Genomic DNA, 60,948 nt, shown 5'->3' on the forward strand with positions numbered 1-60,948 from the left:
CCGATATCACTACGCCGCCGACTCACGTCATTTTCGCCAGCGTGTCCGGAGGGAAAGGAGTCCCCGGCACGAGCTCCGCTGTTTTGTTAAATGCACACTTTTTAAACCTGCCTGAAGAAGGTCTAGTTGAGACCGAAACGTTGCGGTGTTGTTTTGTGCTTGTTCCCATGTTCCTGCTGGAGAAAATAAACGGTAAAGAAAACCTTTTCGCCGATTTTTTTCTAAGCTAAGTGCTGTTGTGGCTAAGTTAGCCCAAAGCTAATGAGGCTAATCGAGCCCAACATGCGGTGAAATGCTAACAAAGATGGCGGAGCAACGAGTGAGCAGATTGTGGACGTGAGCGAGCCGGGTGCCATGGGTGACTGCGAGGCTGCTGATGCTGAGGTGAGGAGCGCAGTTCTTCCGGTCCACATCACGGAGGGAGAAGGCACCTGCACCAGCACCACGGCTAAGGCGAGCAGAGGTACCCGGACCCGGACGGAGGTGATGACGCGACATCAAAGTGATGGAGAAAGCGGAGGCGCCATGTTTGTGGGTAACTGGGACTAAGGGAAACTTGATTCTGTGTTTACTTTTGGGTCCTCGGAGCCGGGCCTGACGATGGACCGTGCACTGACAGTGGTCTTAGGACCGCTGTCCCAACCCTTTAACCCCTAACCAGCCTGTGCCTCTTGGGTCTAGCCCCGGGGGTTCCCCCAATTGTTTATGCAGTCTCTCCATCACCTAGCCCTAAACACAACCACACAGTTTTCTATTGTGGGAGCGAGGCTGTGACCTAGTCAGGTCCCCTTCTCCTAAACACAACCACACAGTTTTCTATTGTTGGAGGGAGGCTGTGACCTAACCTGGTCCCCTTTTCCTAAACACAACATTAGTAAATGTATTATTTGCAAGCCTAATCTGGCCCTTTAATGCATGGATATAATAAAACAACACATTTTACAGCGGATTTATGACATCTCACTCCTTCACAAACCTTTATAGTTAAGTTATAATTTACTGACATGCATAGAATGCCTACCTGGTGTCATGCTATTATAATTCCATCACTTGTGTGTACAGGATTACAATCTGTTAAACAATGCTGACTCTTAGAAATGTATGCACTATTCTTTAAGGACGACGCTCTATTGAAGCACAATTACGGATCCACAGAAAGAAGCACGATTGAGAGTACGGCCAATATATTGTTTTATGATGTTTTGCACTGTGAACACAATAAGATGATGTGATATTTCAGTTTAATATTACTGACAGGCATTGAATACTAACTTTGTGTCATGCTTTGAAGGATTCCACCACTCATGTGTACAGGATTGTGATCGTTTTTATTTAAACAATGCTTATTCTTGACAATGTATACATAATTATAAATCCACGGGGATATGGACGGTCGAGAATAGGGCGAATATATTGTTTTAATGATGCAATACCTGCTAACGCTAAATATCACGATGTGGTGTGTTGAATGTGAGGTAAAATAGATCCAGCTGTGCCGGTCCGCACCTCCGATATCACTACGCCGCCGACTCACGTCATTTTCGCCAGCGTGTCCGGAGGGAAAGGAGTCCCCGGCACGAGCTCCGCTGTTTTGTTAAATGCACACTTTTTAAACCTGCCTGAAGAAGGTCTAGTTGAGACCGAAACGTTGCGGTGTTGTTTTGTGCTTGTTCCCATGTTCCTGCTGGAGAAAATAAACGGTAAAGAAAACCTTTTCGCCGATTTTTTTCTAAGCTAAGTGCTGTTGTGGCTAAGTTAGCCCAAAGCTAATGAGGCTAATCGAGCCCAACATGCGGTGAAATGCTAACAAAGATGGCGGAGCAACGAGTGAGCAGATTGTGGACGTGAGCGAGCCGGGTGCCATGGGTGACTGCGAGGCTGCTGATGCTGAGGTGAGGAGCGCAGTTCTTCCGGTCCACATCACGGAGGGAGAAGGCACCTGCACCAGCACCACGGCTAAGGCGAGCAGAGGTACCCGGACCCGGACGGAGGTGATGACGCGACATCAAAGTGATGGAGAAAGCGGAGGCGCCATGTTTGTGGGTAACTGGGACTAAGGGAAACTTGATTCTGTGTTTACTTTTGGGTCCTCGGAGCCGGGCCTGACGATGGACCGTGCACTGACAGTGGTCTTAGGACCGCTGTCCCAACCCTTTAACCCCTAACCAGCCTGTGCCTCTTGGGTCTAGCCCCGGGGGTTCCCCCAATTGTTTATGCAGTCTCTCCATCACCTAGCCCTAAACACAACCACACAGTTTTCTATTGTGGGAGCGAGGCTGTGACCTAGTCAGGTCCCCTTCTCCTAAACACAACCACACAGTTTTCTATTGTTGGAGGGAGGCTGTGACCTAACCTGGTCCCCTTTTCCTAAACACAACATTAGTAAATGTATTATTTGCAAGCCTAATCTGGCCCTTTAATGCATGGATATAATAAAACAACACATTTTACAGCGGATTTATGACATCTCACTCCTTCACAAACCTTTATAGTTAAGTTATAATTTACTGACATGCATAGAATGCCTACCTGGTGTCATGCTATTATAATTCCATCACTTGTGTGTACAGGATTACAATCTGTTAAACAATGCTGACTCTTAGAAATGTATGCACTATTCTTTAAGGACGACGCTCTATTGAAGCACAATTACGGATCCACAGAAAGAAGCACGATTGAGAGTACGGCCAATATATTGTTTTATGATGTTTTGCACTGTGAACACAATAAGATGATGTGATATTTCAGTTTAATATTACTGACAGGCATTGAATACTAACTTTGTGTCATGCTTTGAAGGATTCCACCACTCATGTGTACAGGATTGTGATCGTTTTTATTTAAACAATGCTTATTCTTGACAATGTATACATAATTATAAATCCACGGGGATATGGACGGTCGAGAATAGGGCGAATATATTGTTTTAATGATGCAATACCTGCTAACGCTAAATATCACGATGTGGTGTGTTGAATGTGAGGTAAAATAGATCCAGCTGTGCCGGTCCGCACCTCCGATATCACTACGCCGCCGACTCACGTCATTTTCGCCAGCGTGTCCGGAGGGAAAGGAGTCCCCGGCACGAGCTCCGCTGTTTTGTTAAATGCACACTTTTTAAACCTGCCTGAAGAAGGTCTAGTTGAGACCGAAACGTTGCGGTGTTGTTTTGTGCTTGTTCCCATGTTCCTGCTGGAGAAAATAAACGGTAAAGAAAACCTTTTCGCCGATTTTTTTCTAAGCTAAGTGCTGTTGTGGCTAAGTTAGCCCAAAGCTAATGAGGCTAATCGAGCCCAACATGCGGTGAAATGCTAACAAAGATGGCGGAGCAACGAGTGAGCAGATTGTGGACGTGAGCGAGCCGGGTGCCATGGGTGACTGCGAGGCTGCTGATGCTGAGGTGAGGAGCGCAGTTCTTCCGGTCCACATCACGGAGGGAGAAGGCACCTGCACCAGCACCACGGCTAAGGCGAGCAGAGGTACCCGGACCCGGACGGAGGTGATGACGCGACATCAAAGTGATGGAGAAAGCGGAGGCGCCATGTTTGTGGGTAACTGGGACTAAGGGAAACTTGATTCTGTGTTTACTTTTGGGTCCTCGGAGCCGGGCCTGACGATGGACCGTGCACTGACAGTGGTCTTAGGACCGCTGTCCCAACCCTTTAACCCCTAACCAGCCTGTGCCTCTTGGGTCTAGCCCCGGGGGTTCCCCCAATTGTTTATGCAGTCTCTCCATCACCTAGCCCTAAACACAACCACACAGTTTTCTATTGTGGGAGCGAGGCTGTGACCTAGTCAGGTCCCCTTCTCCTAAACACAACCACACAGTTTTCTATTGTTGGAGGGAGGCTGTGACCTAACCTGGTCCCCTTTTCCTAAACACAACATTAGTAAATGTATTATTTGCAAGCCTAATCTGGCCCTTTAATGCATGGATATAATAAAACAACACATTTTACAGCGGATTTATGACATCTCACTCCTTCACAAACCTTTATAGTTAAGTTATAATTTACTGACATGCATAGAATGCCTACCTGGTGTCATGCTATTATAATTCCATCACTTGTGTGTACAGGATTACAATCTGTTAAACAATGCTGACTCTTAGAAATGTATGCACTATTCTTTAAGGACGACGCTCTATTGAAGCACAATTACGGATCCACAGAAAGAAGCACGATTGAGAGTACGGCCAATATATTGTTTTATGATGTTTTGCACTGTGAACACAATAAGATGATGTGATATTTCAGTTTAATATTACTGACAGGCATTGAATACTAACTTTGTGTCATGCTTTGAAGGATTCCACCACTCATGTGTACAGGATTGTGATCGTTTTTATTTAAACAATGCTTATTCTTGACAATGTATACATAATTATAAATCCACGGGGATATGGACGGTCGAGAATAGGGCGAATATATTGTTTTAATGATGCAATACCTGCTAACGCTAAATATCACGATGTGGTGTGTTGAATGTGAGGTAAAATAGATCCAGCTGTGCCGGTCCGCACCTCCGATATCACTACGCCGCCGACTCACGTCATTTTCGCCAGCGTGTCCGGAGGGAAAGGAGTCCCCGGCACGAGCTCCGCTGTTTTGTTAAATGCACACTTTTTAAACCTGCCTGAAGAAGGTCTAGTTGAGACCGAAACGTTGCGGTGTTGTTTTGTGCTTGTTCCCATGTTCCTGCTGGAGAAAATAAACGGTAAAGAAAACCTTTTCGCCGATTTTTTTCTAAGCTAAGTGCTGTTGTGGCTAAGTTAGCCCAAAGCTAATGAGGCTAATCGAGCCCAACATGCGGTGAAATGCTAACAAAGATGGCGGAGCAACGAGTGAGCAGATTGTGGACGTGAGCGAGCCGGGTGCCATGGGTGACTGCGAGGCTGCTGATGCTGAGGTGAGGAGCGCAGTTCTTCCGGTCCACATCACGGAGGGAGAAGGCACCTGCACCAGCACCACGGCTAAGGCGAGCAGAGGTACCCGGACCCGGACGGAGGTGATGACGCGACATCAAAGTGATGGAGAAAGCGGAGGCGCCATGTTTGTGGGTAACTGGGACTAAGGGAAACTTGATTCTGTGTTTACTTTTGGGTCCTCGGAGCCGGGCCTGACGATGGACCGTGCACTGACAGTGGTCTTAGGACCGCTGTCCCAACCCTTTAACCCCTAACCAGCCTGTGCCTCTTGGGTCTAGCCCCGGGGGTTCCCCCAATTGTTTATGCAGTCTCTCCATCACCTAGCCCTAAACACAACCACACAGTTTTCTATTGTGGGAGCGAGGCTGTGACCTAGTCAGGTCCCCTTCTCCTAAACACAACCACACAGTTTTCTATTGTTGGAGGGAGGCTGTGACCTAACCTGGTCCCCTTTTCCTAAACACAACATTAGTAAATGTATTATTTGCAAGCCTAATCTGGCCCTTTAATGCATGGATATAATAAAACAACACATTTTACAGCGGATTTATGACATCTCACTCCTTCACAAACCTTTATAGTTAAGTTATAATTTACTGACATGCATAGAATGCCTACCTGGTGTCATGCTATTATAATTCCATCACTTGTGTGTACAGGATTACAATCTGTTAAACAATGCTGACTCTTAGAAATGTATGCACTATTCTTTAAGGACGACGCTCTATTGAAGCACAATTACGGATCCACAGAAAGAAGCACGATTGAGAGTACGGCCAATATATTGTTTTATGATGTTTTGCACTGTGAACACAATAAGATGATGTGATATTTCAGTTTAATATTACTGACAGGCATTGAATACTAACTTTGTGTCATGCTTTGAAGGATTCCACCACTCATGTGTACAGGATTGTGATCGTTTTTATTTAAACAATGCTTATTCTTGACAATGTATACATAATTATAAATCCACGGGGATATGGACGGTCGAGAATAGGGCGAATATATTGTTTTAATGATGCAATACCTGCTAACGCTAAATATCACGATGTGGTGTGTTGAATGTGAGGTAAAATAGATCCAGCTGTGCCGGTCCGCACCTCCGATATCACTACGCCGCCGACTCACGTCATTTTCGCCAGCGTGTCCGGAGGGAAAGGAGTCCCCGGCACGAGCTCCGCTGTTTTGTTAAATGCACACTTTTTAAACCTGCCTGAAGAAGGTCTAGTTGAGACCGAAACGTTGCGGTGTTGTTTTGTGCTTGTTCCCATGTTCCTGCTGGAGAAAATAAACGGTAAAGAAAACCTTTTCGCCGATTTTTTTCTAAGCTAAGTGCTGTTGTGGCTAAGTTAGCCCAAAGCTAATGAGGCTAATCGAGCCCAACATGCGGTGAAATGCTAACAAAGATGGCGGAGCAACGAGTGAGCAGATTGTGGACGTGAGCGAGCCGGGTGCCATGGGTGACTGCGAGGCTGCTGATGCTGAGGTGAGGAGCGCAGTTCTTCCGGTCCACATCACGGAGGGAGAAGGCACCTGCACCAGCACCACGGCTAAGGCGAGCAGAGGTACCCGGACCCGGACGGAGGTGATGACGCGACATCAAAGTGATGGAGAAAGCGGAGGCGCCATGTTTGTGGGTAACTGGGACTAAGGGAAACTTGATTCTGTGTTTACTTTTGGGTCCTCGGAGCCGGGCCTGACGATGGACCGTGCACTGACAGTGGTCTTAGGACCGCTGTCCCAACCCTTTAACCCCTAACCAGCCTGTGCCTCTTGGGTCTAGCCCCGGGGGTTCCCCCAATTGTTTATGCAGTCTCTCCATCACCTAGCCCTAAACACAACCACACAGTTTTCTATTGTGGGAGCGAGGCTGTGACCTAGTCAGGTCCCCTTCTCCTAAACACAACCACACAGTTTTCTATTGTTGGAGGGAGGCTGTGACCTAACCTGGTCCCCTTTTCCTAAACACAACATTAGTAAATGTATTATTTGCAAGCCTAATCTGGCCCTTTAATGCATGGATATAATAAAACAACACATTTTACAGCGGATTTATGACATCTCACTCCTTCACAAACCTTTATAGTTAAGTTATAATTTACTGACATGCATAGAATGCCTACCTGGTGTCATGCTATTATAATTCCATCACTTGTGTGTACAGGATTACAATCTGTTAAACAATGCTGACTCTTAGAAATGTATGCACTATTCTTTAAGGACGACGCTCTATTGAAGCACAATTACGGATCCACAGAAAGAAGCACGATTGAGAGTACGGCCAATATATTGTTTTATGATGTTTTGCACTGTGAACACAATAAGATGATGTGATATTTCAGTTTAATATTACTGACAGGCATTGAATACTAACTTTGTGTCATGCTTTGAAGGATTCCACCACTCATGTGTACAGGATTGTGATCGTTTTTATTTAAACAATGCTTATTCTTGACAATGTATACATAATTATAAATCCACGGGGATATGGACGGTCGAGAATAGGGCGAATATATTGTTTTAATGATGCAATACCTGCTAACGCTAAATATCACGATGTGGTGTGTTGAATGTGAGGTAAAATAGATCCAGCTGTGCCGGTCCGCACCTCCGATATCACTACGCCGCCGACTCACGTCATTTTCGCCAGCGTGTCCGGAGGGAAAGGAGTCCCCGGCACGAGCTCCGCTGTTTTGTTAAATGCACACTTTTTAAACCTGCCTGAAGAAGGTCTAGTTGAGACCGAAACGTTGCGGTGTTGTTTTGTGCTTGTTCCCATGTTCCTGCTGGAGAAAATAAACGGTAAAGAAAACCTTTTCGCCGATTTTTTTCTAAGCTAAGTGCTGTTGTGGCTAAGTTAGCCCAAAGCTAATGAGGCTAATCGAGCCCAACATGCGGTGAAATGCTAACAAAGATGGCGGAGCAACGAGTGAGCAGATTGTGGACGTGAGCGAGCCGGGTGCCATGGGTGACTGCGAGGCTGCTGATGCTGAGGTGAGGAGCGCAGTTCTTCCGGTCCACATCACGGAGGGAGAAGGCACCTGCACCAGCACCACGGCTAAGGCGAGCAGAGGTACCCGGACCCGGACGGAGGTGATGACGCGACATCAAAGTGATGGAGAAAGCGGAGGCGCCATGTTTGTGGGTAACTGGGACTAAGGGAAACTTGATTCTGTGTTTACTTTTGGGTCCTCGGAGCCGGGCCTGACGATGGACCGTGCACTGACAGTGGTCTTAGGACCGCTGTCCCAACCCTTTAACCCCTAACCAGCCTGTGCCTCTTGGGTCTAGCCCCGGGGGTTCCCCCAATTGTTTATGCAGTCTCTCCATCACCTAGCCCTAAACACAACCACACAGTTTTCTATTGTGGGAGCGAGGCTGTGACCTAGTCAGGTCCCCTTCTCCTAAACACAACCACACAGTTTTCTATTGTTGGAGGGAGGCTGTGACCTAACCTGGTCCCCTTTTCCTAAACACAACATTAGTAAATGTATTATTTGCAAGCCTAATCTGGCCCTTTAATGCATGGATATAATAAAACAACACATTTTACAGCGGATTTATGACATCTCACTCCTTCACAAACCTTTATAGTTAAGTTATAATTTACTGACATGCATAGAATGCCTACCTGGTGTCATGCTATTATAATTCCATCACTTGTGTGTACAGGATTACAATCTGTTAAACAATGCTGACTCTTAGAAATGTATGCACTATTCTTTAAGGACGACGCTCTATTGAAGCACAATTACGGATCCACAGAAAGAAGCACGATTGAGAGTACGGCCAATATATTGTTTTATGATGTTTTGCACTGTGAACACAATAAGATGATGTGATATTTCAGTTTAATATTACTGACAGGCATTGAATACTAACTTTGTGTCATGCTTTGAAGGATTCCACCACTCATGTGTACAGGATTGTGATCGTTTTTATTTAAACAATGCTTATTCTTGACAATGTATACATAATTATAAATCCACGGGGATATGGACGGTCGAGAATAGGGCGAATATATTGTTTTAATGATGCAATACCTGCTAACGCTAAATATCACGATGTGGTGTGTTGAATGTGAGGTAAAATAGATCCAGCTGTGCCGGTCCGCACCTCCGATATCACTACGCCGCCGACTCACGTCATTTTCGCCAGCGTGTCCGGAGGGAAAGGAGTCCCCGGCACGAGCTCCGCTGTTTTGTTAAATGCACACTTTTTAAACCTGCCTGAAGAAGGTCTAGTTGAGACCGAAACGTTGCGGTGTTGTTTTGTGCTTGTTCCCATGTTCCTGCTGGAGAAAATAAACGGTAAAGAAAACCTTTTCGCCGATTTTTTTCTAAGCTAAGTGCTGTTGTGGCTAAGTTAGCCCAAAGCTAATGAGGCTAATCGAGCCCAACATGCGGTGAAATGCTAACAAAGATGGCGGAGCAACGAGTGAGCAGATTGTGGACGTGAGCGAGCCGGGTGCCATGGGTGACTGCGAGGCTGCTGATGCTGAGGTGAGGAGCGCAGTTCTTCCGGTCCACATCACGGAGGGAGAAGGCACCTGCACCAGCACCACGGCTAAGGCGAGCAGAGGTACCCGGACCCGGACGGAGGTGATGACGCGACATCAAAGTGATGGAGAAAGCGGAGGCGCCATGTTTGTGGGTAACTGGGACTAAGGGAAACTTGATTCTGTGTTTACTTTTGGGTCCTCGGAGCCGGGCCTGACGATGGACCGTGCACTGACAGTGGTCTTAGGACCGCTGTCCCAACCCTTTAACCCCTAACCAGCCTGTGCCTCTTGGGTCTAGCCCCGGGGGTTCCCCCAATTGTTTATGCAGTCTCTCCATCACCTAGCCCTAAACACAACCACACAGTTTTCTATTGTGGGAGCGAGGCTGTGACCTAGTCAGGTCCCCTTCTCCTAAACACAACCACACAGTTTTCTATTGTTGGAGGGAGGCTGTGACCTAACCTGGTCCCCTTTTCCTAAACACAACATTAGTAAATGTATTATTTGCAAGCCTAATCTGGCCCTTTAATGCATGGATATAATAAAACAACACATTTTACAGCGGATTTATGACATCTCACTCCTTCACAAACCTTTATAGTTAAGTTATAATTTACTGACATGCATAGAATGCCTACCTGGTGTCATGCTATTATAATTCCATCACTTGTGTGTACAGGATTACAATCTGTTAAACAATGCTGACTCTTAGAAATGTATGCACTATTCTTTAAGGACGACGCTCTATTGAAGCACAATTACGGATCCACAGAAAGAAGCACGATTGAGAGTACGGCCAATATATTGTTTTATGATGTTTTGCACTGTGAACACAATAAGATGATGTGATATTTCAGTTTAATATTACTGACAGGCATTGAATACTAACTTTGTGTCATGCTTTGAAGGATTCCACCACTCATGTGTACAGGATTGTGATCGTTTTTATTTAAACAATGCTTATTCTTGACAATGTATACATAATTATAAATCCACGGGGATATGGACGGTCGAGAATAGGGCGAATATATTGTTTTAATGATGCAATACCTGCTAACGCTAAATATCACGATGTGGTGTGTTGAATGTGAGGTAAAATAGATCCAGCTGTGCCGGTCCGCACCTCCGATATCACTACGCCGCCGACTCACGTCATTTTCGCCAGCGTGTCCGGAGGGAAAGGAGTCCCCGGCACGAGCTCCGCTGTTTTGTTAAATGCACACTTTTTAAACCTGCCTGAAGAAGGTCTAGTTGAGACCGAAACGTTGCGGTGTTGTTTTGTGCTTGTTCCCATGTTCCTGCTGGAGAAAATAAACGGTAAAGAAAACCTTTTCGCCGATTTTTTTCTAAGCTAAGTGCTGTTGTGGCTAAGTTAGCCCAAAGCTAATGAGGCTAATCGAGCCCAACATGCGGTGAAATGCTAACAAAGATGGCGGAGCAACGAGTGAGCAGATTGTGGACGTGAGCGAGCCGGGTGCCATGGGTGACTGCGAGGCTGCTGATGCTGAGGTGAGGAGCGCAGTTCTTCCGGTCCACATCACGGAGGGAGAAGGCACCTGCACCAGCACCACGGCTAAGGCGAGCAGAGGTACCCGGACCCGGACGGAGGTGATGACGCGACATCAAAGTGATGGAGAAAGCGGAGGCGCCATGTTTGTGGGTAACTGGGACTAAGGGAAACTTGATTCTGTGTTTACTTTTGGGTCCTCGGAGCCGGGCCTGACGATGGACCGTGCACTGACAGTGGTCTTAGGACCGCTGTCCCAACCCTTTAACCCCTAACCAGCCTGTGCCTCTTGGGTCTAGCCCCGGGGGTTCCCCCAATTGTTTATGCAGTCTCTCCATCACCTAGCCCTAAACACAACCACACAGTTTTCTATTGTGGGAGCGAGGCTGTGACCTAGTCAGGTCCCCTTCTCCTAAACACAACCACACAGTTTTCTATTGTTGGAGGGAGGCTGTGACCTAACCTGGTCCCCTTTTCCTAAACACAACATTAGTAAATGTATTATTTGCAAGCCTAATCTGGCCCTTTAATGCATGGATATAATAAAACAACACATTTTACAGCGGATTTATGACATCTCACTCCTTCACAAACCTTTATAGTTAAGTTATAATTTACTGACATGCATAGAATGCCTACCTGGTGTCATGCTATTATAATTCCATCACTTGTGTGTACAGGATTACAATCTGTTAAACAATGCTGACTCTTAGAAATGTATGCACTATTCTTTAAGGACGACGCTCTATTGAAGCACAATTACGGATCCACAGAAAGAAGCACGATTGAGAGTACGGCCAATATATTGTTTTATGATGTTTTGCACTGTGAACACAATAAGATGATGTGATATTTCAGTTTAATATTACTGACAGGCATTGAATACTAACTTTGTGTCATGCTTTGAAGGATTCCACCACTCATGTGTACAGGATTGTGATCGTTTTTATTTAAACAATGCTTATTCTTGACAATGTATACATAATTATAAATCCACGGGGATATGGACGGTCGAGAATAGGGCGAATATATTGTTTTAATGATGCAATACCTGCTAACGCTAAATATCACGATGTGGTGTGTTGAATGTGAGGTAAAATAGATCCAGCTGTGCCGGTCCGCACCTCCGATATCACTACGCCGCCGACTCACGTCATTTTCGCCAGCGTGTCCGGAGGGAAAGGAGTCCCCGGCACGAGCTCCGCTGTTTTGTTAAATGCACACTTTTTAAACCTGCCTGAAGAAGGTCTAGTTGAGACCGAAACGTTGCGGTGTTGTTTTGTGCTTGTTCCCATGTTCCTGCTGGAGAAAATAAACGGTAAAGAAAACCTTTTCGCCGATTTTTTTCTAAGCTAAGTGCTGTTGTGGCTAAGTTAGCCCAAAGCTAATGAGGCTAATCGAGCCCAACATGCGGTGAAATGCTAACAAAGATGGCGGAGCAACGAGTGAGCAGATTGTGGACGTGAGCGAGCCGGGTGCCATGGGTGACTGCGAGGCTGCTGATGCTGAGGTGAGGAGCGCAGTTCTTCCGGTCCACATCACGGAGGGAGAAGGCACCTGCACCAGCACCACGGCTAAGGCGAGCAGAGGTACCCGGACCCGGACGGAGGTGATGACGCGACATCAAAGTGATGGAGAAAGCGGAGGCGCCATGTTTGTGGGTAACTGGGACTAAGGGAAACTTGATTCTGTGTTTACTTTTGGGTCCTCGGAGCCGGGCCTGACGATGGACCGTGCACTGACAGTGGTCTTAGGACCGCTGTCCCAACCCTTTAACCCCTAACCAGCCTGTGCCTCTTGGGTCTAGCCCCGGGGGTTCCCCCAATTGTTTATGCAGTCTCTCCATCACCTAGCCCTAAACACAACCACACAGTTTTCTATTGTGGGAGCGAGGCTGTGACCTAGTCAGGTCCCCTTCTCCTAAACACAACCACACAGTTTTCTATTGTTGGAGGGAGGCTGTGACCTAACCTGGTCCCCTTTTCCTAAACACAACATTAGTAAATGTATTATTTGCAAGCCTAATCTGGCCCTTTAATGCATGGATATAATAAAACAACACATTTTACAGCGGATTTATGACATCTCACTCCTTCACAAACCTTTATAGTTAAGTTATAATTTACTGACATGCATAGAATGCCTACCTGGTGTCATGCTATTATAATTCCATCACTTGTGTGTACAGGATTACAATCTGTTAAACAATGCTGACTCTTAGAAATGTATGCACTATTCTTTAAGGACGACGCTCTATTGAAGCACAATTACGGATCCACAGAAAGAAGCACGATTGAGAGTACGGCCAATATATTGTTTTATGATGTTTTGCACTGTGAACACAATAAGATGATGTGATATTTCAGTTTAATATTACTGACAGGCATTGAATACTAACTTTGTGTCATGCTTTGAAGGATTCCACCACTCATGTGTACAGGATTGTGATCGTTTTTATTTAAACAATGCTTATTCTTGACAATGTATACATAATTATAAATCCACGGGGATATGGACGGTCGAGAATAGGGCGAATATATTGTTTTAATGATGCAATACCTGCTAACGCTAAATATCACGATGTGGTGTGTTGAATGTGAGGTAAAATAGATCCAGCTGTGCCGGTCCGCACCTCCGATATCACTACGCCGCCGACTCACGTCATTTTCGCCAGCGTGTCCGGAGGGAAAGGAGTCCCCGGCACGAGCTCCGCTGTTTTGTTAAATGCACACTTTTTAAACCTGCCTGAAGAAGGTCTAGTTGAGACCGAAACGTTGCGGTGTTGTTTTGTGCTTGTTCCCATGTTCCTGCTGGAGAAAATAAACGGTAAAGAAAACCTTTTCGCCGATTTTTTTCTAAGCTAAGTGCTGTTGTGGCTAAGTTAGCCCAAAGCTAATGAGGCTAATCGAGCCCAACATGCGGTGAAATGCTAACAAAGATGGCGGAGCAACGAGTGAGCAGATTGTGGACGTGAGCGAGCCGGGTGCCATGGGTGACTGCGAGGCTGCTGATGCTGAGGTGAGGAGCGCAGTTCTTCCGGTCCACATCACGGAGGGAGAAGGCACCTGCACCAGCACCACGGCTAAGGCGAGCAGAGGTACCCGGACCCGGACGGAGGTGATGACGCGACATCAAAGTGATGGAGAAAGCGGAGGCGCCATGTTTGTGGGTAACTGGGACTAAGGGAAACTTGATTCTGTGTTTACTTTTGGGTCCTCGGAGCCGGGCCTGACGATGGACCGTGCACTGACAGTGGTCTTAGGACCGCTGTCCCAACCCTTTAACCCCTAACCAGCCTGTGCCTCTTGGGTCTAGCCCCGGGGGTTCCCCCAATTGTTTATGCAGTCTCTCCATCACCTAGCCCTAAACACAACCACACAGTTTTCTATTGTGGGAGCGAGGCTGTGACCTAGTCAGGTCCCCTTCTCCTAAACACAACCACACAGTTTTCTATTGTTGGAGGGAGGCTGTGACCTAACCTGGTCCCCTTTTCCTAAACACAACATTAGTAAATGTATTATTTGCAAGCCTAATCTGGCCCTTTAATGCATGGATATAATAAAACAACACATTTTACAGCGGATTTATGACATCTCACTCCTTCACAAACCTTTATAGTTAAGTTATAATTTACTGACATGCATAGAATGCCTACCTGGTGTCATGCTATTATAATTCCATCACTTGTGTGTACAGGATTACAATCTGTTAAACAATGCTGACTCTTAGAAATGTATGCACTATTCTTTAAGGACGACGCTCTATTGAAGCACAATTACGGATCCACAGAAAGAAGCACGATTGAGAGTACGGCCAATATATTGTTTTATGATGTTTTGCACTGTGAACACAATAAGATGATGTGATATTTCAGTTTAATATTACTGACAGGCATGGAATACTAACTTTGTGTCATGCTTTGAAGGATTCCACCACTCATGTGTACAGGATTGTGATCGTTTTTATTTAAACAATGCTTATTCTTGACAATGTATACATAATTATAAATCCACGGGGATATGGACGGTCGAGAATAGGGCGAATATATTGTTTTAATGATGCAATACCTGCTAACGCTAAATATCACGATGTGGTGTGTTGAATGTGAGGTAAAATAGATCCAGCTGTGCCGGTCCGCACCTCCGATATCACTACGCCGCCGACTCACGTCATTTTCGCCAGCGTGTCCGGAGGGAAAGGAGTCCCCGGCACGAGCTCCGCTGTTTTGTTAAATGCACACTTTTTAAACCTGCCTGAAGAAGGTCTAGTTGAGACCGAAACGTTGCGGTGTTGTTTTGTGCTTGTTCCCATGTTCCTGCTGGAGAAAATAAACGGTAAAGAAAACCTTTTCGCCGATTTTTTTCTAAGCTAAGTGCTGTTGTGGCTAAGTTAGCCCAAAGCTAATGAGGCTAATCGAGCCCAACATGCGGTGAAATGCTAACAAAGATGGCGGAGCAACGAGTGAGCAGATTATGGACGTGAGCGAGCCGGGTGCCATGGGTGACTGCGAGGCTGCTGATGCTGAGGTGAGGAGCGCAGTTCTTCCGGTCCACATCACGGAGGGAGAAGGCACCTGCACCAGCACCACGGCTAAGGCGAGCAGAGGTACCCGGACCCGGACGGAGGTGATGACGCGACATCAAAGTGATGGAGAAAGCGGAGGCGCCATGTTTGTGGGTAACTGGGACTAAGGGAAACTTGATTCTGTGTTTACTTTTGGGTCCTCGGAGCCGGGCCTGACGATGGACCGTGCACTGACAGTGGTCTTAGGACCGCTGTCCCAACCCTTTAACCCCTAACCAGCCTGTGCCTCTTGGGTCTAGCCCCGGGGGTTCCCCCAATTGTTTATGCAGTCTCTCCATCACCTAGCCCTAAACACAACCACACAGTTTTCTATTGTGGGAGCGAGGCTGTGACCTAGTCAGGTCCCCTTCTCCTAAACACAACCACACAGTTTTCTATTGTTGGAGGGAGGCTGTGACCTAACCTGGTCCCCTTTTCCTAAACACAACATTAGTAAATGTATTATTTGCAAGCCTAATCTGGCCCTTTAATGCATGGATATAATAAAACAACACATTTTACAGCGGATTTATGACATCTCACTCCTTCACAAACCTTTATAGTTAAGTTATAATTTACTGACATGCATAGAATGCCTACCTGGTGTCATGCTATTATAATTCCATCACTTGTGTGTACAGGATTACAATCTGTTAAACAATGCTGACTCTTAGAAATGTATGCACTATTCTTTAAGGACGACGCTCTATTGAAGCACAATTACGGATCCACAGAAAGAAGCACGATTGAGAGTACGGCCAATATATTGTTTTATGATGTTTTGCACTGTGAACACAATAAGATGATGTGATATTTCAGTTTAATATTACTGACAGGCATTGAATACTAACTTTGTGTCATGCTTTGAAGGATTCCACCACTCATGTGTACAGGATTGTGATCGTTTTTATTTAAACAATGCTTATTCTTGACAATGTATACATAATTATAAATCCACGGGGATATGGACGGTCGAGAATAGGGCGAATATATTGTTTTAATGATGCAATACCTGCTAACGCTAAATATCACGATGTGGTGTGTTGAATGTGAGGTAAAATAGATCCAGCTGTGCCGGTCCGCACCTCCGATATCACTACGCCGCCGACTCACGTCATTTTCGCCAGCGTGTCCGGAGGGAAAGGAGTCCCCGGCACGAGCTCCGCTGTTTTGTTAAATGCACACTTTTTAAACCTGCCTGAAGAAGGTCTAGTTGAGACCGAAACGTTGCGGTGTTGTTTTGTGCTTGTTCCCATGTTCCTGCTGGAGAAAATAAACGGTAAAGAAAACCTTTTCGCCGATTTTTTTCTAAGCTAAGTGCTGTTGTGGCTAAGTTAGCCCAAAGCTAATGAGGCTAATCGAGCCCAACATGCGGTGAAATGCTAACAAAGATGGCGGAGCAACGAGTGAGCAGATTGTGGACGTGAGCGAGCCGGGTGCCATGGGTGACTGCGAGGCTGCTGATGCTGAGGTGAGGAGCGCAGTTCTTCCGGTCCACATCACGGAGGGAGAAGGCACCTGCACCAGCACCACGGCTAAGGCGAGCAGAGGTACCCGGACCCGGACGGAGGTGATGACGCGACATCAAAGTGATGGAGAAAGCGGAGGCGCCATGTTTGTGGGTAACTGGGACTAAGGGAAACTTGATTCTGTGTTTACTTTTGGGTCCTCGGAGCCGGGCCTGACGATGGACCGTGCACTGACAGTGGTCTTAGGACCGCTGTCCCAACCCTTTAACCCCTAACCAGCCTGTGCCTCTTGGGTCTAGCCCCGGGGGTTCCCCCAATTGTTTATGCAGTCTCTCCATCACCTAGCCCTAAACACAACCACACAGTTTTCTATTGTGGGAGCGAGGCTGTGACCTAGTCAGGTCCCCTTCTCCTAAACACAACCACACAGTTTTCTATTGTTGGAGGGAGGCTGTGACCTAACCTGGTCCCCTTTTCCTAAACACAACATTAGTAAATGTATTATTTGCAAGCCTAATCTGGCCCTTTAATGCATGGATATAATAAAACAACACATTTTACAGCGGATTTATGACATCTCACTCCTTCACAAACCTTTATAGTTAAGTTATAATTTACTGACATGCATAGAATGCCTACCTGGTGTCATGCTATTATAATTCCATCACTTGTGTGTACAGGATTACAATCTGTTAAACAATGCTGACTCTTAGAAATGTATGCACTATTCTTTAAGGACGACGCTCTATTGAAGCACAATTACGGATCCACAGAAAGAAGCACGATTGAGAGTACGGCCAATATATTGTTTTATGATGTTTTGCACTGTGAACACAATAAGATGATGTGATATTTCAGTTTAATATTACTGACAGGCATTGAATACTAACTTTGTGTCATGCTTTGAAGGATTCCACCACTCATGTGTACAGGATTGTGATCGTTTTTATTTAAACAATGCTTATTCTTGACAATGTATACATAATTATAAATCCACGGGGATATGGACGGTCGAGAATAGGGCGAATATATTGTTTTAATGATGCAATACCTGCTAACGCTAAATATCACGATGTGGTGTGTTGAATGTGAGGTAAAATAGATCCAGCTGTGCCGGTCCGCACCTCCGATATCACTACGCCGCCGACTCACGTCATTTTCGCCAGCGTGTCCGGAGGGAAAGGAGTCCCCGGCACGAGCTCCGCTGTTTTGTTAAATGCACACTTTTTAAACCTGCCTGAAGAAGGTCTAGTTGAGACCGAAACGTTGCGGTGTTGTTTTGTGCTTGTTCCCATGTTCCTGCTGGAGAAAATAAACGGTAAAGAAAACCTTTTCGCCGATTTTTTTCTAAGCTAAGTGCTGTTGTGGCTAAGTTAGCCCAAAGCTAATGAGGCTAATCGAGCCCAACATGCGGTGAAATGCTAACAAAGATGGCGGAGCAACGAGTGAGCAGATTGTGGACGTGAGCGAGCCGGGTGCCATGGGTGACTGCGAGGCTGCTGATGCTGAGGTGAGGAGCGCAGTTCTTCCGGTCCACATCACGGAGGGAGAAGGCACCTGCACCAGCACCACGGCTAAGGCGAGCAGAGGTACCCGGACCCGGACGGAGGTGATGACGCGACATCAAAGTGATGGAGAAAGCGGAGGCGCCATGTTTGTGGGTAACTGGGACTAAGGGAAACTTGATTCTGTGTTTACTTTTGGGTCCTCGGAGCCGGGCCTGACGATGGACCGTGCACTGACAGTGGTCTTAGGACCGCTGTCCCAACCCTTTAACCCCTAACCAGCCTGTGCCTCTTGGGTCTAGCCCCGGGGGTTCCCCCAATTGTTTATGCAGTCTCTCCATCACCTAGCCCTAAACACAACCACACAGTTTTCTATTGTGGGAGCGAGGCTGTGACCTAGTCAGGTCCCCTTCTCCTAAACACAACCACACAGTTTTCTATTGTTGGAGGGAGGCTGTGACCTAACCTGGTCCCCTTTTCCTAAACACAACATTAGTAAATGTATTATTTGCAAGCCTAATCTGGCCCTTTAATGCATGGATATAATAAAACAACACATTTTACAGCGGATTTATGACATCTCACTCCTTCACAAACCTTTATAGTTAAGTTATAATTTACTGACATGCATAGAATGCCTACCTGGTGTCATGCTATTATAATTCCATCACTTGTGTGTACAGGATTACAATCTGTTAAACAATGCTGACTCTTAGAAATGTATGCACTATTCTTTAAGGACGACGCTCTATTGAAGCACAATTACGGATCCACAGAAAGAAGCACGATTGAGAGTACGGCCAATATATTGTTTTATGATGTTTTGCACTGTGAACACAATAAGATGATGTGATATTTCAGTTTAATATTACTGACAGGCATTGAATACTAACTTTGTGTCATGCTTTGAAGGATTCCACCACTCATGTGTACAGGATTGTGATCGTTTTTATTTAAACAATGCTTATTCTTGACAATGTATACATAATTATAAATCCACGGGGATATGGACGGTCGAGAATAGGGCGAATATATTGTTTTAATGATGCAATACCTGCTAACGCTAAATATCACGATGTGGTGTGTTGAATGTGAGGTAAAATAGATCCAGCTGTGCCGGTCCGCACCTCCGATATCACTACGCCGCCGACTCACGTCATTTTCGCCAGCGTGTCCGGAGGGAAAGGAGTCCCCGGCACGAGCTCCGCTGTTTTGTTAAATGCACACTTTTTAAACCTGCCTGAAGAAGGTCTAGTTGAGACCGAAACGTTGCGGTGTTGTTTTGTGCTTGTTCCCATGTTCCTGCTGGAGAAAATAAACGGTAAAGAAAACCTTTTCGCCGATTTTTTTCTAAGCTAAGTGCTGTTGTGGCTAAGTTAGCCCAAAGCTAATGAGGCTAATCGAGCCCAACATGCGGTGAAATGCTAACAAAGATGGCGGAGCAACGAGTGAGCAGATTGTGGACGTGAGCGAGCCGGGTGCCATGGGTGACTGCGAGGCTGCTGATGCTGAGGTGAGGAGCGCAGTTCTTCCGGTCCACATCACGGAGGGAGAAGGCACCTGCACCAGCACCACGGCTAAGGCGAGCAGAGGTACCCGGACCCGGACGGAGGTGATGACGCGACATCAAAGTGATGGAGAAAGCGGAGGCGCCATGTTTGTGGGTAACTGGGACTAAGGGAAACTTGATTCTGTGTTTACTTTTGGGTCCTCGGAGCCGGGCCTGACGATGGACCGTGCACTGACAGTGGTCTTAGGACCGCTGTCCCAACCCTTTAACCCCTAACCAGCCTGTGCCTCTTGGGTCTAGCCCCGGGGGTTCCCCCAATTGTTTATGCAGTCTCTCCATCACCTAGCCCTAAACACAACCACACAGTTTTCTATTGTGGGAGCGAGGCTGTGACCTAGTCAGGTCCCCTTCTCCTAAACACAACCACACAGTTTTCTATTGTTGGAGGGAGGCTGTGACCTAACCTGGTCCCCTTTTCCTAAACACAACATTAGTAAATGTATTATTTGCAAGCCTAATCTGGCCCTTTAATGCATGGATATAATAAAACAACACATTTTACAGCGGATTTATGACATCTCACTCCTTCACAAACCTTTATAGTTAAGTTATAATTTACTGACATGCATAGAATGCCTACCTGGTGTCATGCTATTATAATTCCATCACTTGTGTGTACAGGATTACAATCTGTTAAACAATGCTGACTCTTAGAAATGTATGCACTATTCTTTAAGGACGACGCTCTATTGAAGCACAATTACGGATCCACAGAAAGAAGCACGATTGAGAGTACGGCCAATATATTGTTTTATGATGTTTTGCACTGTGAACACAATAAGATGATGTGATATTTCAGTTTAATATTACTGACAGGCATTGAATACTAACTTTGTGTCATGCTTTGAAGGATTCCACCACTCATGTGTACAGGATTGTGATCGTTTTTATTTAAACAATGCTTATTCTTGACAATGTATACATAATTATAAATCCACGGGGATATGGACGGTCGAGAATAGGGCGAATATATTGTTTTAATGATGCAATACCTGCTAACGCTAAATATCACGATGTGGTGTGTTGAATGTGAGGTAAAATAGATCCAGCTGTGCCGGTCCGCACCTCCGATATCACTACGCCGCCGACTCACGTCATTTTCGCCAGCGTGTCCGGAGGGAAAGGAGTCCCCGGCACGAGCTCCGCTGTTTTGTTAAATGCACACTTTTTAAACCTGCCTGAAGAAGGTCTAGTTGAGACCGAAACGTTGCGGTGTTGTTTTGTGCTTGTTCCCATGTTCCTGCTGGAGAAAATAAACGGTAAAGAAAACCTTTTCGCCGATTTTTTTCTAAGCTAAGTGCTGTTGTGGCTAAGTTAGCCCAAAGCTAATGAGGCTAATCGAGCCCAACATGCGGTGAAATGCTAACAAAGATGGCGGAGCAACGAGTGAGCAGATTGTGGACGTGAGCGAGCCGGGTGCCATGGGTGACTGCGAGGCTGCTGATGCTGAGGTGAGGAGCGCAGTTCTTCCGGTCCACATCACGGAGGGAGAAGGCACCTGCACCAGCACCACGGCTAAGGCGAGCAGAGGTACCCGGACCCGGACGGAGGTGATGACGCGACATCAAAGTGATGGAGAAAGCGGAGGCGCCATGTTTGTGGGTAACTGGGACTAAGGGAAACTTGATTCTGTGTTTACTTTTGGGTCCTCGGAGCCGGGCCTGACGATGGACCGTGCACTGACAGTGGTCTTAGGACCGCTGTCCCAACCCTTTAACCCCTAACCAGCCTGTGCCTCTTGGGTCTAGCCCCGGGGGTTCCCCCAATTGTTTATGCAGTCTCTCCATCACCTAGCCCTAAACACAACCACACAGTTTTCTATTGTGGGAGCGAGGCTGTGACCTAGTCAGGTCCCCTTCTCCTAAACACAACCACACAGTTTTCTATTGTTGGAGGGAGGCTGTGACCTAACCTGGTCCCCTTTTCCTAAACACAACATTAGTAAATGTATTATTTGCAAGCCTAATCTGGCCCTTTAATGCATGGATATAATAAAACAACACATTTTACAGCGGATTTATGACATCTCACTCCTTCACAAACCTTTATAGTTAAGTTATAATTTACTGACATGCATAGAATGCCTACCTGGTGTCATGCTATTATAATTCCATCACTTGTGTGTACAGGATTACAATCTGTTAAACAATGCTGACTCTTAGAAATGTATGCACTATTCTTTAAGGACGACGCTCTATTGAAGCACAATTACGGATCCACAGAAAGAAGCACGATTGAGAGTACGGCCAATATATTGTTTTATGATGTTTTGCACTGTGAACACAATAAGATGATGTGATATTTCAGTTTAATATTACTGACAGGCATTGAATACTAACTTTGTGTCATGCTTTGAAGGATTCCACCACTCATGTGTACAGGATTGTGATCGTTTTTATTTAAACAATGCTTATTCTTGACAATGTATACATAATTATAAATCCACGGGGATATGGACGGTCGAGAATAGGGCGAATATATTGTTTTAATGATGCAATACCTGCTAACGCTAAATATCACGATGTGGTGTGTTGAATGTGAGGTAAAATAGATCCAGCTGTGCCGGTCCGCACCTCCGATATCACTACGCCGCCGACTCACGTCATTTTCGCCAGCGTGTCCGGAGGGAAAGGAGTCCCCGGCACGAGCTCCGCTGTTTTGTTAAATGCACACTTTTTAAACCTGCCTGAAGAAGGTCTAGTTGAGACCGAAACGTTGCGGTGTTGTTTTGTGCTTGTTCCCATGTTCCTGCTGGAGAAAATAAACGGTAAAGAAAACCTTTTCGCCGATTTTTTTCTAAGCTAAGTGCTGTTGTGGCTAAGTTAGCCCAAAGCTAATGAGGCTAATCGAGCCCAACATGCGGTGAAATGCTAACAAAGATGGCGGAGCAACGAGTGAGCAGATTGTGGACGTGAGCGAGCCGGGTGCCATGGGTGACTGCGAGGCTGCTGATGCTGAGGTGAGGAGCGCAGTTCTTCCGGTCCACATCACGGAGGGAGAAGGCACCTGCACCAGCACCACGGCTAAGGCGAGCAGAGGTACCCGGACCCGGACGGAGGTGATGACGCGACATCAAAGTGATGGAGAAAGCGGAGGCGCCATGTTTGTGGGTAACTGGGACTAAGGGAAACTTGATTCTGTGTTTACTTTTGGGTCCTCGGAGCCGGGCCTGACGATGGACCGTGCACTGACAGTGGTCTTAGGACCGCTGTCCCAACCCTTTAACCCCTAACCAGCCTGTGCCTCTTGGGTCTAGCCCCGGGGGTTCCCCCAATTGTTTATGCAGTCTCTCCATCACCTAGCCCTAAACACAACCACACAGTTTTCTATTGTGGGAGCGAGGCTGTGACCTAGTCAGGTCCCCTTCTCCTAAACACAACCACACAGTTTTCTATTGTTGGAGGGAGGCTGTGACCTAACCTGGTCCCCTTTTCCTAAACACAACATTAGTAAATGTATTATTTGCAAGCCTAATCTGGCCCTTTAATGCATGGATATAATAAAACAACACATTTTACAGCGGATTTATGACATCTCACTCCTTCACAAACCTTTATAGTTAAGTTATAATTTACTGACATGCATAGAATGCCTACCTGGTGTCATGCTATTATAATTCCATCACTTGTGTGTACAGGATTACAATCTGTTAAACAATGCTGACTCTTAGAAATGTATGCACTATTCTTTAAGGACGACGCTCTATTGAAGCACAATTACGGATCCACAGAAAGAAGCACGATTGAGAGTACGGCCAATATATTGTTTTATGATGTTTTGCACTGTGAACACAATAAGATGATGTGATATTTCAGTTTAATATTACTGACAGGCATTGAATACTAACTTTGTGTCATGCTTTGAAGGATTCCACCACTCATGTGTACAGGATTGTGATCGTTTTTATTTAAACAATGCTTATTCTTGACAATGTATACATAATTATAAATCCACGGGGATATGGACGGTCGAGAATAGGGCGAATATATTGTTTTAATGATGCAATACCTGCTAACGCTAAATATCACGATGTGGTGTGTTGAATGTGAGGTAAAATAGATCCAGCTGTGCCGGTCCGCACCTCCGATATCACTACGCCGCCGACTCACGTCATTTTCGCCAGCGTGTCCGGAGGGAAAGGAGTCCCCGGCACGAGCTCCGCTGTTTTGTTAAATGCACACTTTTTAAACCTGCCTGAAGAAGGTCTAGTTGAGACCGAAACGTTGCGGTGTTGTTTTGTGCTTGTTCCCATGTTCCTGCTGGAGAAAATAAACGGTAAAGAAAACCTTTTCGCCGATTTTTTTCTAAGCTAAGTGCTGTTGTGGCTAAGTTAGCCCAAAGCTAATGAGGCTAATCGAGCCCAACATGCGGTGAAATGCTAACAAAGATGGCGGAGCAACGAGTGAGCAGATTGTGGACGTGAGCGAGCCGGGTGCCATGGGTGACTGCGAGGCTGCTGATGCTGAGGTGAGGAGCGCAGTTCTTCCGGTCCACATCACGGAGGGAGAAGGCACCTGCACCAGCACCACGGCTAAGGCGAGCAGAGGTACCCGGACCCGGACGGAGGTGATGACGCGACATCAAAGTGATGGAGAAAGCGGAGGCGCCATGTTTGTGGGTAACTGGGACTAAGGGAAACTTGATTCTGTGTTTACTTTTGGGTCCTCGGAGCCGGGCCTGACGATGGACCGTGCACTGACAGTGGTCTTAGGACCGCTGTCCCAACCCTTTAACCCCTAACCAGCCTGTGCCTCTTGGGTCTAGCCCCGGGGGTTCCCCCAATTGTTTATGCAGTCTCTCCATCACCTAGCCCTAAACACAACCACACAGTTTTCTATTGTGGGAGCGAGGCTGTGACCTAGTCAGGTCCCCTTCTCCTAAACACAACCACACAGTTTTCTATTGTTGGAGGGAGGCTGTGACCTAACCTGGTCCCCTTTTCCTAAACACAACATTAGTAAATGTATTATTTGCAAGCCTAATCTGGCCCTTTAATGCATGGATATAATAAAACAACACATTTTACAGCGGATTTATGACATCTCACTCCTTCACAAACCTTTATAGTTAAGTTATAATTTACTGACATGCATAGAATGCCTACCTGGTGTCATGCTATTATAATTCCATCACTTGTGTGTACAGGATTACAATCTGTTAAACAATGCTGACTCTTAGAAATGTATGCACTATTCTTTAAGGACGACGCTCTATTGAAGCACAATTACGGATCCACAGAAAGAAGCACGATTGAGAGTACGGCCAATATATTGTTTTATGATGTTTTGCACTGTGAACACAATAAGATGATGTGATATTTCAGTTTAATATTACTGACAGGCATTGAATACTAACTTTGTGTCATGCTTTGAAGGATTCCACCACTCATGTGTACAGGATTGTGATCGTTTTTATTTAAACAATGCTTATTCTTGACAATGTATACATAATTATAAATCCACGGGGATATGGACGGTCGAGAATAGGGCGAATATATTGTTTTAATGATGCAATACCTGCTAACGCTAAATATCACGATGTGGTGTGTTGAATGTGAGGTAAAATAGATCCAGCTGTGCCGGTCCGCACCTCCGATATCACTACGCCGCCGACTCACGTCATTTTCGCCAGCGTGTCCGGAGGGAAAGGAGTCCCCGGCACGAGCTCCGCTGTTTTGTTAAATGCACACTTTTTAAACCTGCCTGAAGAAGGTCTAGTTGAGACCGAAACGTTGCGGTGTTGTTTTGTGCTTGTTCCCATGTTCCTGCTGGAGAAAATAAACGGTAAAGAAAACCTTTTCGCCGATTTTTTTCTAAGCTAAGTGCTGTTGTGGCTAAGTTAGCCCAAAGCTAATGAGGCTAATCGAGCCCAACATGCGGTGAAATGCTAACAAAGATGGCGGAGCAACGAGTGAGCAGATTGTGGACGTGAGCGAGCCGGGTGCCATGGGTGACTGCGAGGCTGCTGATGCTGAGGTGAGGAGCGCAGTTCTTCCGGTCCACATCACGGAGGGAGAAGGCACCTGCACCAGCACCACGGCTAAGGCGAGCAGAGGTACCCGGACCCGGACGGAGGTGATGACGCGACATCAAAGTGATGGAGAAAGCGGAGGCGCCATGTTTGTGGGTAACTGGGACTAAGGGAAACTTGATTCTGTGTTTACTTTTGGGTCCTCGGAGCCGGGCCTGACGATGGACCGTGCACTGACAGTGGTCTTAGGACCGCTGTCCCAACCCTTTAACCCCTAACCCTAACCCTGACCCTAACCCTAACCCAACCCTAACCCTAACCCTAACCCTAACCCTAACCCCCTAACCCTAACCCTAACCCTAACCCTAACCCATCAACAACCGTGTCCAAAAAACGCAGGAGACGGCCATCAAACAGCTGCAGAGGGCCCTCCGAAGCGTTAGACTGACTTTTCCATCTGCTGACGTTTTTGTGCCACAGGTCAACTTCTCCGGAGATCTTCCCCCGAAGGAGAAACTGCGCCTCACACATCTGAACACTGCTATTGCGAGAATGTGTGAGTACATCCCAGCGCTGCCAGCAGGTCTCTTTCACACAGGTCCGGATCACATCCACTGGACCCGAGCCACAGCTGCCCGCATATTTGACAATTGGGTTCACTACTTAAACTAATTGTCCCCATAAACCTGCCTACTCAGGAGGGGGATAAGTTAGTCATCAACCTCACTAAGAACTTTAAACTCACTGAAGCACAGCGCACTCTCCTTGGCAGGGGGTTAAATTTCATTCCCACAAAGGGAACTAATAAACAGATTGTAGAGCAGAGCCGCTTTGATCTACAGCAGTATCACAGGAGGTTAAAGCTGGCGGCTTATTTTGAAAACTCGAGAGAGTGTGAACGACTCCCGTTCATTTATAAATCGTCCTGGGCTCCTGTACAGGCACAAATACCACACACCATAACTGCTCTAATACAATCAGACATTCGGTATTTTAACACACGCTTCAAAATTCATCACGTGCCGCCTAACCTCAGTAGGGAGGAAGTGCGGGCACTTGATGAACTAGTTAATAACAAACACATAGTTATTAAACCAGCAGATAAGGGCAGCTCTATAGTGATCTTGGACAGGGAGCAATATTTATGGGAAGGCTACAGACAGCTTAATGATCCCAAATACTACACCAAATTGACCCACCCCATTTATCCAAACACTGTCCCGATTGTAAATAAAATCATCCTAACTCTACATGAGAAGAAGTTTATTAATCTGAAACAAAAGCATTATTTAATGGGTGACGCTGTACCTAGAGCCAGATTATTCTATATGCTGCCCAAAATACACAAGGACCCTGCCAAGTGGAGTAAACCACATGAAATCCCTCCCGGCAGGCCCATCGTGTCTGACTGCAGCAGTGAGACTTATCACACTGCAGAGTACCTCGACCACTTTTTGAATCCTCTGTCGACCACACACCCGAGTTACATAAAGGACACGTACCACTTTGTAGAGATAATTAAAAGACTCCGCATTCCGGACAACTCAATTTTATTCACCATAGATATTGATAGTCTCTATACAAACATTGACATAAAAGAAGGCATGCAGGCCGTTAAGAATTCATTTCGGAAACACCCCGACAAAAAGCGACCAGAAAAAGAATTATTACAGTTACTGGAGATCAATCTGACCCAAAATGATTTTGAATTTAATGGGGAATTTTTCCTTCAAATCAAGGGTACAGCGATGGGGAAGAAGTTTGCTCCTGCATACGCTAACATTTTTATGGCTGAGTGGGAGGAATCAGTCCTGAAAATATGTCCTAAAAAGCCACTGCATTATTATAGATATTTGGACGACATCTGGGGTGTGTGGCCCCACTCGAGGGAGGATTTTGAAGTGTTTCTGTGCACCCTCAACAATCACAATCAGTCTATTAAAATTAAATCCACCGACAATTTGACTTCTGTTGACTTTCTGGACACCACAACGTTTAAAAGTAACACATTTAAGGAAACCCACACATTGGACATTAAGGTATTTTTTAAGGAGACAGACACACATGCTCTGCTCTTCAAGACCAGCTTCCACCCAAAGCACACATATGCTGGCTTAATCAAATCCCAACTGTTGAGGTTTCACAGAATATGCAGCAGAGAGGAGGATTTCCGTGTTGCAGTCGGGGTGCTCTTTCACGCTTTGTCCACCAGGGGGTACTCTAGGACCTTTCTTAGAAAATGCCAGAGGTCATTTCTAGAGAAGAAGCCTATTACTGTGGGCTCCAGTCTCCCCTTTGTCACCACATATTCACCTTCTACTATGGCATTGGTCAGAGGATGCAGAAGGAGATTCCTCTCCCACACCACAGGGTCTTCTGTCCTGCAGGACCACAGGATCATCCCGGCCTACAGGAGAAACAAGAATCTACTGGATTATCTGGTAAAGGCCAAATTAAAACCTCTGCACAGCACTAAGGGGAGAGGTCAGAGTGATGTCTTTTTTAAACACAGAAAATGGCTGCAAAGCCACAGCACGGGAGATGTTTTTCTGAACTCAGCCAGGGGAAACACCAAGTCTAAGAACTGTGTTTACCTCATCACGTGTGTACAATGTGGATTACAATATGTGGGGGAGACGGGGAACACCATCGCGACCCGCTTCACACAACACAAACACAACATCATTAAAAAGAAAAAAACACTGACGCCACTTGTGGCACATTTTATTTCGCACGGTTGGAAATCTGTGTCTGTGTGTGTGATCCAGATGAACCCCGGATGGAGCGCTCCCCAGAGGAGGAGAGCGGAGAGGGGCTGGATCAATAAATTAAACACCAGGTATCCTAAGGGCTTAAATGAGGACTAAGAGCTGCGGGCTGTGAGGCAGTGCTGGACAGTGCACAGATGGTCCTGCTTGCAGGTCCATCAAAAACTATTTATTCCCTAACCCCTAACCCTAACCCTAACCCTAACCCTAACCCTAACCCTAACCCAAGACCCGCACAGCCCCGGTCCTTTGACTCCCGCTTTCAACGCGCCCCCTATAACAATAATAGCAATAACAATAGCAACGTAAATAGCAATAACACACGGTACCAGCGAAACCAGAACCAGAACAATGAGGGCGCTCAGAATAGGCCCAGATCTGACGACCCACTTTTCACTGTTAAATGCCGGATCCTCCATAAGATCATTAAAGCGGCACATCACTTTTCTAACATTGTTATAACACACCCACCGGTCACGATCTCTAGAATGACCCAGCAGTTAGCCGCATTCATTAAGCCGGCTATTCCCAACACGGCCACGCAGATGCTGATTGACGGCAACGCTAAGAACTGGGAGCACACTGCGTTGGTCATTTTACAGGACCACTATGAGTCTGTGATAAAGGAGGAGATCCGGAACCTTCACAGACTCAATAGTCCAGAGTGGAGTGACCCGTTCGAGGTGGCGGCAGCCTGGGCCAAAAGGCAGTTTGGCCGCAGACTCGGCCCGGACACATTAAAAGAGGCCAGAGAGACAATTGTGGACTGGATGGCCGGTCTGGCGGTAGATGAGCCAATACAGGCCCCTGCAGCGGCGGCGCCGGCGACAACAGCAGCACCAGCGGCCCAGACCGACCCGGCGAATCATCCCCTGAGGCGAGTGAGACCTGTGGCCAGAGCGGAACCGGTAAACGCACCGCCCACACACACTATCGAGGCCCAGAGACGCCCAGACTCACCTCAGCCCGCCGCAGCAGCAGCAGCAGCAGCAGCACCTGTGGCACCTGTCATCACCACGACGGCGGCCCAGGTCCACGCAGGACCGCATGCTCCAGCGGCGGCGCTGGTGACGCCCTCCTCACCAGTGACGGCAGAACGGCAGCCCAGCACTCCTCCACTGATCCAGAACCTGTTAGACTTCCCGATCGAGGTTAGTTTCAACTCTGACACCCTCTCCCCCGACACGCCACAGTCGGCAGGGGGCTCACAGCAGGTGGTTTCACCCACTCCGTCTTCCCAGCTGCCCCGGCCACAGAGACTGAACTTTCGCAGACCACAGTTCACAATAGAACTTTCACCCAGCTCGTCGTCAGTGGCTTCAGCAGAGGCAGCAGCAGCAGCAGAGACGGAGGCGGAGGAGGCAGCAGCAACAGCGCCATCATCAGCAGCGACATCACCGCCGACACCTCCACCGGCGGCAGCGACGCCCTCAATATCTGCTGTATGGTCCTTCGCACCGCGCAATCCGTGTGTGGCCCCGAACACGGACGAGGTGGAGTTCTCCCAGAGGAACCTGGAGGAGCTGGTGCAGCAGGAGGCGAGAGAGCCGTGGTCCCGGATGCAGAGGGACGTGAGGCACGTTCCCTTAACGCCCATCAGCACCACCAGGTTGAGGACAGCGGTGCAGACCCAGCTGATCCGGCCGGTGGCCACTCCCACTTCCGGCCTGCAGACACCGCAGGGAGCTCAGCGACCATGCAGACACCAGTCCACCGCGAGGAAGGCACAGGATTGGAGTCTCCATGTGACCAGGAAGTGGCTCATCATTGGAGACTCCAATGTGTACAAACTGCCAGCCCACAACATCGAGGATCTGCAGGTGGATGCTTTTCCAGGGGGCACCTTCAGGAACGCAGATCTCCTGATGAACAAGACGACCTCTGAGGTCACGGTGCAGAAGGTCATTTTGGCCTTCGGCATCAACAACCGTGTCCAAAAAACGCAGGAGACGGCCATCAAACAGCTGCAGAGGGCCCTCCGAAGCGTTAGACTGACTTTTCCTTCTGCTGACGTTTTTGTGCCACAGGTCAACTTCTCCGGAGATCTTCCCCCGAAGGAGAAACTGCGCCTCACACATCTGAACACTGCTATTGCGAGAATGTGTGAGTACATCCCAGCGCTGCCAGCAGGTCTCTTTCACACAGGTCCGGATCACATCCACTGGACCCGAGCCACAGCTGCCCGCATATTTGACAATTGGGTTCACTACTTAAACTAATTGTCCCCATAAACCTGCCTACTCAGGAGGGGGATAAGTTAGTTATCAACCTCACTAAGCACTTTAAACTCACTGAAGCACAGCGCACTCTCCTTGGCAGGGGGTTAAATTTCATTCCCACTAAGGGAACTAATAAACAGATTGTGGAGCAGAGCCGCTTTGATCTACAGCAGTATCACAGGAGGTTAAAGCTGGCGGCTTATTTTGAAAACTCGAGAGAGTGTGAACGACTCCCGTTCATTTATAAATCGTCCTGGGCTCCTGTACAGGCACAAATACCACACACCATAACTGCTCTAATACAATCAGACATTCGGTATTTTAACACACGCTTCAAAATTCATCACGTGCCTCCTAACCTCAGTAGGGAGGAAGTGCGGGCACTTGATGAACTAGTTAATAACAAACACATAGTTATTAAACCAGCAGATAAGGGCAGCTCTATAGTGATCTTGGACAGGGAGCAATATTTATGGGAAGGCTACAGACAGCTTAATGATCCCAAATACTACACCAAATTGACCCACCCCATTTATCCAAACACTGTCCCGATTGTAAATAAAATCATCCTAACTCTACATGAGAAGAAGTTTATTAATCTGAAACAAAAGCATTATTTAATGGGTGACGCTGTACCTAGAGCCAGATTATTCTATATGCTGCCCAAAATACACAAGGACCCTGCCAAGTGGAGTAAACCACATGAAATCCCTCCCGGCAGGCCCATCGTGTCTGACTGCAGCAGTGAGACTTATCACACTGCAGAGTACCTCGACCACTTTTTGAATCCTCTGTCGACCACACACCCGAGTTACATAAAGGACACGTACCACTTTGTAGAGATAATTAAAAGACTCCGCATTCCGGACAACTCAATTTTATTCACCATAGATATTGATAGTCTCTATACAAACATTGACATAAAAGAAGGCATGCAGGCCGTCAAGAATTCATTTCGGAAACACCCCGACAAAAAGCGACCAGAAAAAGAATTATTACAGTTACTGGAGATCAATCTGACCCAAAATGATTTTGAATTTAATGGGGAATTTTTCCTTCAAATCAAGGGTACAGCGATGGGGAAGAAGTTTGCTCCTGCATACGCTAACATTTTTATGGCTGAGTGGGAGGAATCAGTCCTGAAAATATGTCCTAAAAAGCCACTGCATTATTATAGATATTTGGACGACATCTGGGGTGTGTGGCCCCACTCGAGGGAGGATTTTGAAGTGTTTCTGTGCACCCTCAACAATCACAATCAGTCTATTAAAATTAAATCCACCGACAATTTGACTTCTGTTGACTTTCTGGACACCACAACGTTTAAAAGTAACACATTTAAGGAAACACACACATTGGACATTAAGGTATTTTTTAAGGAGACAGACACACATGCTCTGCTCTTCAAGACCAGCTTCCACCCAAAGCACACATATGCTGGCTTAATCAAATCCCAACTGTTGAGGTTTCACAGAATATGCAGCAGAGAAGAGGATTTCCGTGTTGCAGTCGGGGTACTCTTTCACGCTTTGTCCACCAGGGGGTACTCTAGGACCTTTCTCAGAAAATGCCAGAGGTCATTTCTAGAGAAGAAGCCTATTACTGTGGGCTCCAGTCTCCCCTTTGTCACCACGTATTCACCTTCCACCATGGCATTGGTCAGAGGATGCAGAAGGAGATTCCTCTCCCACACCACAGGGTCTTCTGTCCTGCAGGACCACAGGATCATCCCGGCCTACAGGAGAAACAAGAATCTACTGGATTATCTGGTAAAGGCCAAATTAAAACCTCTGCACAGCACTAAGGGGAGAGGTCAGAGTGATGCCTTTTATAAACACAGAAAATGGCTGCAAAGCCACAGCACGGGAGACGTTTTCCTGAACTCAGCCAGGGGAAACACCAAGTCTAAGAACTGTGTTTACCTCATTACGTGTGTACAATGTGGATTACAATATGTGGGGGAGACGGGGAACACCATCGCGACCCGCTTCACACAACACAAACACAACATCATTAAAAAGAAAAAAACACTGACGCCACTTGTGGCACATTTTATTTCGCACAGTTGGAAATCTGTGTCTGTGTGTGTGATCCAGATGAACCCCGGATGGAGCGCTCCCCAGAGGAGGAGAGCGGAGAGGGGCTGGATCAATAAATTAAAAACCAGGTATCCTAAGGGCTTAAATGAGGACTAAGAGCTGCGGGCTGTGAGGCAGTGCTGGACAGTGCACAGATGGTCCTGCTCGCAGGTCCATCCAAAACTATTTATTCCCTAACCCTAACCCTAACCCTAACCCTAACCCCCTAACCCACACTTAGCAGCCCCCGCTAACCCCCTAGCCCACACTTAGCAGCCCCCGCTAACCCCCTAGCCCACACTTAGCAGCCCCCGCTAACCCCCTAGCCCACACTTAGCAGCCCCCGCTAACCCCCTAGCCCACACTTAGCAGCCCCCGCTAACCCCCTAGCCCACACTTAGCAGCCCCCGCTAACCCCCTAGCCCACACTTAGCAGCCCCCGCTAACCCCCTAGCCCACACTTAGCAGCCCCCGCTAACCCCCTAGCCCACACTTAGCAGCCCCCGCTAACCCTAGCCCACACTTAGCAGCCCCCGCTAACCCTAGCCCACACTTAGCAGCCCCCGCTAACCCTAGCCCACACTTAGCAGCCCCCGCTAACCCTAGCCCACACTTAGCAGCCCCCGCTAACCCTAGCCCACACTTAGCAGCCCCCGCTAACCCTAGCCCACACTTAGCAGCCCCCGCTAACCCTAGCCCACACTTAGCAGCCCCCGCTAACCCTAGCCCACACTTAGCAGCCCCCGCTAACCCTAGCCCACACTTAGCAGCCCCCGCTAACCCTAGCCCACACTTAGCAGCCCCCGCTAACCCTAGCCCACACTTAGCAGCCCCCGCTAACCCTAGCCCACACTTAGCAGCCCCCGCTAACCCTAGCCCACACTTAGCAGCCCCCGCTAACCCTAGCCCACACTTAGCAGCCCCCGCTAACCCTAGCCCACACTTAGCAGCCCCCGCTAACCCTAGCCCACACTTAGCAGCCCCCGCTAACCCTAGCCCACACTTAGCAGCCCCCGCTAACCCTAGCCCACACTTAGCAGCCCCCGCTAACCCTAGCCCACACTTAGCAGCCCCCGCTAACCCTAGCCCACACTTAGCAGCCCCCGCTAACCCTAGCCCACACTTAGCAGCCCCCGCTAACCCTAGCCCACACTTAGCAGCCCCCGCTAACCCCCTAGCCCACACTTAGCAGCCCCCGCTAACCCCCTAGCCCACACTTAGCAGCCCCCGCTAACCCCCTAGCCCACACTTAGCAGCCCCCGCTAACCCCCTAGCCCACACTTAGCAGCCCCCGCTAACCCCCTAGCCCACACTTAGCAGCCCCCGCTAACCCCCTAGCCCACACTTAGCAGCCCCCGCTAACCCCCTAGCCCACACTTAGCAGCCCCCGCTAACACCCTAGCCCACACTTAGCAGCCCCCGCTAACACCCTAGCCCACACTTAGCAGCCCCCGCTAACACCCTAGCCCACACTTAGCAGCCCCCGCTAACACCCTAGCCCACACTTAGCAGCCCCCGCTAACACCCTAGCCCACACTTAGCAGCCCCCGCTAACACCCTAGCCCACACTTAGCAGCCCCCGCTAACACCCTAGCCCACACTTAGCAGCCCCCGCTAACACCCTAGCCCACACTTAGCAGCCCCCGCTAACACCCTAGCCCACACTTAGCAGCCCCCGCTAACACCCTAGCCCACACTTAGCAGCCCCCGCTAACACCCTAGCCCACACTTAGCAGCCCCCGCTAACACCCTAGCCCACACTTAGCAGCCCCCGCTAACACCCTAGCCCACACTTAGCAGCCCCCGCTAACACCCAGCCCACACTTAGCAGCCCCCGCTAACACCCAGCCCACACTTAGCAGCCCCCGCTAACACCCAGCCCACACTTAGCAGCCCCCGCTAACCCTAGCCCACACTTAGCAGCCCCCGCTAACCCTAGCCCACACTTAGCAGCCCCCGCTAACCCTAGCCCACACTTAGCAGCCCCCGCTAACCCTAGCCCACACTTAGCAGCCCCCGCTAACCCTAGCCCACACTTAGCAGCCCCCGCTAACCCTAGCCCACACTTAGCAGCCCCCGCTAACCCTAGCCCACACTTAGCAGCCCCCGCTAACCCTAGCCCACACTTAGCAGCCCCCGCTAACCCTAGCCCACACTTAGCAGCCCCCGCTAACCCTAGCCCACACTTAGCAGCCCCCGCTAACCCTAGCCCACACTTAGCAGCCCCCGCTAACCCTAGCCCACACTTAGCAGCCCCCGCTAACCCTAGCCCACACTTAGCAGCCCCCGCTAACCCTAGCCCACACTTAGCAGCCCCCGCTAACCCTAGCCCACACTTAGCAGCCCCCGCTAACCCTAGCCCACACTTAGCAGCCCCCGCTAACCCTAGCCCACACTTAGCAGCCCCCGCTAACCCTAGCCCACACTTAGCAGCCCCCGCTAACCCTAGCCCACACTTAGCAGCCCCCGCTAACCCTAGCCCACACTTAGCAGCCCCCGCTAACCCTAGCCCACACTTAGCAGCCCCCGCTAACCCTAGCCCACACTTAGCAGCCCCCGCTAACCCTAGCCCACACTTAGCAGCCCCCGCTAACCCTAGCCCACACTTAGCAGCCCCCGCTAACCCTAGCCCACACTTAGCAGCCCCCGCTAACCCTAGCCCACACTTAGCAGCCCCCGCTAACCCTAGCCCACACTTAGCAGCCCCCGCTAACCCTAGCCCACACTTAGCAGCCCCCGCTAACCCTAGCCCACACTTAGCAGCCCCCGCTAACCCTAGCCCACACTTAGCAGCCCCCGCTAACCCTAGCCCACACTTAGCAGCCCCCGCTAACCCTAGCCCACACTTAGCAGCCCCCGCTAACCCTAGCCCACACTTAGCAGCCCCCGCTAACCCTAGCCCACACTTAGCAGCCCCCGCTAACCCTAGCCCACACTTAGCAGCCCCCGCTAACCCTAGCCCACACTTAGCAGCCCCCGCTAACCCTAGCCCACACTTAGCAGCCCCCGCTAACCCTAGCCCACACTTAGCAGCCCCCGCTAACCCTAGCCCACACTTAGCAGCCCCCGCTAACCCTAGCCCACACTTAGCAGCCCCCGCTAACCCTAGCCCACACTTAGCAGCCCCCGCTAACCCTAGCCCACACTTAGCAGCCCCCGCTAACCCTAGCCCACACTTAGCAGCCCCCGCTAACCCTAGCCCACACTTAGCAGCCCCCGCTAACCCTAGCCCACACTTAGCAGCCCCCGCTAACCCTAGCCCACACTTAGCAGCCCCCGCTAACCCTAGCCCACACTTAGCAGCCCCCGCTAACCCTAGCCCACACTTAGCAGCCCCCGCTAACCCTAGCCCACACTTAGCAGCCCCCGCTAACCCTAGCCCACACTTAGCAGCCCCCGCTAACCCTAGCCCACACTTAGCAGCCCCCGCTAACCCTAGCCCACACTTAGCAGCCCCCGCTAACCCTAGCCCACACTTAGCAGCCCCCGCTAACCCTAGCCCACACTTAGCCACACAAGAAAAAGGTCTTACCTTCTACCAAATCCTGTCCGCTGGTCGACTAGATTTGGCAAAGCCTGTAGAGAGTTGGATTCTATCATCCTGCAAGAAATAACAAGACTACATTACCCAACTTATCCAGAACCGGTTTAAACACTAACATCTTTCACCTACAGGTTTACATGTAGCAATACAAACAGTCCTAAAACATTGGCAAATAGAAAATAGTTCTAACCGAATAGTTCAGGACATACAACCAAAGACAAGAAGCACCGCAAGAATATTATGCAATCATACCATTTCAAACATTTTTCTAGATCTGTCACACAGACTGCATGACAAGCATTACATAACCATTACAGGGAAAAAAGTCTTACCAGTTAGTCAAATCGCCAATTTGGCAGGAGCATAAGGCAGTTTCCACAGGAGGCTAAAGCTGCTTGCCATGTCGTAGCACAACAGTACTTTAGCAAACAAAAAATATTTAAACACTGACAATGCATCTTTTTACACACCGGGAAAGCACAGATAAAGACTGGACTAGTTCCGTACATATTAGCAGCAGATGCAGTTAACCAACCAACCGTCAGGCATTCTAACAGAACATTGTATTAGACTTTTCACACAGCATGACATGAAAAGCAGTACTGAGAAAGGGTCTTACCTCAATTTTCACAGGAGCCTGAAGTTGCTTGGCCACTCCTAGGGAGTCCGAGGCAGGACCCTGTTGTCTTCTCTGGACCGTTCTGCGTGGAATCACAGAACTACTTTACCCAACCGGAACGCTTTCCGAACATTGATTGGCGTTTCCCTGTACGTTCAAAGAGCTGCCAAATTTAAATGAAGCAACTAAAGATGGTGGCATAGTTCAGGACATCCAACCACATTTTAGAAGATTGTTGCATAATGTGTTAACTGTCAGGCTCTTGACAGTTTGAAAAATAATGTTTTATTAGACCCGTCACACAGCCTGCATGACAAGCATTACATATCAAAAACCATCCAACCAACTGGAAAAAAGTCTTACCGTTCACTCAAATCACTAAAGACTGCTGGTAAATTAGTCACAGGTGGCTGAAACTGCTCGACCACTTCTGGGGATCCTCAAGGCAGGAGCCTGTTTTATTCTCTGGAACGTCCTGTGTGGAATCACAACACATTCTGAAAAATCTTTGAAACACTGACAAGATGGCATCTTCTTGCCCATAGGCTAATGTTATTCAGCAATACGAACACATTGACAAACAGCAAATAGTTAAACAGCAGCTAAAGGATCCAAATAGTTCTTCAGGACAGGCCACAACACTTAGGCATTCTTTACAATTAGAAAGACATATTATTAGGGCCATTACAGCTTGTACGACAAGCATTACATAAAATACCTTGACAAAGAGCTCAGGCCTATCTCATATTCTAGAATACATTGACATTTTATCAATTCACTGCCAAAATTACATTCCAGTGTTACGTCTCCCTTAGTCTAGGTGTAAGGGAGCGCAACCCCCGCAAACATGAGCCCTGATGAACGCGGCGACCAGAGGTATGGGGTCGTGGTGCGAGTGACGACTACTGGCACAGGCAAACGGTGTAAACAAAATAGGAGGTTTATTCTCTCCTTAAAAGGAAAAACCAAACAAATGTTCAGGAGAAAAGGGGCTGGGCGAGACCAAAGCAAAGAAACAAGCAAAAAGGGTGAACACTTCCCTAACTGACCTAATTCCCCCCCCTTTACTCTACCTCGGGCACGGATGAGGCCCGCTAACCAAAAGTACAGGGAGTGGTCCGCCCAGGTCTTGCCTAGTGTATCTAGACAGGCAGTCAGCTACGGGTGGTGTATACCCATGGGTCTCTTCCCTAACAATGTCCCCTTTCCCCCCCCTTGCAACACAGGAAGAAAAATGTTTAACTCAAATAACAAACAGTATACAAAACAAATGTAACATACACACTAACCCAAAGAGCCCACGCTCTGGGACTACCTTTTAACAAACAAACTCTCTCTCTCTCTGAACAAGATACTCACAAACCCCAACGACGGAAATAAACACAGAACCATGAGAGAGGACACCAGCGAGCCACCAGAAGCGCTCTGCCATCAGAGCTGCAGAACCCCCCCTCAAAGATCTACAATGACAGGTCTTTATAGACCTGCACCAGCTGCATCCAATAATGAAGGGGAGGAGTCCAGGTCGGTCGTATCCAATCGGCTGCACCTTGGGTGAAGGGTAGCCATCTTGCCTGCAGATTTCCTGTACATGGAGAGACAGGACACAAACCAACACAAACACCCCCAAAACGTAACATCCAGGTACACAATAAATTTGACTGAAATTGGAGTACATTGCAACACTAAGCCCGTAAACATAAGGTCTTAACGTCCCTGTGCTGCTGTAACATTACAGGTCATTTAGCAGACGCTTTTATCCAAAGCGACTTACATTACACTTTAAACCCATGGCTTTTTCACATTTTTGCCCGAGGAGCAATTAGGGGTTAGGTGTCTTGCTCAGGGACACTTCGACATGGAACATGGGGCAGCCTGGAGTCGAACAAACAACCTTGTGCTTCACAGCACACCTTCTCTAACCCCTGCGCCACGACGACCCACGAGTGTTGGGGTTACACTGAAGTGTACAGCACTATGAGGTTGACTTTTTCCATTTTAAAACATCTGCATGAGAAATATTTAAGCAACTATTCAAATCAATAAAGATTTCTAAAACACCCACTTGTAATATATTGTGCAACAAACTCAGGTTCAGTTAATGAAAAATTTCTCTTTAAATACAAATTTAAAATTAGTCACAGAAATGTGCATTTAAAGTGCACTTTTACAGGGTACACACAAGATTCACTTGTACTATGGAACAAACATCACAATCACCATAAAACACCGGGCAATTCAAACAGTTAAAACATTGTGAAAAATGCGTGCAGTTAAATATGAGCATTGGCTCTTTAGTAATGTACTTGTTAACAACCCAAGTCAGTCATACCTTTTGTTTGCTTTCATGGCACCACAGTCTCCACCAGGTTTCTTGCCCAACGCATATTGAACCAACTGAAATGAGTAAATGACAATACAATATTTTAAAAAAATGAAATTATCTGCAACAATTTATAAAACAGGGTTACGAAATATCCCACGGGCAATCCACAGGTAGGGCAAGTTTTAGTTTTTCCATTGGTCATCTTGATTCTGCAGGTGTAGAACCAGCCATAGCAGTCTGAGAAGAGATCACAAGCAATTAGTAAAGTTAAACGTGCAAGTAAATCCCCTCTAGGGGTACCATTGGCCGATTTCTATTTGGGCTGTCGACGTCACAGATACAAGAGAATGAGGGAGAAATAGTTGTAGGGCGGTTGTATTAGAATGCATTAGTTTTAGCTGATGCAATGTGTGTAGATCAAGTCATGAGAAGTTGAGCAACTGGAAGAAAGACATTTGTAACCACCGGTAGCACAGGGTTAAATATTTCCTCATAAATTATCCAACAACCACAGATCAACTGGTGACTGAAGTCAGACTGAGGCAAAAGTATTCCCAGAGTTCAACATTTAGTTAAAATATAGAAACCATACAAAACAATTAAACCAATTTCCATCAGCTGCAGAAATAACCAAATGCACCTCTACAAACAAATTGAGTGCTACTGGTGACTAGGCTGCACCGGGGCAGGAACAGGCTCTGGCACAGGGCACTCACCAACTCAGTTTCTCCACACAAATATAAAATAGAGGCATGCTATGTAAAAAGAAAATAGACGAACACAACGGACAATGGGATGAGCAGATGAAAGGCCCAGCCACAAGACCCACCATCTGGGATACTACTCTGCAGAAAACCTCAAACACAAAAATAAACACAAATTACTTACCAAAAGTAATCATCTGCAAACTAACTAATATTACCAACATGAAGAAACTCCAGAGAGGAACTGAATAAGCAATACAAAATAGCAGTGGCTTCGAATGCCAGCCTGGAGTTACTTTAAGGCTCCTCCACCTGGTCCAGCTCACACATGGTTTGGGCCTCCCTGACAAGCTGGGAGACACAAACAGAAAGTTCACCAATGGCCAAATCAGTTTCCCAAGAATCGAGAATAAAATCACCCACCAGCTCAGTGGATTCTCCAGCCAGACTCCAACACAGAAAGGGACAAACGTGGTGACAGCAGCTTCATTTTGTGCAGCTTTTATACCCTTTCTAATGGGTGAACCAGGAAGTAGGAGGTACCAAGGCCTGCCTGTGCCTACAGTAGCTCAGGAAGGACATTTCCTCAATGGCTACACATTGAAAACGATTATTCATTATTCAAATCATTACTTTATAGTCGTACAGGCGGAGCTTCTTCACAACAAAGATGAACGTGTCTTTCCATTTCCATTCCATTCTCCATTTAGATGATTTTATCAAACTCTGGCCGTGCACCCAGTAAGCCATGGATCAAAATTATCACACTCCTGTTTTTAGCCCATTGTATGCCACACTTTTGGCCAAGCTTGCAGTGTCCTTCGTTAAAGACCTTTGTTTTAGAGGATTTTAGATATCCTTGTTAAGAGCATCAATGTGAAGAGTGGAAACATTTATTTACTTACCATTCTTTTGGTCGAGTATATATTCTACTAGTTCCACTACATTAAAGTGGGTCCTTAAGTAAACCCCTGCCCTCCAGGCACTGGAAAGTTGACCTGTATCACCTTCTAACAAGGTTTCTCTCATCAGTCAGAATAAACAACTGACTGGTGAAACTGGCATTCATTATATCTTAATGCTTGGCTAATAGTCTTTTGAGTAATCGGCACAGACAGAACCAATCAAATAGTTAAACTCCTGCAAAATCTAATCTACAGCTGGATTCGACCCAAGCAAGAGTTTCTAACTTAAGCAGAACGGAAGCAATTTTAACCTCAATATCCTTGCCCAAGTTTTGAGAACTCCCATTTAAAAAAAACAATTTAAAATGGCATTGCTCTCTATACTTTCCCCATCTGAAAAAATACTGGTAACATTGGCACAACCTTCTTCAACTGAATGTATCATGTATTCCAGGCTTAAAGATTTCCCCCGTTTTCTATAGTTTTCTGTTATCTTATTTGCTACGGTGGGAATGGTGAAGGATGTTTTGGAAATATTCCCTTTCAGTAGAAAGTTGATTATGACCACAACAAGGATATGCTTTGTTGACCGCTCTTTGGGCAAGGTGATTTATTTGACAGGAAAATTGCACAGGTGTACAATGTAGGCCCAAAGTACACCTGCACGGGGTCCAAGTAGCTCAGGCTTTGGAGCGTTGGATTGCGGCGGTCCGGCAACCAGGTGGCCGACTCCCACAAAGAGTTATTAAAGTTTCACACGTTTTATTGATGGGGAAATACACAAGTGTCATGTATGGACCAGGTTCACAATTCCCACGGTCCAATAAGCTCAGGTCCGGTCTCATTTAAACTGCACTGGTCCTCTGCACGTAGGGACACCACCCACCTGTGCAGGCCAAGTGAGGTCCAAATCATGCCCTGTATCGAGAGGAGAAAAGGAACAAGTGTCTCACATCATTGGTGATAAAATTATTCATTCGAATTTATTTATCACATTTCACATATAAGGCCTAGATATATCATATGATGCTGATGACAACAATGATACCAATACCTCTTCAATAATAAATAAATGTTGACTTGGCTCTGTAAAAGCCTTAAATTCTGCGAGGAAACTAAAATAAAACCCTTAACATCTACAGACGCACAATAAATGAGATATTCATTACTTGACTCCAAGATCTGTCTTCATCACCTGTCCACTGAAGCTTGTTAATGATTCAGATAAGGCATTAGGATAATAATAATAAATTAATAATAATAATAATAATAAGTGTTCATGATGCTGGAATTCAAAAAGTGTCACAAGACTACGCGTTACTAAAAGGATCAAGAGACATTTCTGCGTGATCTTTTAATTACAACTGGTTTCAAATCTGCTTCTTTCTCACACATTCAGTCATGACTGCTCCGTTCTTCATGAGCTAGTTTTATAATGCATTGACTAAATTTTACCCATTTTGGGTGTACTGATTGCAATTATAAGAAACATTAAATGTGGATAACTGCTCTCCTTCTCAAAATGCAATGCAAATGTAATATTTATGTTCATATATTAATGACCCAATAAATATTACTATAAAGTAGAAGAAGGCCCATCTGTCTCCTCAGATTCTAGAGAATTTCTACCGCTGTACCATAGAGAGCATCCTTACAAACTGCATCTCAGTACGGTACGGCAGCTGCTCTGTCGCGGACCGTAAATCACTGCAGAGGGTGGTGAAAACTGCCCAACGCATCACCGGTTCCTCACTCCCCACCATTGAGGCGTCCAGAGCAAGAGATGTCTGCGGAGGGCACGCAGCTCTCACCCCAGCCACAGACTGTTTGCCCTCCTCCCCTCTGGGAGGCGCTACAGGGTGCGCCGTTCCAGGACCAGCAGGTTCAGGAACAGCTTCATCCCTGCGGCTGTCACTTTACTGAACTCTGCCCCCACCCCCACACACACACATCTCCCTCAGTGACTGTACTTCTACCCTGGCTTGACTGCCACACACCCTCCTACAGCCACTGAACATTTGCACTGTTATTGTATATCCATTTCTTACTGTTCATATTGCACAACTATTTCTTACTGTACATATCTATTTATTCACTTATTACACTTTACATATGCGCACACTCTGCACTTTCTGCTATTTTGCACTTCTGGTTGGATGTTAAACTGCATTTTGTTGCCTCAGTACTTGTACCCTGTGCAATGACAATAAAGTTGAATTTAATCTAATCTAATCTAATCTACTAGGAACACATAACCAAAAATGACATCTGTATATATTATATTCTTTGTCATACTAGACACATACTTTTTTTCCTCACAATTACTGGAATCAATCCCAACCAACATCAAACTGATCCGTTTTTGGTGTTTGAAAATGCAGACGTAGTGTGCACGCTAAGTGTAAACGTAGTGAAACATATGCGTTTTAATACGAAAACGTATTAGAGTGGATGTATCCTCAGTCTTATGATCACCAGTTTTATTTTTATCTCAACAATCAATCATTTATTTGTCTTCATTTTACACGGCATGAAGGGCTTCGAACCAATGATGAATCCGAAACTTTTATTTTCATTGAACATATTCAAAATGTGCAGAGAAAACAAACAATCAATAAAACTATTCTATCTGCTGCGGGAACATTCGATATTACAATCACTTAAGCCATTGCCTCGCTATAGCAGTGAGGTCAAAGTTCATAGAACAGCACTTCCGCTGGTTGAGTCTGTGAGAAACAACAGCACACTTTGATTAAACAAGAAACCACTCAGTCAGAACCTTGAGGCCCAGACACTGACACATCTTTAAAACCTGTGGGAAGAAACAACAGGGAACATTTTGAATCCATTACATCAACAACCTTGATACCGTAAACTCAATATACTCAATATATAGACATATATGGCTATCTATATATAGATTTATATAAATAGTAGAGGTCTGCATGGGCCTAATGCTAAAGTCCGGTGCTCATCCCGTTCTGTGTTCAATTTATGGTGGTATGAGGTACTTCTACTCAGTATATTACTACAGTACAGAGTTCTATGAAACTCATTATAGTAAGAGCTGTTGCTCCGACGTACAGCGGTCTACAGGGGCTTCGGGTTTATAGATCCCCACAGCTGTGCTGGAGGGAATGAATGACTAGTTGAGATCCTGGTTAGTGTGAATGTGAGTGGGTGAACGGGTAAATATTGACCTGTAGTTAGATGACGTCCATTAATCGTATACACATAATAAACTACCACACCCAGCTTTCAGAGAGATATTTACAGCTGAAGCGGTTATCTGTGTTCACTTCAAAGGCTCTTCAAAGACTTTTTAACCGTGGAAACAATTGGTGATTCGTTTTCATCTTTTAAATGTCACAGCAGAACATTTTTGTACTCCTAACTCAAACCACTGTATTAAAAGCCTAACTTTAGAGAAGTACCTCATACAAACATCCCAAAGAGCCCTTAGGTGAGGATGATCAATAAACGTGTATCTCACACTCATTAACTTGCAGTGAAAATACCACAACAAGCAATGACCATATGCCACACACCTTAACTCGGTAAACACCTGAGCTTCACTCAAGACTTATCCATCTATATTTGGGCAGCATATAAAAGGATAAGGCCATGAATCGTATTGTAATATAATATTAACATACTTTAAGCAGACTCCCGTTCTTACCCAAACTCTTACCCTTTGGACTTGTGTGTTTAATGGTAAAATGAAGTTGCTTAGGTTTGATGTGCTTTAACAGGATTGGCTGTCCTTTGCTGTTAGAATAAGACAAACTGTCACCAATTTGAGACTTGGGGCAAAGATCACAGAATTAAGGCAACAAACATTGTTTGAGAAGTGAGTCATGATACTTTGTCCCAAATCTCTGGAAGCTCCAGATACAACATACATTGATCTTTTGTACCATCATCTCGGCCAACAGTCTCTCTCCATGTTGTACGACTATTCATTCCCACTGTCCTCTGTGTCCTCGTCTTCAGATTCGTTGGATTCATCTGCGCTCCTCTCTGGGTAGTTGAGTATGTTCCTGCTGGCCTGAATGACGCACTGCTGCTGCTTGAAATACACCTTTAGAACTCCTTTAATCAACACAAAGGCCATGCCGCCCTATGTGGACAGAGGAAGAAAAAAGGTCTCGATGCTGAAGGACATCTACTCCAGATATAAGCACTGTTGCATATCATATCCTTTGTACTCACCAGCAAAGTGCGCTGAAGATTAGGAGGCATCCGTACAAAGAGCAGCCGGCCCACCACACTGGCAATGGAGGGAAAGATGAGGGCTCCACACAGAGTCCTGGACACAGACAGGTGGTCTCCTGCAGCGATACCTTCAGCAGGGACTCTGGACAGGTAACGACTGGCCCCTGGTGTGCAGCAGGTAGATATTGACTATAATCTCATGTGTATATATATATATATATATAAATGAGTCAATTAATTGACGCCGACAATTATCACACAACACGCTTTATCTTAATTATTATTATTCAGGGGCGTCACCCCCGCCTTAGCCAATATAATCATTTGGGGGGGGGAGTGTTTCATATTTGATTTGATTACATTAATATTTAAGTTGAGATTTACAATATTGTACTTGCTGCTGTGTAAAGGGAATGCTGCCGTTAAGAAACACCTTATTTGTTTAATGTGTTTGCCAGCCAAATGTTAGTGTATTTGTTCATATAGCAGTACTTTTAAAATAAAAGTACGCAACACACAACTTTTGGATTCATTGCTGAATTTCGCACATTACAATGCAATTAAATCACAGAGATTCATGTGATTGCACGCAATTGAAAATTGTATCTGTTGGCCAAAACCAATAATTAATTAACTCACACAGTCGTGTGTGTGTGTGTGTGTGTGTGTGTGTGTGTGTGTGTGTGTGTGTGTGTGTGTGTACCTGGCGGCAGCTTCCCTCTGTATGAGTACCTCTGCAGCAGCCTCACCACATGGTCCTCCCAGCGGATCATTTTTCCCAGCACCAGCAGGACAGGGATAGTGGGCAGCCCCATGAGCAGGAAGAGCGGGTCGGCTCGCTCCATCAAGTAAAGACCCTTCTTGTGTCCAACGACCTGGAGCAAGAGCAAGAGGTCAGCACAGTGCAGCACTCTAGGTTCACCTTACCCCTCTGCAATACATAGTGTGGACCTGCATGACAGTCACAGCTCCGTATGTGACGGCTGACCAGTAGATGGTGCCGACCATCACCCCCACAGCAGCAAATGGACTGATCCGTGAGAGTGCTCTGTCCACTTGCTGGAGCAGAAACACCAAGGGGCCTAAAGACAGACGAGAACACTGCTGAACACTGCTTCTACTGCAGAAAGCAAAGAAAGATAGAAGATAACGTTCCAGAAGAATAATTAAAAAATACTTTGGTTTGCGGTATTGGGTGTTTTGTCTTATTTGCGACTAAAACCTATTTTGTACTTTAGTTGCATATGGTTGCTATTTTAAAGAATGTGTGGAGAGGAATTACAGGGGCATCTCAATGAATTAGAATATAATCAGAATTTATTTCAGTAATTCAATGTATTATGTTGTGTAGATTAATTTCACACATAGTGATATAAACGGAGCGGTTATTTGTTTAAATGTTGATCATCATGGCTTACATCTAATGAAAACCCCAGAATTAGTATCTCAGAACATGAGAATATTGTGAGCGGTGGCGATTTGTTGGTCCACTGTGTTTAATCAAGTCCAAAGTTAGCGCAGCACCAGGAAACTTTAGAGCACTTCACGCTTCCCTGCGCTGACGAGTTTCATGAGTACATACTGTGCACTGTTACATACCTTTCAGTAGGACATACCGCAACAACATAATTGTTTTTTAATTAGGCTATGAAAAATTCTAACTTTCTAAGATAATGAATCTGGGCTTTTCATTAGCTGTATGCCATAATCAGCCAAATTTGAACAAAAAGACTTCAAATACATCACCGTGTGTATAATGGATCTATGTAATATCTGTGTTTCACTTTTTGCACTTGACTTACTGAGATCAATTATATTTTAGATGATATATCAATTGATTGAGATGCACTTGTATTGTCTACAGAAGTTCTTCCGGATGACAGGTTAAGGTTTGAGACTTGGACCCCAACTTACCCATCTTAGGGAAGGAGATGTGGTATTCGGTGCCACATTGAGGACAGCTCACTGCTCCTCCACCGTTTCCTTTCTGCTTCTCATCCAGCCAGCGCTGAAGACACAGTTGGTGGATCCATTTAGTGGATCCTTTACACCTGCAGGGGCTCACCCAGTCGGCATTAAGGTCGTCTCTCTCAGAGGCGAAGCACACCCAGCAGTGTCTAGAGGGACACACAGACACACACATGATGAGACACACAGTGGTACCAACTGTGTCTCTGTGTGTTTATCTCTGGCAGTGTGTGTGTGTGTGTGTGTGTGACTGGATACACAGCCACAGGGAGTTGATAAGGTTAACAGGCTTTAAAGAGGTCAGAGGTTAACCACTGACACAGACACTTACACAGGACGTATCAAAGAAATACAAGCGGCTTAAATGTTCTAGATGTTCTGTATAAATCACAAAAGATTAGAAACCAAGATGGGAGCTGTGATCATAGCAGGAGACTGATCAAATTGATTTTAAGACTGTAATGCCCAAACTGTACAAAAATGTAAAACGTTTTACAAATATCCCAGACGCATATACAACTTCATCATCACGGTCAGACCACATCTCAATAAAAATGACCCATCTTATAAACCCCTGATCTGCAGAACAAGACCAACTGTCAAAACCGTCCAAGTCTGGAGGGAAGAGTCCACTTCTCTGCTGCAGGACTGTTTTGAAAACACAGACAGCGACCTGTTCGCACAGAGCACAGACCTGAAGGAATACCGCTCATCTGACTTGACTAACATAGTCTACTGCAATGAGACCATGCTCACCACCAAAACAATCAAGGTGTTGCCAAACCCAAAACTATGGTTGGACAGGAATGAACGGTCTCAGCTTAAAGCACAAAATGCTGCCTACAGGTCAGGAGACAGCTTGGCCTACAGCAATGCCCACAAAGAACCGAAGAAAAGCATCTAAGAAGCCAAAAGCAGATACCAGCAGCGTACCGGGGGGCATTTTGAAACAACCCGCGCAGCATGTGGAGAGGCATCAAAGTCTTAACAGACTACAAAAACGCACCTCACAGACCAGCCATGATGCCGCCCTCTCTGATGTCCTCAACAAGTTATTTGCTCGCTTTGACAACAACACCATCAAAGTGACAACTGCAACCACACCACCCTGCACTTGTCCTACACTGCTACCTGCTGAGATCCACTGTGATGAAGATCACCAAAGCAGCAGGACCAGACAGGGTACCAGACCGTACAGTGAAGTCATGTGCCGACCAACAGCCGGGGTGTTTACCAACATCTTTAGCCAATCACAGCAACAGTCTGTTGTACTCACATGCCTCAAACACACTACCATTACCCCCAAGCCCAAAAGACAAACGGACATATGTCTCAACAACTACCCCAATAGCCCTGACAAAAATTATGATAAAGTGCTTTAGGAGACTTGTAATATCCAAATCGAGGGTAACAACCTCAATGATCTGGACAGCCACCAGTTTGCCTACCGGGGAAACAGATCAAGGAAGATGCTGTGACAATGGCACTCCACACACCCCTGACCCACCTGGAGCATCCAAACACATTGATTCCTCCTCCGCTTTCAACACAATAGTCCCCCATAAACTGGTAGACAAACTCAATAACCTTGGATTATCCACATACCGTCAGAATGGCATCCTCCACCTTCATCCAGAACACAGGAGCTCCACAGGGCTGCCTGCACAGTCCGGCCGTCTTCACACTCACACCAATGACTGCAAACCCATGCAGTCCTACACACTATAGTGACGTTTGCTGATGACACCACTTCAGTAGGTCTGATATCAGACAACAAGGAGGCACATTACAGACCAAAGAGATCATCGTGGATTTCAGGACAACCAGGAAGACCACACCTCCTCCTCTCCACATAAACAGGGAGAAGGAGGAGAGTGTGAGTGAAAGCAAATCTCTAGGAACCCACATAACAAAGAATCTCAAATGGACCATCAATACCTCCCACCTGGTGAAAAAATCCCAACAGAGGCTCTTCTTCTTGAGGAAACTCAAGAAAGCAAAACTCACCTCTCAGCTGCTGATCAACTTCTACATGAGCACCATCGAGACAATTCTCTGCTACAGCGCCACCGTGTGGTACACAGACCTGGCCCAGATAGTCAGCCAGAGGATCATAGGGACCAAGCTCCAGACTCTGGACACGCTGTATGCTCGCAGTCTACACAAGAAGGCCAGCAACAACTAGGGCTGCAACGATTAGTCGACGTAATCGGCGGTAATAAAAAATCGTCGGCACGGATTTCTATCGTCAACGCGGATTTCTATCGTCGACGCGTCATATATTAGAAAGAGCTATGGATCTTTTTCCATCAGCATTGCAATACATCGCAGGACATGCTGGGGGCGCTATCGCTTCTATTGTCTACATGCACCAAGGAAAAGAACAAGTTTATCAAGTTGAACGTGAGAGTCAAAAAAGCCTCCTCGTGGGTAAGTTTAGCTAACTAAAGTAACGCTAGCCTTGTTAGCTTATCGTAAGGTTTACACTCACGTGTTGGAGAACAGAAAATTACATCACATGTCATTTAGTTGACGCTTTTATCCAAAGCGACTTACAATAAGTGCATTCAACCATAAGGATACAAACTCAGAAGAACAAGAAACAAGAAAGTGCAATTTCCTCAAATAAGCCAATTTACAAATTGCTATAGATAGCGTTATAAGTGCAATTTAAGTGCTACAATTTGTTAGTCTTTTAGAACGTCTGACGGAGGATGCTTGCTAACGCTATTATGTTAAATGCAGTGCAGTAAATCAGTGAATTATTGTAGCCTGTCTTTTTGTTAGCACTCTTCAAACACAAAAATAATTTCAACACAAATACGAGACATCTACTCCAGCATAATAAAAAAAACTAAAGCCTACAACGTGATCATTAAAGCTTTGTGTTTTTGTCTTTCTCCTTTAGTACTTAGCAAAGGCACGTGCACGAGTTTGTCCTTCAGAGGCTCGTGCACTCAGATGAAGGAGGCAGAGAACATCCTCAACATGCTCGTCACTTGATTTTATTGCTATTGAGTTACTTTTAAAACTTTATTTCCACTTTCTCTTTACTTTTAAACGCATATTTTCACATTTTGTATTACTATTCAATGTATTTATTATTATGATTACATTTGTATCAACTTGTTACTCAAATACATTTGAAGTTCAAAATCCAAAATTATTGAATGGGAATAAACGGTCACGCGTTGTAGCCAAAAGGAATACTTGCCTCTTTGTTTGTTTCCACGCTCCTACACTGGTAAATAATCGTTAGATTAGTCGACTAATCGAAAAAATAATCGTTAGTTGCAGCCCTAGCAACATCAGCAAGGAGCCGACCCAGCCAGGTCTGTTTGTCCCCCCGCCATCAGGGAAAAGCATACAAACACGCACAAAAAGGCTGAGGAACAGCTTCGTCCCCAGAGCTGTAGCCTCTACACTCAGGACTGTTCAAAAATGTGACAATTTGGGGGTCTCGCATTTGGGTATCAAGAAATGTCCCTATAGCGTCCCTCATAGTACCACACTAGGCCAGTTCCACCCCCCAATGTCCGATTGACATCTGCTCTGCAAAAAGTCAATCATGGTATGCAAATGCGGCGAACTACATTTTCCGCCATTTTGAATTTTGTGAAAAACACACACTTCTAAAATGGTACATTAGAATGTCCTGGTTATCACTGGGTCACACCGTGGGGATGTGTAGTCTCTGCCTGAAGTGGAAATACTGTGCACTGTGTTTCCTTTTAGATCTAATCTGAAATTGACCAGATGTAATCTTGTAATTGAGACTTTGAAGGAAATTGGCTCATGAATGGTGTTTTGAAAGGCTTTAATTTTGGAATGGTACATCATAATGTCCTGCTTATCCCTGAGTGACACCATGGGGATGTGTACGATCAATCTGAAGTGAAATGATCTAACTATTGATTGTTTCCTTTTAAATCCAATCTGCAACTGAACAGAAGTAGTCTTGTGAATGAGATTTTGAAGAAAGTTGGATGTTAAAGATGAAAATTTGCAAAGCGGCATTTCTGGTGTCGCTCCTTATGGTTAGCGACTGACTGACTCTTGGACGCTTTGTCCAACGGCCGCAGGAGTTCTTGGCTGCGTTTTCAGCCCTCCGGCCAGTGCCCCGACCTGCGGAGTAGGGAGGACCTGGCCATCGCTGCTTGCAGCTTTAATTTATTACTGAAGTATTTTGTACTTCAGTCATTTTTTTATTCACGTTTTGTATTTTTGTCTTTGGTATTATTAACTTATTCCTCCGGTTTATCTCTATCTTATCTCTATCTATCGTATATTGTTTGTGCTACTGGCTGACTTTGTGCTACCAAACAGAATTTTGTTGTATTAAAAAAATGATAATAAAAAAAACTTTTAGTTAACAGAATATAATGATTGAGTCTCACTTCTCAGGCTTCTCCTCAGTTAAGGACATGATGATGATGATGATGATGATGATGAGGATCTTCTCTCCCGGAGGTCACCATGAACAGCCTGTGGCAATGACCTATGACCTCTCCAGAGAGATAGAAATAACATTTAGGCTACTGCAGTACACTGTATAAGAAGTACTAATGTCTATGTATAAGAAATACTACAGTACACACAGACCACAGCTATGACCTTTGAACTTTGCAGAGATATACATATATATTAAAGTGTATTGTATACACACAGATGTGTATGTATATAACCTCTCCGTTTATATCACACATGTACCAGTCAAACACTTTCTCATTAAATTGAGAGAAAATGTGTTGACTGGAGCCGTTTATCCGAGATACATATAAAAAGTACTACAGTACAAATAGACTGTATATAAGTAACAAAGTACACAGACTGTATATGAGAAGTACTACAGTCTATGTAGTATATAAGAAGTACTGTAGGTGACAAATACTTTATATAAGAAGTACTATAGTACTGTGATTCATAAGTACACAGAGACTGTATATAAGAAGTACTACAATTTATGGAGGAAATAAAAGGCCCACTACAGGTAACGTTACTAACCCTGCAAATGCTAAGAGCTAACGTTAGTTCTCTTGAACTGAGGGTCGTCCCCTACTTTTATATTGAGCTAAAGTCAACTAGTAAGCTAAGCTAAGTTGACCCCTATGACAACTGCCCTCGAACCCCATCAGTTTATATATAAATAGAAAAAGTCTCCTACCGGGAAAAGAGGAATATATCCGAATATAGAATGTGTTTACAGCCTCGTACAGTTATGCTAGCTACAGAAGACGAGCTAAGCTTTTAGCAGCTACGTTATCTGATTGGTCGGTGTCAGTGACGCTACATGCTGCATTCAGGGCGTGTGGGAAATCATGCAATCTAAATTCTGCTCCTTGACTTCTACTGTATTATTTATGTAGCCTAACCCTTTACAACCTTGACCTTATACTATACCTCACCCCTCGAATTATATTAAAATGTAATCTAAATTAAGTAAAAGCAAAAATCAAATGATTGATGTATTAACCATTCTCATCACTTTAATGTTGCACCTGGCACATTTGAAATGATTTAAATAGGCATCCATTACACTTTCTGCACCACTCATCACTAATAACAACTTATTGGTATTACGTAATTTGTACAAACAGAAAGACAATCATCTCATATGATCATGACTCTCATATCCAAGTTGAACAATAAAAACGTGGCCATAAGCACAATGCCAGACCAGATTCCAGAGCGATTGATAGTGTAGGGTTAGAGATGATCAAATATCAACTTTCAATGAGGCATTAAGAGTTAATGTAATGATTATCTGACCCTTAAGTGGTTGATAGTGTAGTTAGTTAGTGATTACCATTAAGAGGTAATGTTCTGGGTTAGACAACCATCTTCAGAGAGCTCGTTCCACCCTTTCGGAGGAGGACAGCAAAGAGTCGTGATTTTGTCGAGTGTTTTGCTCTCAGTGACGAGCAACAAGCAGTTTGGCAAATGCAGAGCGGAGAGTGCGGGTTGGGATGCAGACTGGACCCGATCCATTCACAGAACCTAACTCTTCAGGCCCAGTTATCTAACCCTGATGATTTTATGTTTTTTTTTTATCAGCAACAGCTTTCGAGGTAAACTGGAGTTTTTCAGTGACTTTCTAACCCTTTAACCTTACCATCACAAAAACAACCGACCAGGGTTGGTTCTTCTGGTTCAGAAGATGAATTAACTGGATTTGTCTCTGTGGGTCAAAGGTAAGCAGAATGCTTCATTGAAAAGCCAACAGAATTGTACATGTTTAGTCTGTTATCTTACAGTGTTGTGGTAGTTTGACTTTAACGCACACAAGGACACCTTTCACCCTTTATGTCTCCTTAGAACAGAGGAAGGGGAAACAAGAAAAGGACGCAAGTAAGTTTGAGAATAAACCATTGCTCTGTGGGACATGAACAGATTTCTTCAAGTAAAAGTGGAACTAAAAGATGTAAATCAAGTTTTTTTTCTACTCTTCCTTTAATCAAAAAAATCTGAGTCAACATTTTCAACCTCAACACAGACATGTGATGTTTAAGTAAAACATTTCATTGGTAATAACAAAATGAAACATATGAGCTACACTAAGTTTGACTTTTCGGTTCAGGCCGGATTATTTTTTTGTTTCACTGGAGCAATATACAGCACTGCTATAGTACTTTAAACCTTTGATCAATAACACATCAGATAAAAACCAAAGTCTGCAGTCTGGAATGAATATTTAAACAGTAGCAAAAACACAAAAAGACAACATTGAGGTTTATTGACATATCATGTTTCAGGCCTTTCAGAGCTTAAATACTTCAGAGTGGACTAATGAAAGTAGAGTAAGCCGCCTGTAGTAAACACTACAGCAGGAGGACTAGCACACATGAATGAATGTGCTCTCTGGGCGGGGGGGTAGCAATGGGCAGGCTAACGGGGTTTAGCGGTTAATAAAAGATGATGCAGAGAATCCCAGAGATGTCGAGAGTCTGAGAGTCTGCCTCAAAATGGTGACGGACATTTGAGGGCAGTTCTGGAGGCAGAGCCTACTAGAAGGTCTTCCTGTGGATGGCACGAGCTCTGTCTTCTTCATATTCCCTCTTTGACACCCACATCTTCTTAAAAGTGTCCAACGACGCTAGAATAGAGCCGCTGCCGGGAGGAGAGGACCAATTATTCTCCTTTTATCATTCATGTCAGTGCAGAACATGCTTCCCTTTTCAAGGTCGGATCGACATTTAAATATGTAATTGTGAAGGTCCAGAAGTGCTGTTGTGAATCAATGACCCCGGTCATGAAGACTCTTTTACGTTAAACTCATGTAGTATGACAGGATATTCTAGTTGGGTAATAAGATCATAAAAATTGATGAAAGACTTTAGGACAATTACGGTCACAAAAAATCAATCCACAAGTTCCCCTTCATGTTCTCATGATTCACTAGGCTGGCCCATTTGAGGTCAAAGGGGACAGTCTGAGGCCCCCTTACTTAAATTGCTTTCACACCACTGCTCTACACTCTGTGTGAACTTACTAAAGTAAATCTCACAAAATACTTCCAATATTACTCTTCTGCCCTGAAGAAACTGAAGTTCGGAATTCTTACCCGATCCACGTGGAGTAGAGCCTCTCCTGAGGAGCAGAAATCTGAAAGACAATAAATTAAAATTCAGAATTCTATACAATTTAGTGAAGTAGCTATAAATATAAGTTCAGAGAAAGAGACTCACCTTGATCTTCACGTCTTTAGGAGCCAGCTTCTTTACTTCAGTTAGTAGTCGCTCCCCAAAGCCTGAAACAGAGAGGACCTGTTCAGAGTGTGTGTGTGTGTGTGTGTGTGTGTGTGTGTGAGAGAGAGAGGTGTGTCCCCTTACCTTTGATGAGGGTGGAGCCCCCACACAGCACAATGGTGTTGAACAGGGTGCGTCGGAGGTCCATGTCAGACTTCTGGATGGCGTAGGCCAGAACTTCGTGGATCCCTAAGCTCTCGTCTCCAATCAGGTCGGGCCTGAAAAGCAGCTCAGGAGCTCTGAACCTGGCCGGACCGATCTGAAACGGGGTCAGGTTTCTGGGTCTGTGATTGGTTTCATATGAGAGGGGCTAGATGGAGATATCTAAAGTCAACTCACTTTCAAAGTGCTTCCATCAGGCAGCACGTACTGGGCCTTCTCGGTTTCTAAGGTCTCGTCCTTTTGAGGGTTGAGAGAGAGATAGCAGGCTCTCTGCAGAGATTGGGGTTTGGGTTAGGAGTGTGCATAACTCATATTTACAATAAACTATTACACATAACTCAGAAGGAATGATACCTCAGGTAAACCCTCCCCCTCACCTCTTTGACGGTGCGGACCACCTCGAACTCGGCCGACGTATTGAAGTTGTACCCCTCCTTACGCAGCAGCAGACGGAGGTACCGCGACACGTCTCTGCCAGCGATGTCTACGCGCATGATGGAGTGAGGGATGGCAAATCCCTCGTAGATGGGAACCACGTGAGTCACTCCGTCACCCGAATCCAACACCACACCAGTTGTGCGACCTGTTGCGTACCTGCATGGAACATAGGCCACATTTACACACTGTTGTCCACCCCCCCAAACCTGTAAACCTAGGGAAAACACTGCTCTTCACCATTTCTAAACACTCATGAACTCACAAGCTGAGGACCGCCTGCATGGAGATAAAGAGAGCAGGAACATTGAAGGTCTCAAAGAAGACCTCTGCAGCCTTCTCCCTGTTCTTGCTGGGGTTGAGAGGAGCTTCAGTCAGCAGCACAGGATGCTACGAAAGAGGAACAAAGAGATGGATTGAGACACAACAACATGGGGGAATCTTATCGAGGGGGAGGAGGAGGAGGATCTCACCTCCTCAGAGAAAGTCTGCAGCTGCTCTTTGGAATACACGTACTGCCAGATCCTCTCCATGTCATTCCAGTCCTTCACAATACCGTGCTCCATTGGATAGCGAACCGACAGCAGGCCTCTGTGCTCCTGATGTAGAGCGAGAGACAACATCACTAACTTCACCTTTAACTTAAGAAGCAAATGAAGACCAGATCAAAAATATAAAGAATTTAACTCTGATCTGCTCCAAGATTGAAGGTGTCAATGATTAAACACCACAAACCAATCTCCACTACAGAGAGGAGTGATTAGAATTACCTGTGAAGTTAGAGCTCATATATCAAAACTACTTTGTTGCCTTCATAAAGATAAAGGTCACTTCTTAAATGTAATCTAAAATGCTCGCCTATCACAGCAGTCTTTAACCAAGTACTCCTGGGTCAGGGTTGCAGAGGTCCAAACACACATGACATAAGAACATCAACTACAGCTATGAAATGTTACTGAAGGCTTAACCCCAACACCAAAAGTAACAAAGTATTATGTCTGCATAAAGTACACATTGCTCACTCCTCTGGAATCGTATACTCTAGAACAGCGGTTCCCAAACTCAAGAATGCCGCGGCCCAATATGAAATCTGAAAATCTTTTGCGGCCCACCCAAACAACTCTGATCAAATCATAATGATTAAATGACCTAAAGAATTTAACCAAAATCAAACATCCGCGAGCAAAAGTCTGTCTCCGCGAGGTATTTGCTCGCTTGTGAAACGTGAGCTTCGTTGCTCGCGAGGAGAATCTCTGCTCGCACTCGAAGGAGTTTTCTACGCGCTCGCTGTTGTTCTTTCTGACAGTAAGGTGGAGACGGTGCGTTCAGGGTCCCATCGATGCCGCAAGGTGCGTCCGCTCCCCTCGCCATAAATCTTCGGCTGCTTTTAGAATAACTTATTTTCCCCGTTAAGATGGTTCAGCTACTGTAGAGAAAAGGGCGCCGTCTCTCGCTCTTTAATCTCATGAAGTGCTCGGCGAGAACAACAGCTTTGTTTCTCCGACGCGCCCTGAAAGCAGCTCCGTATCTCGCTCAGCATCTCGCCGTCGTAGACGCACCGATTAACCAATTGATCCATATATATATATATATGGGGCTCCGGATTATAAGACACGTTTTGAGGAAATTAAAGCCTTTTAAGTGCGCCTTGGAGTGCGGAAAATGCAGTATATTGACTTTAATACCACAAGAGGGCGCCGCGTTTGTTGAACAACGACAGGCGGATAAGAGCAGGTTTCCAGCGAGAGCCTTATTGTTTTATTAATCTGTCCGTTTAGATTGTTTGTGCTTCATCAACTAATATTTCACATAACTAATGTGCCGCATCATAAATATTTTTAGATTAATTTCAAACTTTTAAAAATTGAAAATTAAAAAACTTTATTTATTTATTGTAAATTACCTCTCGCGGCCCACCAGGGGGCCGCGGCCCACACTTTGGGAATCGCTGCTCTAGACAGAACCACTGAGTTCTTCAGTTGTTCATCCACAGAATGATATGAGGGGCGTTACCTCTGCCTTGGGCCCGATGAAGAGGTCTCCCTCCAGGGCTCCAGCCATCACGCGCACATGCTTCGGACGTCCCACACTGCATCAGAGACATGAGGAGTCAAGAAGCTTGAAACAACACCATACATTGTCAACTTATTGTTGAGTCACAACATCTGGAGATGAGAGAAGCTTCTGCTTTTCTATGTTCAACATATTTATACAAACTTCAGAATGTAGACTGTTAGTCAAACAAAGAAAAACATTTTAATGGAGATGACAACGGTAAAAACAATCAGCGGGAGTGTTTCCCCTGCCATTGAACAAGGGGTGAGGGTTAGAAAGTCTGGAATTTATTTTTTTCACGTGTACAATTGTCCAGTCCTCGTGTAACAGGGTTAATGATTCCACTAACCATCACTACAGATACAGAGACAGGCGGGTGCGCGGTCACGCTCTAGCAGACGTGGGCGTGGTACCCAGTGTCATAATGTCAGTCCGCCACATGCGGTCTTAAGTGGCAAGTTGATCTGTAGCAAGTTCCGTTGTAACATGTTAATCAACAGTTAGCTTACATTGTTTATTTGCCTTGACAGGTCTCACAAGGTCTGTTATGAGGACGCTACCTCCTGTATGCAGACAGATTACACCTGTAGACTGACCCTGCAATAAACGGCAGGTTGGAGTCAAACAGTGACTCAAGTGTGCTGGGATATTAACACAACGCAAGAGAGTACTACCCCTCCCCCTTCTGGAGCGTCTGTCCACGCCCCTAAAGTTGTAAACACTGAGCAGATTGGTTGATTTGAAGTTATTTGAAAAGGTCAAGAAACACTTACTAGTTAGGGAAGCAGTATTTGGGGATTTGGTCACCAGCAAAACCAGCTTTGATAACCCCTGACCCCTGAAAAGAGAAGGATGTGACACCACAGAGTTATGCTTTAATCTCCCATCGTCATGAGACCCAGCCTGAAGCGCTCATGCTCCACTCAGCAGGCTCACACAGACAACATTTGTCTGCAGAAGCGCTTAGTCCTCCTCCTCCATGAGTGAGGCCGACACTAGACACATAACATCATGCGCAGCCTTTATTTTCCAAGGTAACCCTAACCTGGTGACCCGATTAGGGATTCCAGATATAGATATGTGTATAAACACATTTATATATTACGATACCAACCCTCCCCTGCGTAGTGTTTGGATATGATTATACATTATTGAGATTATTGTTATTAGGACCGTCGATTCAATCACCAACTATAAACTGATGCACAATAACTTACGGAAATGCAACATTTTAAACAAGTGTTCACTTTTTTCTTGCAAATAAGTCTGCATGAGAATAACATGAAGAAATGATCTCTGGTAGTCAGGGGAGGAGCTGGAGCTCTAATGACACTTCTCACAGACAACCACAAACATACGTTACGTTATACAAGGCTAGCTTCCTATGGCCAACGCATCTAATTAAACTTTAGCATTACGAAAATGTGTAACGCTAGAGCTGAAGGACCACGGACAGCTAACATTCAGGTTAGTTGCTAGCCGCTTGATGCTACGTTTAGCTTTAGCTGGCATCGGATAAAACACGCGGAGATGCAATAACTGTAGATAACATCACGCTAACAATGTTGTGTGTAACTTGGAGCACTGTCTGTGGACGCGAGTAACCGCCGCACAACTAATGTCAGCCTTATTCATTACCTCCACCACAATAACAATAGACATGCTAACAGCTAGCAGCTAACCCCCAGCCGGCGGCCTCGGGTGGGGTGTGGATGGATGACATCATCATACTTACATTATCAATCACAACGGGCTGGTTAGCTAAAATGTCATAGGACTCCATGACGCACTGGGTGTTTACGATACGTGTCTATCGATCCGTGCGAGTCTTCTTCTGCTCGTAGTGTTTTAATCATGTAAGATAACCGTCCCCACTCTGTCGTTGCTCTCTTCCCGAGGGTTGGACCTCTTCTCTTACTGGTTTGTCTTCCTTGTTTGGATCACTGCGGATTGCGGCAGTTCAACAACACATTACCGCCGCCTTGTGGTCAGGAGTAACGCGCATTTTTATTATTATTATTACCTTTTCTTTTATTAAGTATTTAATAAAAATAACATCTCAGATGAGGAGCCACTGGTCTCTGCAATCGACAGGCCACAGGGCAGCCCATTGACTACGACATAGTGACTGTCTCTTGCTTCTACCAACGGACTCCACCGAGCTAAAAGCTAAAATGTCAACTAACGGTCGCGCAAAAGATAACCTGTTACTTTGAGTGCCCAGTGATGTGGAATGTTTGGGTCAATGTGAACAGGTACTGTACATTATCGCTCAATAATGTACCCCCCGTGACTCACTCTCAACCAATCAGAACGCTGGATTACATCTACCCGTATTACAATAATTATTAATTTACGGGTCGTCATTTTATTTATAATAATCTACACTGCCTGCCACCTGTCGCTGATGGCCTCCACCTGCCTTAACCCTGTCTGTGATGGCCTCCACCTGCCTTAACCCTGTCGCTGATGGCCTCCACCTGCCTTAACCCCGTCGGAGATGGCCTCCACCTGCCTTAACCCTGTCTGTGATGGCCTCCACCTGCCTGCCACCTGTCGCTGATGGCCTCCACCTGCCTTAACCCTGTCTGTGATGGCCTCCACCTGCCTGCCACCTGTCGCTGATGGCCTCCACCTGCCTTAACCCTGTCTGTGATGGCCTCCACCTGCCTTAACCCTGTCGCTGATGGCCTCCACCTGCCTTAACCCTGTCGCTGATGGCCTCCACCTGCCTTAACCCTGTTGGTGATGGCCTCCACCTGCCTTAACCCTGTCGCTGATGGCCTCCACCTGCCTTAACCCTGTTGGTGATGGCCTCCACCTGCCTTAACCCTGTCGCTGATGGCCTCCACCTGCCTTAACCCTGTCGGAGATGGCCTCCACCTGCCTTAACCCTGTCTGTGATGGCCTCCACCTGCCTTAACCCTGTCGGTGATGGCCTCCACCTGCCTTAACCCTGTCGGTGATGGCCTCCACCTGCCTTAACCCTGTCTGTGATGGCCTCCACCTGCCTTAACCCTGTCGGCTTTCTCAACAGCAACTTCCAGAGGGAGCACAAGTTGACGCTGCAGCCGATGCGTCCACCAGATGGCAGAGAGCTACGAGCGCTTCCGGATCTCCACCATGGGCAGTGACAACATGGCGAAAGCCACCTCCCTCAATCGGATGAACTTAGTGCACATTCCCTCCC

The 60,948-nt window shown here is 46.1% G+C and overlaps 2 protein-coding genes and 1 long non-coding RNA gene across 4 annotated transcripts; all 3 read right to left on the reverse strand.

Annotated features, from left to right (window-relative positions):
• Nucleotides 1-31,845: 31,845 nt before the first annotated feature.
• Nucleotides 31,846-37,043, reverse strand: LOC144388234 (uncharacterized). The gene is made up of 3 exons (XR_013452544.1): nucleotides 36,957-37,043; nucleotides 36,613-36,681; nucleotides 31,846-32,737 (listed from the first exon to the last, which is right to left on the reverse strand). It is a non-coding gene; the product is annotated as an uncharacterized LOC144388234 (long non-coding RNA).
• Nucleotides 37,044-43,643: 6,600 nt separating this feature from the next.
• On the reverse strand, nucleotides 43,644-52,635 carry marchf5l (membrane-associated ring finger (C3HC4) 5, like). 2 transcript variants are annotated; one of them, XM_078088504.1, is made up of 7 exons: nucleotides 52,526-52,635; nucleotides 51,759-51,866; nucleotides 47,308-47,510; nucleotides 46,345-46,475; nucleotides 46,097-46,268; nucleotides 45,391-45,557; nucleotides 43,644-45,298 (listed from the first exon to the last, which is right to left on the reverse strand). In XM_078088504.1, exons 2-7 carry the CDS (start codon nucleotides 51,785-51,787, stop codon nucleotides 45,134-45,136), a joined length of 867 nt encoding a protein of 288 aa, XP_077944630.1. In that variant the 5' UTR covers nucleotides 51,788-51,866; nucleotides 52,526-52,635; the 3' UTR covers nucleotides 43,644-45,133. The 2 variants fall into 2 exon arrangements, with proteins under 2 accessions (XP_077944630.1, XP_077944631.1); XM_078088505.1 differs by having other exon boundaries at nucleotides 51,759-51,859; nucleotides 52,526-52,630.
• A 1,157-nt stretch (nucleotides 52,636-53,792) lies between these two features.
• actr1b (actin related protein 1B) lies at nucleotides 53,793-60,011 on the reverse strand. The gene is made up of 11 exons (XM_040197776.2): nucleotides 59,494-60,011; nucleotides 58,532-58,596; nucleotides 57,717-57,792; nucleotides 56,177-56,302; nucleotides 55,969-56,093; nucleotides 55,646-55,862; nucleotides 55,446-55,538; nucleotides 55,191-55,365; nucleotides 55,047-55,108; nucleotides 54,923-54,963; nucleotides 53,793-54,468 (listed from the first exon to the last, which is right to left on the reverse strand). The coding sequence occupies exons 1-11, from the start codon at nucleotides 59,539-59,541 to the stop codon at nucleotides 54,366-54,368; spliced, it is 1,131 nt and encodes a 376-aa protein (XP_040053710.1). The 5' UTR covers nucleotides 59,542-60,011; the 3' UTR covers nucleotides 53,793-54,365.
• Nucleotides 60,012-60,948: the final 937 nt, after the last annotated feature.

The sequence above is a fragment of the Gasterosteus aculeatus genome, chromosome 14 (genome assembly GCF_964276395.1).
Source record: "Gasterosteus aculeatus chromosome 14, fGasAcu3.hap1.1, whole genome shotgun sequence".
Classification (NCBI taxonomy): domain Eukaryota; kingdom Metazoa; phylum Chordata; class Actinopteri; order Perciformes; family Gasterosteidae; genus Gasterosteus; species Gasterosteus aculeatus.

Coding starts and splice junctions, on each gene's coding strand:
- marchf5l (XM_078088504.1), bottom strand. CDS start 51,787: ATGTCCTTAACTGAGGAGAAGCCTGAGAA. Junction 47,511..51,758: donor ACTGAGGAGAAGCCTGAGAA/GTGAGACTCAAT, acceptor GTGTCCCTCTAG/ACACTGCTGGGTGTGCTTCG. Junction 46,476..47,307: donor CATCTCCTTCCCTAAGATGG/GTAAGTTGGGGT, acceptor GTCTGTCTTTAG/GCCCCTTGGTGTTTCTGCTC.
- actr1b (XM_040197776.2), bottom strand. CDS start 59,541: ATGGAGTCCTATGACATTTTAGCTAACCAGCCCGTTGTGATTGATAAT. Junction 56,094..56,176: donor TGCAGACTTTCTCTGAGGAG/GTGAGATCCTCC, acceptor CCTCTTTCGTAG/CATCCTGTGCTGCTGACTGA. Junction 55,366..55,445: donor CTGATGGAAGCACTTTGAAA/GTGAGTTGACTT, acceptor ACCCCGTTTCAG/ATCGGTCCGGCCAGGTTCAG.